This window comes from Silene latifolia, chromosome 3, assembly GCF_048544455.1.
Source record: "Silene latifolia isolate original U9 population chromosome 3, ASM4854445v1, whole genome shotgun sequence".
Taxonomy (NCBI): domain Eukaryota; kingdom Viridiplantae; phylum Streptophyta; class Magnoliopsida; order Caryophyllales; family Caryophyllaceae; genus Silene; species Silene latifolia.
In genome coordinates this window covers 139,626,486-139,698,574 of record NC_133528.1, presented here as the reverse complement: position 1 = coordinate 139,698,574, position 72,089 = coordinate 139,626,486, and the positions used below count along the sequence as shown (strand labels likewise).

The following is a 72,089-nucleotide window of genomic DNA, read 5'->3' as shown; positions in this document are numbered from 1 at the left end:
TAAGCGGCGACCGACAACCACCATTAATGGCAGCCAGCGACGGTCAGATGGAGACGGCTATTAAGTACGGTATTGATTTTAGGGTTCTGAGTTTGATTCTTTCACATGTATTTGGAGGTAAAATTAATTTAGGTCTTCTTTGTCTTTTACTCTTTCTTAATCTCTTTGTTATGTATATTGGATTTGGTAGTGTACAATAGAGATTAATAAACTCATAATTTTAAATTAGTATGATTTTTTTTAAAATATTATAGACCCCATAGCTGTTAATCCTGCTATTAAAGTGGCTGAAACTCGGACCCACAGATAGACCCAGACCCGACCCTTATCCATAAGGTCCGGGTATGGGTCCTCAAATTTTAGACCCTTGCGAGTCTAGGTCGGGTCCGGGTCTGGGTGGATCCGACCCAGACCTTACCCATTGTCATCCCTAGTTATCACCATTTAATTCAGGAATGTCAAATTTAACATCAGTAGAACTCCCTGGTAAAATTGCTGCAAATATAATATAATAACATGCTTATTACCAAAGTTGAGACTTTAAACTTAATCATGCTTTACCAATGTAAATCATGCTCAAATATGAATCTAGAGACATAAAACTTGCCTGTGGGCTGAAGTTTTACTCAATTAGATACATAAAAATTTAATTTTGTGACAATACTATCAAATCATATACATCTCTTAACTCCTGTGGGTAGATTAAGAAACAAGATTCAATATATCATCCTAATTAGTCATACAAATACATACAATAAGATTCATGTGGGTAAGTCTCATTATATTACATACGACTAATCACAAATAATGTCTAGTTTCCACGTGTGATTCCAAAATAAAATTTTAACTAATTAGAGATGCTGTGGCTATACTCTAACTAATAAAATTTTGAATCACTCAACATTAAAATTTAATCTATATACTCATCTTAATGTATATAGGAAAAAATCATATAACCTGAATACTTAATTGGTCTCACTCCATAGGAATACGCACGGACAATAATTCCATACATAACAAAAACCAAACAATATAGGGTAAAAGTAAACGTGAGTACTAATATGTAAATGAGACAATATCATTAATGTGTACTGAAGCAACCAAGTTTTATGCTAATAAAGGACCAAATATGTAAACGGCTAACAAACACAATCCTTTACACAAATTGATCAGATCATATGCTATAAAACTTTTCAGAAAAGTAAAAAAAATTATTGTACTCATACACATGGAACACGTACTATCTCTCTGCCACCATGAAACCAATAAGCACATGGATTAACAAACCCGTGTAAAGCTAAATAGCAATATCCAATAAATCCGAAAGTCTCCTTCAACATAAAACCCTCCATCTCGTTGTTCACTTTCATGTACGTGCCCCTTTAATTCATATATTTACATCATATTGAAAAATGATTAAATATTTGCATAGGAGAATCATGTTGCTTGGTATGCATATATGTAGTATTAGCATTGATATTGTTTTATCTTGTTAATGGATACATGATGTGTTAATCATGAGTTTTATTTGATAATGATGTACAACAAGGAGTTGTTGTTTTCAGTGAGAATTATTCACGCATTAGCTTAAGATCTACATGATGGTTCATGTAAGATGAAATACTACGACAGTTATATCATATATAATTGTTAGTGCTAATATACGATATAAGCACTTGTGTTATTCAAATTGTTTGAATGACATTAAAATTTGACCAATTAAAGATTATTGAGTTTTTAATTGATAAAATATGAGATATTTTGTCAAAGGTTGCCACTCAGGTAGACAATAAAATTATTTTATTTTCGTTTACAAGAAGCGACCTGACAACCAGGGGGCTTGTAGTTCGGAGATATAATAATATTGTCTATTGTATATGATACGGGGGTGAAGAAAAGTTAACTAATCTTGTACTTTTAGTCTGAACAATCCAGAGGGTATGACATTTATTAATTTTCTGTCACCAGAGTGGATAAACTCAACTACACTGATAGGAACGACCTGACAACCAGGGGACTATGTAGTGTAGAGCCTGAAATGATTTTATAAGATAGAATCAGATGAATTTTAATTATGATGAGAAGCGACCTAATAACCAGGGGGCTCATGCATATTTTAAAATTCTTATATATCATTATGAGGAAGTCCATATCATGATGATGTATGATTATGTTCTTATTGGATTGTTTTCTTTCCGACTAATATTTCTCAAAGAAGGCTAGTGGGAGTACAGTAATTTTCTTAGTGCTATATGTGGCTGACATATTGCTATAGGAAATGGTGTCCTAGCCATGAAAGAGACAAAGATTTGACTATCTTAACAATTCTCCATGAAGGATATGGGAGAAGCGGCTTATATTCTTGGAATAAGAATCTATGGAGATAGATTCAGAAAGCTGTTAGTGCTCTCCCAATCTTTGTACACTCAGATGTGATGTTGTACAAGGCTTGATGTGGCTTACCCGCTAGGCGGAGTAGCGAGTAGGTACAGGCAACCCGGGTGAGGAACATTGAAAAGTGGTGAAAACCATCCTTGAGTACTTGAGAAGGACTAAGGACCAATTCCTCATTTTTGGAGATTGTAAGCTAAAAGTGTTTAGCTGTACTAATGCAAGTTTCGCATTGGATAAGAATGATAGCAAGTCTATCTCTGGTTATGCTTTAACCTTAAATGGTGAGCAGTGAGTTGGAAGAATTCCATAAAAGCTAAAGTAGCTGACTCGGTAATTGAAGTAAAGTACTTAGTCGTATGTGATGCTGCTAAAGAAGCCGTTTGGATAAGAAAGTTCTTAATTGAACTTGGTGTTGTTCCTTCAGTGGAGGAAGGTGTTTCTCTATTGTGTGTCAATAAGAAGTTATTGTACAAGCTAAAAATCTAAGGGGACCACCAACGATCTAAACATGCTCTTCGGAAATTTCACCTGATCAGAGAAATATTCGAACATAGAGATGTTCAAGTTCATCGGGTGTAAGGGAAAGAAACGATGTTGATCTTTTCACTATAACGCTTGAATCAAAGGAGTTTGACAAGCGCAAGTGGGATCTCTAGGATCAAGGTTCATGACCGATTGCCTCTAGGTCAAGTGGGAGATTGTTGGAACTATGCCCCAGAGCAATCGTTATGTAACGTTTAGAACGCATTTCATACGGTGTAATTATTAATGGGGATTAATAATTAGATGGTTTTTTCTTATTATCTTATTAAAGTGTTAATACGATGATAAATCCTTGATTAAACCGGTATACTTGATATCATAATGGAGATTATGATAATGAGAGTCGAGTATTATAGAGTTTAGTCTAAAAGTGTTCCTGGTCGTTGGATCATCAGAACGGGACTATGATAATCCGGATAGACCAATATATTGATAACGACACTCATATAATGAGTATTAATGGATCTCATTCATTAAGTTATAATATAGATAATGCATATGGAGATATGATTATTGAACGTGATCAACAGTGAGATTTCCCAAATGGTTATTATTACCTACGCACTGTCAATGTGGAAATTCTCTTAAGGAGTAATTGTATATTTTATCCTTTGACCTGAGATCATCATTGTAGTTAATAGACTACTTATTATACTTAGATACCGGACACCTAGTGTGTAAAAATGCTAGTTGAATGGTCATTGGGTATAATTGAGTACCTATGCAACTAGTGGTGAGTCAAGATGGAATCCGTCAACTCAAGGTAATGAGTTTGAACTCTATGTTGTCATTAATCTTAGGGTTTTGATATATACAACCCACTAGGTTGTATTTAAGTATTTAATATCTTCCATATTTGGAATTAAGTTGGGAATTCAAGACTAAATTATGCACAACCCAATGTAATTAATGCATATATTTACAACTTCTTTCCATATTTAGTTTCTTAAATACAACCCAATGGGTTGTATATATCAAAACCCTTAATCTTATTGGTTATATAAAACCTTGGCCAGGGTAGACGAATGATTTAAGAAAAGAGTTTCTTAAAGTCATTTCCGACCAATAATGATAGACGTGTAACATAGTGGTCGTCTCGTGGGGTTTGACAGTCAAACCATACCCTAGGACGATCCGGAGTTGGAACGATGGAGGGAAATAAATACAGTATCCTTTACCGGATTCGAGTACAGTGAATATTGGTATTCACGCTATCCGGCTGTCGAGGAGTGTTGTTAGACGCCAACCTCGATTAATAGTTAATGAGATTAATTATTACCGGTTTAGCGATGAACCTATGTGGTCACACACTTACGGTGTGATATTTAACGCTTACGGTTATTTAATTTATTATGAGATAATTAATTAAATAATCTCGACGACATATTTTTATATTGCTCGCTAACACGGGAATATAGTTAATATCGGAAAAATAGTTGTATGAGAGATCGAGACGGAAATGTGGATTGGTCTTGGAGGCCTCCACGTTGGCATACATATCCATGTAATGATACGTGCTTTATGAATTGTAACATTGCATGGCATGTTGGTTCACAAATTGCTACGTGCCATTCATTTGTGGTTTTCTTAGCAAAGTTAAAGGCTGACTAATAGCTTTTTACTTAGTGGCTAAGTTTTCCATTTGCCTATAAATAGAAGGCTTGGCTGTGGATTTTTTAAGGATAATCGGAAAGAGTTCCGATCTCATCTTACCTCATTCATACAAAGCGAGAAAAGTGTTTTCTCTATATCCGAGGTCGTTTCAAGGGTTGAGAACGTTAGTTTATCTACTGGTGTGGATACACTAGAGACTCCGTATTTTCGGGGTTAGACCAATTTATTGTCTACACATAAAGTATGTGTCCCTTTACCCAGTTTTTACAAGTTTTTAAATGCAATAGGTCTCAGGAGAACCGCGTTTTTGTCTTCCGCTGCTACATGTGATGTGCCGCGGTCCCTTCAACTACTCCGTAAATGTTTTTATAGGTCATTTGATATTAAAAAAATAAAATAGAATTATTTCATTTTAGGGTATCTCGGTCATTTGTTTACCTTTCTATATTATGAAGTTTTCTATGGGAAATATGATCCTATACATCTATTATGGTCGTCCATTTAATTTTAGGGTGTTTCAGCATAAATGGTTCCAGGCCCGTCTTTAAGGGTGTGCGGGCCATGCAATCGCACAGGGCCCCAAATTGTTTGGGCCAAAACTGGTCTTGGCGTCTGAGCTAAAATACCAAATAATGATGTTTTGACAAAAAACTATGTCAAGAAGTTTAATTGAGTCCAGTGGTTATATTGTTGCCATCAAGTTTTATTCTAGCACAACATCCCGAGTTCGAGTACCGTGGCTGCCATTTTTTTTTTTTACTACTCATTCATTACATCCACTCCTTAATTTCACTTTTTATGCTAATTTTTTTCATGGGATCTCTAAATTTATTCACAAATTCTCATTGAAGACATGACATATCCGTCACAAGCTTGTGACGGATACCACTTTACCTCACAATATACCCACTTTTTCTCTCTCTGCAACACTATTCATGTGGTGCCCTTTCTCCACTAACCCATTTTGTTACCATTTTATCTCACAAAATATCCGCCACAAATGGTAACCCGTCACAAGGGAGACCAATTGAAATTTATTTCCCTACCCAATCAATGCACACTTTAAATACTAAAACCAATTACTTTTCTAATAAATACTTGTTTGAAAAAACAAACGCGAGTGTTTGGTCATTTGGACGGTGAAAAAATAATTATACGCTTTTTTGTCTTTTTAATAGAAACGAAAATAGGTTGCTCTTGGACTAATCAATAAATCTTTTCAGATAACAGTAAAGGAAAATCGATTTTCAAATCATTTTAAAAAAACAAATACTCTGTATAAATCAAGGTAACATAAAGAAGATGATTGGTTAAAATTTGAGATTAATATATGTTGAAATTCACTTTTTTTTTTAAAGGTTATATAGCATCGGTAAAATCATAACGAAAATGTATGAAATATTATATAGGGCCCCGATTTTAACTTTCGCACAAGGCCCTGAAATCTTAGAGACGGCCCTGAATAGTTCCTTCTCTTTTCTTTATCTTTGTGCGAATAAACAAATGACGGGGAAGAAGGGAGTAATATTGGAATAATACAGTTTTTCTATACCTGTCTACTTACTAATTTTATACACGTATAAAATTAGTAAGTAGACAGCGAAGTGTATACGTGCAATTGGTGCAAATGGTTACTTCAATATGATCCTATACATCTAATATTGAAGTATACTAATTTTAGGGTGTTTCAGCATAAATGGTTACGTTGCCAAAAAAAAAAAAAAAAAACAAGCATAAATGGTTACTAATTTTCCAGTACTTGGTGTATCACGTAGAAGACAGCGAAGTGTATACGTGCAATTGGTGCAAATCCCAGTTTAAGTATTATTTATGTATTTATTATATGTCTGGTTGATACGTTGGCCTTTGATGGTTGGTATTTGGTAGTCATTAGTTTAGAGCAACTGAGATTAATTAAACAAATTCAACAAATTTAGAAGATAATATAGTTTGCAAATTAAATATGAAGATCTTTTAACGATTTTAATTGTCGTGCACCTACTTAATTTTGGCTGCTTTGCTGTTTCTCTTTTATCGCATTTTCTCTCCTAGTCTTCCAAGTCCCACTTTGTTGGGACATAACTTTCCAGTCTCAATTTCAATCAATACTATATATTAAATCCAGAAACCAAGGGACTTCGATGTAATTAAAGAAAGTTATACAAATTAATTATACTATATAGTTTTAAATCACTAGCACCGTGTGATGGACCCGATTAAGGGATTTCAATGTAAATATTATATAGTTTGGGTTAAAATTAAATTATATAGAAGCTTGGTAATTTTCCTAAACATTTGTAAGAGATTAAAACATGGCCAATTTCCTTAAAATAAATAATTAATTAAGATGGTCAATTTCCTTAAAATAAAATAATTAATTAAGATGGCCAATTTCAAGGAGACTAAAAGAAAGAAGATGCTTGGTAATTTTCCTAAATATTTATAGAAGACTAGAAGAGGGTCAATTTCCTTAAAATAAAATAATTAATTAGTATAAATATGTACACTTATGCTATTAATTATTATCATCATAAAATTATATATTAAATTTTAAATCTACGCAATTTTATTAAACTTTATAGTTTATTAGATGTACAGAGATGTTAATTATTTAACATACAAAAATATAATATAAGTAGGTTATAAATAATTCAAGTTAGATTCCATAATATATAATATTGCATAATTGTTTCGATTTGATTTAATGCATATATGTAATATATTTATATTCCATGATAGTAATCACTCATTTGAATAGTAAAAGTAATAATATTATCAGCGAGATTAGTGAAAGTGGTAGAAACAACAACGACGGGAGTAGTGAAATAATCAATATTAATGCGACAATAGTGAAAGTAACAATAATTAAAGCGGGAGAAGTGAAATTATCAATACTAATGCGGCAGTAGTGACAGTAACAATAATTACGGTGGGAGTAGTGAAAGTAACAATGATTTGGGCAAGTAGTGAAATGTTATTACTAATATTTCATTAATAAGAGTAAAATATTAATAGCGGGAGTAGTGAATTTGTCTCAAAATTTATTACGTCGTATTTTAGAATATGTCATAAAAAAATATATTAATGATAAATTTACGGGTTATGCAACTTTAAGTAATTTTATTTAATGAAAAAAAAATTAATGGTAAGTAGAGGTAGCCCGGGCGAAGCCGGGCACCAATACTAGTTATAATGTATTGCTCGTATAATTAATATCACTAGTATTGGTGCCCGGCTTCGCCCGGGCTACCTCTACTTACCATTAATTTTTTTTTCATTAAATAAAATTACTTAAAGTTGCATAACCCATAAATTTATCATTAATATATTTTTTTATGATATATCCTAAAATTACGGTGAAATAAATTTTGAGACAAATTCACTACTCCCGCTATTAATATTTTACTCTTATTAATGAAACAATAGTAATAACATTTCACTACTTGCTCGTAATCATTGTTACTTTCACTACTTCCGCCGTAATTATTGTTACTGTCATTACTGCCGCATTAATATTGATAATTTCACTACTCCCGCCGTAATTATTGTTACTTTCACTATTGCCGCATTAATATTGATTATTTCACTACTCCCGTTGTTGTTTCTACCACTTTCAATAATCTCGATGATAATATTGTTACTTTTACTATTCAAATGAGTGATTTTTATCATATAACTATATCCAATGTTACTACAATTCTTTTATTTAATGACGAAATTACTTTTACTACTTAGGCATGCAATTTTAAGAGGATTATATATTTATATAAATATATTACATATATGCATTAAATCAAATCAAAAGAATTATGCAATATTATATATTATGGAATCTAACTTAAATTATTTATAACCTACTTATATTATATTTTTGTATGTTAAATAATTAACATCTCTATACATCTAATAAACTATAAAATTTAATAAAATTGCATAGATTTTAAATTTAATATATAATTTTATGATGATAATAATTAATACCATAAGTGTGCATATTTATACCAATTAATTATTTTATTTTAAGAAAATTGACCATCTTCTAGTCTTTTATAAATATTTAGAAAAATTATCAAACATCTTCTTTTTTTTAGTCTCCTTGAAATTGACTATAGTATTGATTATTTTATTTTTTTAAGGAAATTGACCATGTTTTAGTGTCTTACAAATGTTTAGGAAAATTACAAAGCTTCTATATAATTTAATTTTAACCCAAACTATATAATATTTGCATTGAAATCCCTTAATCGGGTCCATCACACGGTGCTAGTGATTTAAAACTATATAGTATAATTAATTTGTATAACTTTCTTTAATTACATTGAAATCCCTTGGTTTCTGGATTTAATATAGAGTATTGATGTACTCGTAAGACTTAGAGTATAACGATCTTACACAAGTATTTCGAAAAGATATAGTCTAGAATTGCGATAATTGATAACTGTTAGAATTTGGGTAGCGAAAATATCGTCCACCCAAAAAATTACCAATATCATTTATATAAACTTGAGTGATACACTTTTATTATTGTAAGAGAAAATGAAGAGTACTATCTTAACTAAGCTCAACAAAATTGAATGAAACTCAATTGAACTATTGAACTGGAGTTATTTGAAGTGACGTAAACTGAATTGAAGAGAGCTGAAATTAAGCAAAAAAAAAAATGACCTAACTGTTTAGAATTTCAATCGTGGTAGGATGACAAACTTTTTAAAATCATTTCTAGTATTTAGAAAAATGAAAAAAAAAAAAGTTAAACTAAACTTGGCCCGAAATTTGATCAAATGGACAATTTTTTTGTCTCCTTAATCAAAAGTAAATCAAATTTACATAAACGAAAACTAAAAATCACTTATTATTAATTTGCCAAACGATAGGTTCACATACAATAGTTTAGACTAGATCGTACTCTTCCTGTTACGGTTATTTGTTTATCTTTAATTTTGGTACAAAGACCAAAGGAGGAAAAGCGGACCATTTGTGGTGGTTCTTTAGTGGTTACAAGTGGACATAATGGAATGTGTATGATCAAATAGCAAATAAAAAATCTACCTAATATAAAAAGATAAACAAATAAATAAGACACCTTAAAATGCAATAGGTAAATAAATGACTAGGACGGAGGAAGTAATAAACTGTCAAATTAATTTAGTAGATACATTTACCTTTTTTTCACCTAACCATAGTCATCAATTTATTTTTCTAAAGTGTTTTTAATTGATCATAAGACGATTATTTTACACGTAGAATCGTTTTTGTCTTGGCTTTTAGAATTGAAAAGCAAGAAACAACTCAAATATGAAAGCATTGTTTATGTCAGCCCAAACATTCACACGCGGCTAATGATTTGAGCCTGACCCAATGAATATTCAATGGGCTTTGGTAATATAGATAGTTATCAACCCAATGAATCTATATCTATCTATCTATCTATATTATTAAAGGAAGCTTTTTTCGAGCTATTATTGAGTCTCCAACTTCTGCAAACTACCTAAAATAAATCTAAACAGTTTTAATAATTTTTAAACATAGAGGTAGAATAATAGTCCGTTTAAAAAACTACATATTTCTAAATTAAAATAACAAAGGATTTATTATGCTTAAGAAGTCTAATACGACTCCAACATATACCACATTACCCTCAAAGCTATATATATTGAAATCCCTGGGCTTGATCGTCATTCAACTTCTTTCAATTTATTTATTGTTCCACGTAATTTTTTAATTTGCTCATTTACATTAATTCCTGTGTTTGCTGCTTTGACAACATTATTTGTTTTGCTTAGTTCATTGTTATTATGATTATGATGATTATGATATGATATGATGATGTATCCATAACAAGTTTTTTAATTATAGACTTTGGTATTTATTTTCTTTCCTACGCAATTTCTAATAATTTATATTCTAATTGATGATTTTTCATAATTTTATTCAGGTACAATGTGCAATATGATGAAAGATTGTAATTTGCCTTTGACAAATGTCAAATACGTAAGTGATTTCAAGCCCAAAAACAAAAATCACCACATATCATTGATATAGTGTAAGTGATTTTGATCTCTTAACTCTACTGTTTTGCATTCAAAAGCTTATATTTAAGGGTTCATTAGTTCTCAATATTAACTCTACAGTTTTGTACTCCGTAATCAAAAGCTTATATTATGTCGACTGATTATTTCTCATATATTTCTCATATGTCAATTACAGGAAAATCGAGCGTCTACTTAAGACTTGGGTCTTATGATCAAAGTTTGTATATTAGTAGTATACTTTTCGAGTTATTGTTCGAACAACGTGAGCGAGCGATCGAACTTTAAAGAGATTTTATAATAAATTTAATTGGCTTAAGAATTTATATACTCCCGAAAGATGTTACAAAATGGAAATATGATGCAAATAAAATTAGCTACCGTTATTATATCCCTATTTAATTTGCTAATTGCACGACGAAGGGATGTTATGACATACTTACGGATATATCTTTTCTCAAACATGCTCACGCAGAAAATACAAAGTGTATCTATGCACGACGATGTCAAAAATTAATCACAAATTCTCATTTGTGACGAGTATATCCGTCGCAAGCTTGCGACGGGACAGGTATTACCCACGTGGGGTAGATAAGACAAAAGGAAAGTGCCTAAGGAATAACAATATGTTTTGTCTTATCTACCCACATGGGTAGTACTTGACCCGTCGCAAGCTTGCGACGGATATAACCGTCACAAGGAAGAATTGTTGAAAATTAATATATACAATGTATAGTGTTATAGTTGTATTAGAATATAATTGGACCTTTACTTCCATCTTATCTTAAGTGGTTAGCATTCATTTGTTGCGTTAGGAGAGTTTACAAAACCAGTAATATTGTCCCAATATATTTCTATTTTTAGCATTTATTATGGAATTTGACGTAAGTCACTAATGTATTGACACATTATTTTTTTGTTTTCTCAATTATAATCTCTTAACCAAATTCATATAGTTTGGATAGTTCATAAAAGTTGGACTCTCTCACGTTGCTCAAAAGCGTTTCATAAAAACACTATTAGTTCAGTTTTACGTCAACTCATAAAAAATTTATACTCATAAGTCATAATCTAGATTAAGTTTATTGGTATTTTTGATATGTTCTTATTGACTTCATCTATATTCTTCTTTAAGGAAAGGTTATTTTCATATATAGAGTACAAAGTACAATTTTTTTTTAACTCTTAAAATTTATGAATTTATCACACTCCTAAATCCCGAAAATTTAGATATGTACAAGCAAAGAGTGCTCCTTGGTTAGGATAATTCCATATTTTGATTAGTATGCCAGTAATTGTCCCACTTTTCAAAGTGCAGGTCGGAGTTAGAGCCTTTAGGGAGACTTGTTTTTTACTCTTTTTATACAATTGTGACGTCATTTGTTATAAGCTTGGTTAAATTTGGGTTTAACCGTAAAAAAATAAAAATGTAACTTAGAATTTGATTCGGGAATGAATAAAGTATTATACATTCAGTATGGCAACATAGAACTTCTATATGTGATAAGAAATACGTATATAGATTTTTTTATCAACAATTTTGTAAAACCGTTTTAGTGAAGACTTATTCTTAATAACATTGTTTTTTTTTCATCTTAACAAACTTCTAATGTGATAATGCCTGTGATTTCAAGTCCTAAACAAACTCTAAAAACTATTTACTCCGTATAGTCGTACAGAGTATACTACTCAACTATTCCCGAGTCAAATTCTAAGTTAGATTTTCAATTTTTTTTTACGTTAAAACCCAAATCCAACCAAGCTTATAACAAATGAGGTCACAATTATGTAAAAAAAGTAAGAAAAAGTCTCTCTAAAAGCTCCAACTCCGGCCATCACTTTGAAAAGTGGGACAATTACTGGCATATAATCAAAATATGGAATAGATTTGATTTCAGCAAAAAACATTATTTTTTATTTTAGTATAAAGCATGACATTAATAAAAAAAATCACCAAACAATCAATTTTTATGATATAATGTACTCTTGACCTTAAAAAAACAATTAAATAAAACGATATTATTTCTAGGCCCGTGCATGGCACGGGCATTAAATCTAGTATATATATATAAAAGAGAGTTTTTTCGAGCGATCTGAGAGCGTCCACATCATCAAAAATCAATTTAGGAAAGTATAATTTTTGATGTAAAAAATAAAGTGGAAAATCTTTTGATTATTATAATATGTATATTTCCTAAATTATATTCAAGGGATATTTCCAATTTTTATATCAAACTTTTACATTTCATTTGGCAAAAGAATATCGTTAAAAAAATTATGAAAATAATAAAATTAGCTTTGTGGTAAAAAAATGTTATCATTAGAGTATAAATTTCATATTATTTGCACATATTAAAGATGGTGTACTCCTTAATATGTAAAACTAGTATTGGTGCCCGGCTTCGCCCGGGCTACCTCTACTTACCATTAATTTTTTTTTTTCATTAAATAAAATTACTTAAAGTTGCATAACCCATAAACTTATCATTAATATATTTTTCCATGACATATCCTAAAATTACGATGAGATAAATTTTGAGACAAATTCACTACTCCCGCTATTAATATTTTACTCTTGATGGGGCATATTCTGCACCGCTGACCAAGTCAACATGATTGAGCAAGGTCAAAGATATCCACAGCAAGTCAACGACTTGAATCTAGCCGATGCAGCCCATCGGCCCGTCAGCCTGGGTCTCGGCATGGTAACCTGCCAGCCGGGACACATATCCGCGTACTCATATCCAAGACCCCTCGGCGGCGAGCCAACAGATCCGCCGCCAGCCCATAGGCCCCTCGGCCGAGGGGTAGATCAGTCTTTCCACCTGCTAGCCACTTGGCCACTTGGCCACTACGTGACAAAAGGTGAAAGCCTATAAATACTCCTCAACCTTCATTGAGGAAAGGATCCCCCAACGAATACACAATTAAACCTAAATACACTATTCATCTGGTAATATCTTCCTTATCTCTCTACAATACACATTTAGCCAAGTAACAACTTATCTCTTAAGTTTACTGACTTGAGCGTCGGAGTGAGTACGCTTGGCACAAAGCCAAGCCCTCGCCTCGTTCATTGTTGCAGGAGAGGCCGTGAGGAACGATTGAGACCAAAGGAGAATCCAACTCAAGACATCATTCAACAAGCCAAGGGTGGTAACTATACTTGCTCTGGAATTACACCCGGAACAATTGGCGCCGTCTGTGGGGAAAGACACTAGAAGCTAGTCACATTCATTCCCAAAAAAAAAAAAAAAAAACAAAAACAAAAACCCACCCAAAAAGCTAAGAAGATGTCAAAACAACAAGACGCAGTCGTGACCGACGAAACCGCATTTTACCACGATGACACTTTCAACAATTCTGGAGTCGTGCAGCCCTCCACCGGCGGAGTAATCCAACCGGAGTTCGGCATGCCAATAATGCCGGATACGTCGCCGCCAGCCAACCAGGTCACCATCATGGGACACGTGGTTGACATAGCAAAACTAAAGATGGTCCTGGACCTAATTAGTAATACGCCTGCTCACACTGTCACGCCGACAAGAGCGACGGAAAACGCCCAGGAGACCAGGGCCCAAAACGTGACTCCGAGAAATTTGAACGGAGCCTTGGGAGAAGCCGACCCAGCCAAGTCGCCGGGGGAGCCCAAAGTGGGCGTGGTAGACCTAAGTCCTTCCCGCACTCATGGGAGGACAGCGTCCCCGCAACACGAACGAGGCTTACCCCGGAGGAACCAGAGGAGTCCGACTCGGCGAGTTGGAGAAGAAGTCCGAGTCGAAGAAGAAGTCCTTCCCGCTACGAGGAGAGGAGCCGGATTAGGAATGCGAGGAGCCGATCGCCGCGCGTCGTTCGATACGCGGTCAGACAGCCCCTCAACGCCTACGTCCTAGACGTCCAGGTGCCAACTAAGCTCAAGTTGCCACCTCTGTCATACAAGGGAGACAGTGACCCAGTCGACCACGTTGAGGCTTTCGAGTCTTACATGGTGGTATGGGAACAGCCCGATGAGGTCTGGTGCCGAGTCTTCCCGACAACTTTGCATGGGATGGCTCAAAGTTGGTACAAGGGGCTTCCCGACGGCTCGGTATACTATTACGCTGACCTAAGAGACGCCTTTCTAGCCCAGTACTCTTGCAACAAGAGAAGGGCCGTGGAGACATCGGACCTCCTAACTATCAAACAGGAGGGGGGCGAGTCTCTACGAAGCTACGTGAAGAGGTTCGACGGAAAGGTCCAGCAGATTCGAGAAATTAATCCCGAATTGGCGGCCTTCGCGCTGATGAAGGGCCTCCCAAGGGGAGACTTGAAAAATGAGCTCATCAAGTGCGGAGGCCTGAACTTGGATGCCGCCAGGAGGATGGCCGACCAGGCCATCAAGGTAGAGGACTATCACAAGACCTGGGTAGGCCCCAGCGAGGCCGAGCACTCAGAAAAGAAGAGTCATCGGGAGGACAACCCGGATGAGAGACGCCGTGACAACAATGGGTCACGGTCCGATGAAAGACGCCATGAGAATAATAGGTCACGGTCGGACAAACCTGCCAGGAGACAGGACTCGACGGGCGCCGGGTGGAGTTCGGGAACGTACCACCGTAGGCGGTATAGTGATAAGACCCCTCTCGTCGTATCGCCGCCGAGGTCTTTGCCCGAGCAAAAGCGAGGGCCGAAGTGGGAAAGACCCCCAAGCCAAAAAGTGACGGTGACACGAGCCAAGATCGTGAGTACCACGGCCACACCACCATTTAACCAACGATCGCCGCATCTAAAGAATGCCATTGAAGAGCTGATCCGGAAGGGGAGCCTCGGCAAGTACGTTGCCAAAGGCCAAAAGACCGACGCCGACAACGGGTAAGAAATCCGTCTTCGAACGGATAGGAGTGATCCATGTTGTCATCGGGGGCAACGAGAACGGAGGGTCCGCTCATGGGCACAAACGGCACCTGAACGAGCTATATCAGGCCATCAACTTTGTGCCCAACACAGCGATCCCCGCTTCCAACATCCCCGATATAATCATCGGAAGGAAGGACTACGAAGGAGTCATCGCTCCTCACAAAATGACCAACTTGTAGTCAATTTGGACATATCCAACCACCCTGTCAAGAGGTGCCCGATTGACACAAAGCGCGTACACGAACATCCTGTTCAGGGAGTGCTTCCTCAGCCTCGGCCTGAAAGTCAAGGACTTGAGCCCCTGCACCAACCCACTATACAGCTTCTCTGGGGCCGGCTTGGTACCACTGGGATCAATCAGACTCCCGGTGACGTTCGGCGAAAAGAATGCGGCTAAAAATGTCCTAGCTGAGTTCGTGGTCATCGACGGCTCGTCCGCCTACAACGTTCTCATAGGCCGAGTCACCCCGAGCGAGGCCGACGCAGTGATGTCCATCCGGGCCCGACACGATGTATGTCTCGACCGGGGAAGCGCATAAAACTCGTCTCCAAAGACGAGAATGACGAGGTGGTCAACGCGTCCGGATAGCCGCCGAGAGGATGCAACATGCAATCCTCAAAGTGGCCAAGAAATCGAGAAAAGGTAAAGGTCTATCCTTACGACGGAGGGCGACCTCATGGATGTAACTAGCGGCCGACTAGGACTTTGTGCCTTCGACATGCCATTAGGACGCCGGTAATCTCTGAACAACCTATGTAGCGGCGGAGGTGTCCAAAACAAAGTGGGCACCCCGACTCATGTTTTTACCTAAATAAAAATCATCCAAGTCTCCCATCAAAATGTTCACTCTTCCCATAGTCACCAGAAACAGCAGACGCCGACTCACACTCGTCATGTCGACAAGAGCGCGCTTTGTCGAAGCGATGTCGGCTCACACCGTCATACCGACAAGAGCGGCGCTCATGAAGAAACAAAGCGCCGTCGCAGTCACCCCAAGTAGTAGATGCCACGGCATCACCCCAAGAGGTTGGACGCCGTCGCAGTCACTCCAAGTGGTAGACGCCACGGCGCCTCATGAAGAAACAGCGCCGTCGCAGTCACCCCAAGTAGTAGACGCCACGGCAGTCACCCTAAGAGGTTGGACGCCGTCGCAGCCTCACTCCAAGTGGTAGACGCCACGGCGCCTCTCATGAAGAAACAGCGCCGTCGCAGTCACCCCAAGTAGTAGACGCCACGGCAGTCACCCCAAGAGGTTTGACGCCGTCGCAGCCACTCCAAGTGGTAGACGCCACGGCGCCTCATGAAGAAACAGCGCCGTCGCAGTCACCCCAAGTAGTAGACGCCACGGCAGTCACCCCAAGAGGTTGGACGCCGTCGCAGTCACTCCAAGTGGTAGACGCCACGGCAGTCTCATGAAGAAACAGGCGCCGTCGCAGTCACCCCAAGTAGTAGACGCCACGGCAGTCACCCCAAGAGGTTGGACGCCGTCGCAGTCACTCCAAGTGGTAGACGCCACGGCAGACTCCTGAAGAAGTAGGCGCCGTCGCAGTCACCCCAAGTAGTAGACGCCACGGCAGTCACCCCAAGAGGTTGGACGCCGTCGCAGTCACTCCAAGTGGTAGACGCCACGGCAGATTCATGAAGAAGCAGATGCCGGCTCACACTATCACACCGACAAGAGCGGCAATCACGACCATCGCACTTAATACTTGCAAAGCAATCAAAATGCCTTAGAAGCGTTAACACGATTGAGATACGCGCTCTAGACTGCCTCGGCCAAGCCGAGGCGGAAACAAAAGAGACACTCAATTAATAACGTAAGGAGACAACCCAGACGAAGACAGAGGTGCTAAAAGTACAGTTGAGGCAAACACTAGCGCAAGAAAAAGAGGTAAGGTAAAAACCTCGGCCAGGCCGGAGGCAGAAGAAACGAGCTCTTATTAAAGATGTTCAAAGAATTACAAGTAATTACAAGGACAAACCAAAAGACAAAAGACTACGGACATTATCTCCCTATGTCTGCCGTTGCTCGCCATCAGCAGCGGTAGCAGCACCTTCTTCAAGGGGCAACCCAGTAGCTCCCTCAGCAGCCCCAGCCTTAGCCTCGGCAGCCTCAACTGCCTTTGCCCAATCGGCTTCCGCCTTGGCCGCCTTAGCTTTCTCAGCGATAGCTGCCGCCTCCTCGGCCGCTTTTTGCTCTATCTTCACTCTCGCCGCCTCCTTGACCCTCTCCTCCACGGCTTTCTCCTTAGCCTCGAGCTTATCGTCGAACAGCTTGTCGTATTTGTCCCACGGAAAGGAACCTTCAAGAGGAAAAAGCTCCTCAATTGCTTCCCCCTGGCAAAATGCTTCGGCCGGATCCCTAATCGGAACACAGGTCGGGGAGCATTTTGGTTTGGAGCATCTCAATGTCGTCCTCCTTTTGCCTGATGATGGCCTCCTTGCTCCGGATCACCTTCCCCTGGATCTGAAATTTGCTCCTAAATTCATTCCTCTGCTGGAGATAAAGGTCGGCATGCCTCTGAACGAGGTCGCACTTCTCCAGCAACTTTGCAGTTTCGGCCGCAGCAGCCTCGGCCTTGGCTCTCTCAGCAAGGACCTCCTTTTCAGCGTCCTCCCTGAGCTTTTTCTCGGCCAAGAGCGCCTTCTCGGCCTCCCCCCTAAGCCTCTGCTCATTGAGAAGATCCAGCCTCGCCTTCGCGGCCACCTTCTTAGTGACATCAAGCTCAAGAGCGGACTGAGCCACGGCCTTCTCTTGCTCTATAATGCGAGCACCGGCCAGCTCGTTCCACCTCGCCAGCTCCTCGACCAACCTCGCACCTCGCGCCACGAGCCGGGAGGGGGAAACCTTCTGGGATGAAGGGTCAACAGTGATATTTCGATCACTAGTCTCGGTCGGGAAGGGAAACCTTCTGGGATGAAGACCCAATGGCGACGTCATGATCATCAGCCTGCGTCACTTTCTCTTCCACTTGCTGCTCAACAGGAGCGGCGACTGACAGCGGCTGATCTACAAAATTTAAAAGAAAGCATCAGTATCAACATACGTCGACATGCCGAAGAGCCTGTCATCGGCAGCGCCTGATGAACCGGCTAAATCTGAGCCACCGGATAGATCAGTACCGTGCTTGGCCTTCTTGGCCGAAGGGCCCACCTCCTCGTCAGCAGCAGAAGCGACGACAGCGGTAAAGGACGTCTGTTTTCTCTTACGAACAAGGGGAGACCCCTCCTCCTCGTCAGAATCATCCCCATTAGAGATGTAAATGATCTCCACCGTCTCCTTCTGAACAGGGGGGATGGGGGGTGGAACTGGTGTCGGCGCCACCACCGCCGAAGACTTTGTTCTTCGCGTACGGCGCGGCACTTGACTAATGACCCTCGCCTGGGCTTCAACCGCATTCAAGCGTCTCAGCTGCTGGTCCATAAGCTCATTCGGCGAGGTCCTGCGGTCATGGGTTAGAGCCTTGGGATGCAATTGAGACACGGTCTTATCTTTGTGCAGCCCCATTCTCCGGAGGATATTCTCAGACAGGTCCGGCCCAAAGTGGTCTGCAAAGGAAACAAAGCAGGAGTTAGATGGAAGAAATAAATCAAAGTTCGAAAAACAAGAACATTGAGAGCGATGATGGGCCTCACACCGACCCCACTCACCCCGCGCTAGGGCAGGAATGAGACCGACATAGCAAAGCGGCTCATCCTGAAGAATGATCTGCGTCGGGGGAATCCATCTTCTCGACAGCCCACTCTCATCCGTCTCAAAGAGCCTCATCGCCAGCTTCTCATCCGCGTTAAGATAGACACAGCTGGCATCCATCTTGAGCTTCTTGTATGAAACCCACTTATCGCGCTCCGCCTTAGTCTCGCACCGCAAATTAACCGGGTGCTGGAAGGAGCGAGGCAGCGGATAGTCATCCGGCACCTTAACGTACACCCACCGATCCCTCCAGTCCTTGCAGGAGGTAAGTTTGTCAACGTAAGCATAACCATGCTCCGTTTGCACACCGTACCATCCGGCACGGTTAGGTACTTGATGGCGGAGATAATGAAGCCGGCGGAATAAATTCACCGTCTTCGGGCCTCTCCCTTGAAGAGACACAGCCAAACAAAACCGACTATGGTCCTCATGGCCAACGGGTGTAGTTGGGCAACGGCAACGTTCATGGCTTTAATGATAGCCATAACGTACTCATGTAGCGAAACCGAGCCCGTACTCCAAATGCGCATGTATACACCAAGATGACCCTGGAGGACAACAGACCGCCTGACCCTCCCTAGGAATAACGATCTCGTACCCCTCGCCAAAGAAGAAATGGTCCTCGAATAATCTCTCGCCGAACAACGGGCAAGCTTATGGGTCCAAGCACGGTCAAGGCGGACCTTACAAGCGTCGCCGTGATCCATAACACGCCTCTCCTCATTAGGGCGAGCCTCTTCAAAGATCATCACCAAAATCGTCATCAACCTCATCGGAGTCATCCCATTCCTCCAAAACTCGAGGATCCACTTCAGAGAAGGAGACCTAGGACCCCCTGGTGCAGAAGTACTAGCCCGCCCTGGCAATGCGAGAAGACATGATAGCAATAGTTAACAAAATAAGAAGGAAGTTTGTTTGTTTACCCGGAAAAACGCTCGGAGTAACAACTCTGAAGATTAGAAGACAAAGAAAACCCTTGAAAGTTTAGAGGAAAATTTTAGAGAATGAAATTGGTGGCCAATTTCACGGATAACCGCCCCCCTATTTATAGGGAAAAGCCCATGAAGAAGGACCAATCGAGAAACGGCCCATGAAGCGTCAACCAATCGGCGTGCGGACACGTGTCGGACATGCAACCACGGATGTCAATCGTTGCAACGCTTAGACGTCAATCAATGCAACAGTGACCAAGCGTCTTCAACACGCCTATTCATATCTCCTTGCCTATTCACCTCCCTCAACAAATTCCCAAGCATCTGCTCTCCGCCGGCCACATAATCAACCAAGCTAGAAAGCGCCGGCAGGGGGCAATCAAAAACAACCGGCACTCTCAACCCTGGTCTCGGCCAGCGTCACTTTCTTTTCCACATCGGATGCCCTTTACGCATCCATGTGGAGGGGGGATATGGTACGGCCTAAGAAAGACCAGGCCGGGGTAAAAGAAGCCGCCGCAGAAGAAGCCGATGCAGAAAATTTTTGCAGGATTACTTGCGCAGAATATACGCTCAAACATACATCGGAGCCCACACCACGACATAGACTACGCTGGGGGCAAATTGATGGGGCATATTCTGCACCGCTGACCAAGTCAACATGATTGAGCAAGGTCAAAGATATCCACAGCAAGTCAACGACTTGAATCTAGCCGATGCGACCCATCGGCCCGTCACTGGTCTCGGCATGGTAACTGCCGCCAGGGACACATATCCGCGTACTCATATCCAAGACCCCTCGGCGGCGAGCCAACAGGATCCGCCGGCCAGCCATAGGCCCCTCGGCCGAGGGGTAGATCAGTCTTTCCACCTGCTAGCCACTTGGCTACTTGGCCACTACGTGACAAAAGGTGAAAGCCTATAAATACTCCTCAACCTTCATTGAGGAAAGGATCCCCCAACGAATACACAATTAAACCTAAATACACTATTCATCTGGTAATATCTTCCTTATCTCTCTACAATACACATTTAGCCAAGTAACAACTTATCTCTTAAGTTTACTGACTTGAGCGTCGGAGTGAGTACGCTTGGCACAAAGCCAAGCCCTCAGTTCGTTCATTGTTGCAGGAGAGGCCGTGAGGAACGATTGAGACCAAAGGAGAATCCAACTCAAGACATCATTCAACAAGCCAAGGGTGGTAACTATACTTGATCTGGAATTACACCCGGAACAACTCTTATTAATGAAACAATAATAATAACATTTCACTACTTGCTCGTAACCATTGTTACTTTCACTACTCCGGCGTAATCATTGTTGCTGTCACTACTGCCGCATTAATATTGATAATATCACTACTCCCGTCGTAATTATTGTTATTTTCACTATTGTCGCATTAATATTGATTATTTCACTACTCCCGTTGTTGTTTTTACCACTTTCACTAATCTCGCTGATAATATTGTTACTTTTACTATTCAAATGATTGATTACTATCATATAACTATATCCAATATTACTACAATTCTTTTCTTTATTGACGAAATTACTTTTACTACTTAGGCATGCAATTTTAAGAGGATTATATATTTATATAAATATATATTACATATATGCATTAAATCAAATCGAAAGAATTATGCAATATTATATATTATGGAATCTAACTTAAATTATTTATAACCTACTTATTATATTTTTGTATGTTAAATAATTAACATCTCTATTCTCTATACATCTAATAAATTATAAAGTTTAATAAAATTGCATAGATTTTAAATTTAATATATAGTTTTATGATGATAATAATTAATACCATAAGTGTGCATGTTTATACTAATTAATTATTTTATTTTAAGGAAATTGACCATCTTCTAGTCTTCTATAAATATTTAGGAAAATTACCAAGTATCTTCTTTCTCTTATTCTCCTTGAAATTGACCATCTTAATAATTAATTATTTTATTTGGAAATTGACCATGTTTTAGTCTCTTTCAAATGTTTAGGAAAATTACCAAACTTCTATATAATTTAATTTTAATCCAAACTATATAATATTTACATTGAGATCCCTTAATCGGGTCCATCACACGGTGCGATTGATTTAAAACTATATAGTATAATTAATTTGTGTATCTTTCTTTAATTACATTGAAGTCCCTTGGTTTCTGGAATTAATATATAGTATTGATTGATTGATTGATATGAATGTCCATACTTAGAATATTCTATTTATGGAAACTTTGCCCTCCTCAATATATGTGTATATATATACAATAATATACAGCATAGATAGTAATAACATTTTACTACTTACCATTAATTTTTTTTTTTCATTAAATAAAATTAGTTAAAGTTGCATAACCCATAAATTTATCATCATCAATATATTTTTTATAACATGTCCTAAAATTACGATGAAATAAATTTTGAGACAAATTGACTACTCCCGCTATTAATATTTTACTCTTATCAATGAAATAATAGTAATAACATTTTACTACTTGTCCGTAATCATTGTTACTTTCACTATTCCCGCTGTAATTATTGTTACTGTCACTACTGCCGCATTAATATTGATAATTTCACTACTCCCGCCGTAATTATTGTTACATTCACTATTGCCGCATTAATATTGATTATTTCACTACTCCCGTTGTTTCTACCACTCTCACCAATCTCGTTGATAATATTGTTACTTTTACTATTCAAATGAGTGATTATTATCATATAACTATATCCAATGTTACTTCAATTAGTTTCTTTACTGACGAAATTACTTTTACTACTTAGGCATGCAATTTTAAAAATTATGCAATATTATATTATTTATAACCTATTTATTATATTTTTGTATGTTAAATAATTAACATCTCTATGCATCTAATAAACCATAAAGTTTAATAAAATTACATAGATTTTAATTTAATATATAATTTTATGATGATAATAATTAATATCATAAGTGTGCATGTTTATACTAATTAATTATTTTATTTTAAGAAAATTGACCATCTTCTAGTCTTCAATAAATATTTAGGAAAATTAACAGGCATCTTCTTTCTTTTAGTTTCCTTGAAATTGACCATCTTAATTAATTATTTTATTTTAAGGAAATTGACCATGTTTAGGAAAATTACTAAGCTTCTATATAATTTAATTTTAACCCAAACTATATAATATTTGCATTGAGATCCCTTAATCGGGTCCATCACACGGTGCTATTGATTTAAAACTATATAGTATAATTAATTTGTATAACTTTCTTTAATTACATTGAAGTCCCTTGGTTTCTGGAATTAATATATAGTATTGATTGTGTACTTTTTAGTACGTTTTGTCCCACATTGAAAAATAAGTAGGTGTGGTTAATATACTACATATATATAGTAGAATTGTCCCATATCGAAAGATTAATATAAGGTGATGTGATCCTATGATTATAAATAGGAGGCATATTTGGAACTTATGTATCCACCCAAAATCTTTTGAGTCTCTTAAGTATTGTCTTGGAGAGCTCTTAAAAGTTTATATCATTATATTTTCTACCTATAGATTTTACATGTCCCACATTGAAAAATAATATAGGTGTGGTAAATGTACTACGTTTAAATAATATAATTAAAATTGTGTTAAAAAAAAATTCTATCATTAGAGTATAGGTTCATATCATTTGCACATATTTTAATTATGATAAAAAAATAAAAAATAAACATATGAATATTAATAGATAATGTATATTTGCTTATTATTAAATCGGGTTGGATTTCGAATTAGGTTCAAAAAATATGGTGTACTTTTAAATATGTTATTCGTCTCACATTGAAAAATAATGTAGGTGTGATAAATATATACTACGTATAAATAGTTGAATTGTCCCACATCATAAGATTATCATAAGGTGAGGTGATCTCATGATTATAAATAGGATTTATCCTTGGAACTTAGGTATCACCTCAAATATATTGAATCTCTCAAAGTATACTTATTATATAAGAGACTTTAAACATAATCTTGAATTAAATGTTAAATTTTAAAAGTTATAACATTTTTTTAGGTGGGAGAAAGATTGATAAAATGGTCAATATTATAACGGAAATTTTTCATGGTACCCTCGAATTTTGTTAGATTACACATAATACCCCTAATTTTAAATTTGTACATATAATACCCTTGTGTTTACTTTTTTCATAACGTCGTTACTCCTATGAGTAACTTGAGTAATTGAGCATGCCATGCTATTTGTGTTTTGTTATTTAGGTATTAAATGTTAGTTTATTAAATAAAATTTGGATTTAAGAATTAGATGATGAAGTATTTGTGTACTAGATAACAAAAGAAAAAGGGGTCAAAAGTCATAGGAGCAATGACGTTATGACGGAAGTTGTCAAATGGTATTTTAGGAAAGAAAAAGGTGAACACAGGGGTACCATTTGTAGAAACCTAAAATTAGGGGTACCATGTGTAATCTATCAAAGTTCAAGGTTACCATGAGAAATTTCCAATATTATAATGATATACTTAATTAAATTTTCATTTAAAAGAGAGAGATATCCGTACCAATAAAACAATAAAGGAGGTATTATTTTTTAATTGTTATTTTATTGCCACGCCATCAAATTTAACGTCTATTTAACAGCCTTTACATTAGGGGGTACCATGGGCAAAAAAATGGAACTTCAAGGATACCATAGGCAGATTCTTAAAAGTAGGGGTAACATGAAAAATCTGACAAAATTAAGAGGTACCACGAGAAATTTCCGTATCTCAATTATGATAAAAAAAAAAATGAAGAAAAACAGCGACAAATATTAATGGAGAGTACTTGATCATATTATTAAATTTAAATATAACTATTAAATATAATGAGTAACAATTAACCGTATTCGGTATTCGGGATCTGGTTGAATGTCGAACTAAGTGCAAAAAAGATGGTGTAATTCTGAGTATGTTACTTGTCCCACATTGAAAAACAATGCCGGTTTGATGATATACTACGTATAAATAGTAGAATTGTCCCACATCAGAAAAATAATCCAAGTTTGGTGAATATATTACTTATAAATAGTAGAATTGTACCACATCGAAAGATTAGTATAAGGTGGGGTGATTATATGATTATAAATAAGAGTTAACCCACGTATATATTAATCTTTTATTTTTTTTAAAAGAGATATTTTATTAATATGTAAACAAATCATTAGACATAGAATGTAAACATTAAACCCTTATGTTTTTTTTTTGCATTATAAATAAGTTAATTACCCCGTTGCAACGCACGAGCATTCAAACTAGTATTCAATAAGCTTTGGTGATGTAGAATTGTACTCCCTCCCATTCAGACCAAAGGTTACATTTGACTATATTACGCTTGTCGAGGCGTGTTTTGCAACGTGAATATCTTTAGTTAAACATTATTAAAAATAATAAAAACTTGATATTCTTATAGCATTCATTACGATGAATCAAACAAGATCCCGCATGGCTATGTTTTATCTTATACTCCCTCCTATTCTGAATAACTGTTCCATTTGCCATTTCCGTCTATTCACATAACTGCCCCATTTGCCATATTTGGACATAATTTTTTACTTTCCTACCCTTGACTCTTTTCTTTATTTATACCACCCCAACTACCCATAACCCATCATTTTCAATACTTTTCATTATTTAACTCCTATATTCTTACCCCTATACAATAATTTTCATTATTTTAACTATATTCCTTAATTTTCGTACCATTGTCCAAATGGGACACTTATTCGGAATAGGAGGGAGTACATTACTAATAATACCAAAGATTCTCTAAAATCGTGAATAGTGCCAAAAAGTAAAACGTAACCTTTGGTCTGTATCATGTCATAGAACTAGACCTGGTTAACGGGTTGATAGGACCAGATTTAGGTTGGGTCAGTTTGCATCGGTCATTTTGGGTTTGTAGATATTTGGGCCGATCGGGTTAATTTAGGTCTCGGATCCTAAATTAATTATCACAACATCTCATTATAGACGGCACATATCCGTCTATAACTAAAGACGGGTCAAATACAATACGAAATTTCTAATAGGACAAGCAACAAGTGGGGTGCTGGGACAAAAAAATGTCACCACTTTCAAGCTATTTGACCCGTCTTTAGCTATAGACGGATATATCCGTTTATTGTTATAGACGGGCCAAATATTTACCCAATTTAAGCATAAGACAAGCAACAAGTTGCACGGCGTGTCCCAAAAATGTCACAACTTTAAACATATTTGACCCGTCTTTCATTTTAGACGAAATATATCTGTCTATAATGAGACTAATTGTTCCTTTTTATACTAAGATGAGTTACCATGAAATTAACAGTACTATTAGTGTGGTAGTAGTGAGAGTTACAACAATAATAGTGGAAATAATGAAAGTAACAATAATAACAACAAATGCAACGAAAGTAACGGTGGAAACAATGGGAAAAAGTATGAATAATTAGCTAACCAATCGACTTAACGAATTTTATTTATTTATTTTAATATATAAGTTTGATAAAATGGACGGGGATAGTGAATTTAACAAAGAAAATAGCAGGATTAGTCAAAGAAAAATAGTGCTGCAGGAGTAGTGAACGTACGTAATAATATTAACAAAGAATGTCGTGAAAGTAATAAAATATTAATAGTGGAATTAGTAAATAAATATATCTAATAATTTGAAGATCAGTTTTACATTTCATCATAAATGTTAAACGGTATTGTAAATAGAGGTAGTCTGGATAAGGTCGGGCATCAAACCTCGTGCTGATAAATACGGAGTAGTTCAAACAAAATAAAAGAGAAACCAAACCAAAATAAATAGAATATCTAAAACATTATTAATTTATCTCTAACCACTGTAAAAAAATTATTTTACCCCAATGGCAAACCCAAATGAACCGTTTATTATATCTAATGACAATCAATACCAAATTGGACCCCCGTTCAATACCAAACGGAAGCTGTGAAGATGATTGCATGTTTTAAGAAAAAAAGAGGAAAGCTCGATCCATTTTGGCCGCATACCCGTTTAAAAAGTGTCGACTTTGTATTCTTATTAATTTTGTTTGTAATATTAGTTATGTTAGTTGTGTTTCTAGTAGTTTAGTGCTCTTTATTGACCCCCGATTTATTTTGTAATGGATTTGTAAGTACTCGATTATTATGGAGTCCATAAATAATACTTGTAAAAAAAAAAAAACATGATAATAATAATAATAGGACAATCAATCTCACTCTGACGAACACGGCAAAATTGAACTCCACTCATCCAAACAAAACCGCATAATTACCATTTAATTTAAGCCACGTCAGCCAACAACACTCATAGCCACCTCAAACTTTAACCCTATTGGTCCACCTCATCAACCTAGAACATTCCTCATCCGAAAACAATCAATTAATCAAAATTACAAACCTAAATTAACATTTCCAGGTGGTGATTTTTTCCACACCAATTAATCAAAATAATCATCAAAAACCACCTAATAATTTCAATTAATTAAATACCCTCTATTGTAAATTCAATAAAGTTTCAATCTTTTAATTAATTTCAAATTAATTGTAATTATTATAATCATGGGTCCTAAATTGATTTTCAAGGGTTTAAGTTATGTTCTTATGTTATCAATGGTGATGATGGTACCTTTTTCATGGGGTCTTGTTTCATCTCCCGATGTTAATGTTAATCCTCCTTATCCTAAAGCAATCTCTGTAAGACATCTTTTTCTGATTTATTGTTGATTTTTTCGATGAATTTTCATTTTGGGTCATTCGGAAATAACCTCTTTGTGTTGCTGACACAAGGATAAGATAAGACTGCTTACATCTGATACCCCTTACCTCGCAATTTGCGGGAGCTATTGAGGCATTGGGGTATGATCAAATTATGTTTTGTGGGTGGTTTATATTATCTGCTATTGTTTTGTTGGATTTTTAGCTGGTTTTGTAAATAAATTCTGGATATTTTCCATTTGGGTTATTAAATCTGGCTTATCATGTATGTTGGATTGAATTTATTCCTATTGATTTAGCTTGGAAACAATGTAGATGATTTTGCATATATTTTGACACATTTCGTTTATGAGACGGTCTCATAATAATCTTAACATGACACCTCCCACATAATATGTAGCTACTGTTGTTATGTTACATAAGTTATCGTAACGCGAGACGGTCTCTGAGACTAGCTGATATTTTGAATGTTTATGGATCCACAAAACTCATAATATTTGTATGGTTTGCTAAATGGAATTTATCGATGTTGATATTTAAGAAGTTTTGTTTGGTTTATGCAATGTAGTGAACCTTGTGGTTTACTTATCCGATTGTGGTATGTAGGATTTGAAGGAAGCTATCGTAAAGGGATTAGGGTTTCAAGCCGATAATTTTAAGATATCCGGGTTTGATGTGAAAGATATCTTGGTTGGACAATCAGTAGCATATGAATTCGATGTTGAAATCGACAACAAGGTGCTCCCAGTGAAGCTCCTTGAGGATGTAAAACGATGGGAGTTTGTTGATTTGCCCATTTTCCGAGTGGAAAAGCCTGTCAAACCTGGGGAGGAGAATGGATTGGTTGAAAAGAAGGATGAAAATGTGGATTCAGTTTTAGCACCCTTTCAGCTTGCAGGTCCTATGGAGCTGTGGATACAGGATGGCAAAGATATGAGGATCTCATTGCCGGTATGTCATTTGCTGGATTTATTGAATTCGTGAATTTATTATAATCTCTTATGGTGCCTGGTTTAAGTTTTAAGTTTTAAGTTAATATGATAGTTGCATTCTATTTGAATTGTCCTTGAGCATGATTATTTCATTGTTGTGACATTTGAAAGCCGTTCATTATTATCTAAAAAAACAATGGCTGTGATGAAAGTTGATTGAGTTGCGTGAAGTTTCTGATGAAGTGTTATTAGCCATGTCTGATGTCCTTCTGGTGGACAAGCTTCATGTGCTTCCTTATTGGACATCGTATTTCTGAGAATCATGGAAGAGATTAAATGTGTGATTCTTAAAATATGAAGATGGTTACATGAGTGTTTATTTATTTTATAGCTAAGCTCAGTATGTGAAGGGAAGTTCTATTGTTCACATCAACCATGAACCAGTTTCATCAAAGTCGATTTGTTTCAGTGGTAAAAACTTTCATCTCTTAAACAAGTGGTGCTAGGTTCGGTTTTTCGACTGTTGTGAATGAAAGAAACAAAAGTTCAGAGGGTTTAACCATTTACTCAATTTGTATTCATGGTCCAGTTCTGGATATCGTATGTAGCTTAAGACAAGATTTGTTAATTGCAATTTAGGAATATATTAGTTGCCGACAAGTTAATTCTGCTTTCCTTCTTTTGCAGCACGATGTGGACGCCGGTGTCTTGAGAAAAGTCATTCTTGCAGAGGGAGCTGTAGTCACAGTTAAGGGCGCTAAATCAGTTAGCTTGCGTCAGCCTCTTGATCTTCCACTCCCCCTTAACAGGACTCAAAGTGGGTTTGCCTCTGGTCTTCTAAGTCTAGCTGAGCATCTTCGCCATGCTTCCCGTGGTCAAGCGTCTCCACTTCTCTCTCTACGTGTGGTGGGCCCTACCTCACTGACATCCGCTTCTCCTTCACCATCCTCTTCTAACCGTCTGAAGCTCAAACGCCTTGCACCTGGTCTTGTCGAACTATCTTCACCGTCGGTCAACAAAGCCGCCATTGAGCCCGCCACCGCTATTAATCTCCCAACCGAAGTCCCTACCCTTCTGACACCAAACCAATTCACCACGTTATGGCCTGTGACCTCTTTGAATGGGTCCCACTCAAACTTGCTCGGTCTTGAGAAACTGTTATCTTCCGTTTTGGGCCCCAAAGCCCACAAGAAAGGCTCATTCAGGCTATTGAAGGCTGATGTATCTTCACAAACCTTTCTAAAAATAGGTTTCGGGGTAGAGAAGCAGCTCGATCAAGCAGACGGGTTAAATTTCGAAGGAATTCCTGAGTGGAGAACAAAGCCTGAGAAAGTGAAGATGCATTTTGAGGTGCTTGCTAAGGTTGAAGGAGACAAAGTTATACCAGAAAAGGTGATGCAAGTGAATCCTGTGATCATAGAGGATTCAGTCGCACCCGCGGTTCTGTCAGGCAATGTAACAATGTCCAAAACGCCCATAGTCTACGAGCCATCAAACCCTTTTACCCTGTAAGTTGTGCAAGGTTTTCAATCTAATGTGAAAATAGATAAGTAATAAACATGGAACTTTTTTCTTGTTCTTTCTTTTACCCTTCCCGACTCTTTACTGTAACCTGAAACACGTGTGCTCCCATTTTAGACCTGGGAGATAATTCATCAATGTAAATTGTTCATATGTAAATACAACGGAAGATCGATTTTGTAGCTCCATCATGCCTCCATCTTGTGGTGATGCACATGGAACCTGGATTTTATATACAGTACTTTATACTAATATTGGCCACAGCAATAGTTGCATGTATGGTAACTGGTAAGTGAACCTAAGCATACTGAAATCAATGAAATAACTGAAAAGAATGCGACTGGTTAATGATTAGAAGTGAAATGAACTCGACTTGAACAATAATGTTGATCGAACACTAGGTTCAAAGGAGTTCCGGTGATTAGTAATTTGTTGGTACAACATTACTCAAACTTGGCTGCAGTTTATCATTGATTAGTACTTGTAATTGATTAGTGATCTGCCTTTGAAAGCACAAAAGCTCAACTAAGGACGATTTCGGTAATTTTATTCATATTCGAAATAAAACTGGAGTATCGTTGATTTTTATTCATATTCGAAATAAAACTGGAGTCTCATCTATTTTTATTCATATTCTCCAAAAAAAATTTAATTGGATGATAATTACTGGGAAAATTAACTACTTGGGTAATGAGTTTCTTGAATACAAGTTTGGTTTGGCATATATGAGCTAGGTTGCACCAAAACGGACACGGACACGTGACATGGCATCCCATGAAATTTAGGACACGGGACACGACATTTAAATTTAATAAAATATATATTTTATAGTTATATATGTGTGATTTTATTTTTGAAAAAGTTGAATATTAAATTTAAATAAGTGAAAGTAAAACTTACGTTAATTATAACTCATTCTCATTTCCAAAACCAAAACTAACTTATAATCAATCTATTTTGACATCTTATTACTAGTCTAAATAATATCATTTGTCTCCAATTCAACTTATTTCCCCATCAAATTTAACCATATAACAATTCTCGCCATTTAACTTAAATTCAACTTGATTCCGTTTGGAGGCCAGGTGTGTCCAAATACCATGGACACGACTCAAAATACCATGGACACGTGCCGAAATAAAAGATGAAAGTTAGACACGGCTTTACAAGTGTCCGACACGTTTTGACGTGTGTCCGACGAGTGTCGTGTCCGACACGGGAACGTCGATTAGTAGGAGTGTCCGTGCAACCTAGTATATGAGTATTACCCGTAGTATTACCCAGAGGGGAGGGCGGCTAATGTATTACCCCTTTATGAGGGTAATAAATTCGGGAGATGAATAATAATTCTCATACCAAATATGGAAAACGCACCTGACATATATATATCATTCCCCTATTCATCTCCTTTTACCCTCAATCCAAGCAAGGCCGAGATAATAATCATACTCTTTTATAATATTGTTATGGTATTAGGAAAGTAATATTATTGTTAGAATTAGGAGATTAGATATTTAGTAGTAATACGATGTCCTAATTAATTTAGGTAAAGGTAAGGGTCTATCTTACACTATAAATATGTCTCATATGTTCTTATTTTTTAAGCACATACAAAACCAAAACTCTCTCAAGAAAAACAACCAGAAGAATACCATTATCAACAATGGCGCCACGTTACGTAGTAGCAGGACCATCCGAATACATAGCCATAACAGGATGGAAAATCCGCGACATTAAGCTCGCTAAAAAGGCCTTTATCCTCCCTGGCCAACGCTATGTACGCGTCGACGTTTCCCCCGTAAACTACACGTTCCAAGTGCAAGCAATGAGTGCGGAGAAACTCCCTTTCCTGCTCCCTGCAGTCTTCACTATTGGACCAAAAGTCGACGATGATCCGTCACTTGTGCTGTACGCAAAACTCATGTCCCCTCACGACATGGACTCGAACCACGTGAATGAACTGGTACAAGGGATCATTGAGGGTGAAACCCGTGTACTCGCTGCTTCCATGACCATGGAGGAGATATTTAAAGGGACTAAGGAATTTAAGCAGGAGGTTTTTGATAAGGTTCAGTTGGAGTTGAACCAATTTGGTTTAAAAATTTATAATGCTAATGTTAAACAGCTTGTTGATGTTCCGGGTCACGAATATTTTTCTTATTTGGGTCAGAAGACTCAGATGGATGCTGCTAATCAGGCTAAGATAGATGTGTCTGAAGCTAGGATGAAAGGAGAGATTGGAGCGAAGCTGAGGGAAGGTCAAACAACACAAAACGCTGCGAAAATCGATGCTGAGACTAAGATTATTGCTACACAAAGGCACGGAGATGGAAAGAAGGAAGAAATTAAAGTCCATAGTGAAGTTAAGATTTTTGAGAATCAAAAGGAAGCTGACGTGGCGAAAGCCAATGCCGAACTAATGGCCCAGAAAGCTGGGTGGGCCCAGTCTGCTCAGCTTGCTGAGGTAGAGGCCTTGAAAGCTGTGGCCCTTCGAGAGGCCGAGCTGCAGAGTGAAGTGGAGAAGAAGAATGCTATCTCAAGGACCGAGAAGCTCAGGGCCGAGTTTCTTAGTAAGGCGACTGTTGAATATGACATCAAGGTACAAGAAGCGAACAGGAATTTGTACAATAATCAAAAAGAAGCAGATGCAATTTTATATAAGAAGCAAAAGCAAGCTGAGGCGACAAAGGCAGAAGCAGAAGCGACATTCTATTCGCGTCAGCAGCAAGCTGATGCTGAAGTCTATGCTAAAAAGAAGGAGGCTGAGGGAATCGTGGCATTAGCTGAAGCACAAGGATTTTACGTTTCTACCCTTCTTAAGTCTCTTGATGGAAATTACTCTGCTCTAAGGGACTATATGATGATTAACTCTGGCGTGTACCAAGAAATGGCTAAGATTAATGCTAAGGCTGTTCAGGGTTTGAAGCCTAAGATTAGTGTTTGGTCGTCTGGGCTCGGTGGGACCGGTTTGGGTGGAGGAAGCGGCTCTGGTGGTTCAATGAAGGACGTAGCTGAGGTTTATAGCATGCTGCCACCACTTATGAAGACTGTACATGACCAGACTGGGATGCTCCCACCAACCTGGCTTGGCACATTGACCGACACCGATACTGCTTAAATTAATAATTAGATATTTAAGTCTTTATTAATTTTCTTAGTTACGTGGTTTCCAGGCTTTCATGTTATTCATGTATGTCTGATGGTTCCCTAGTACGGATCTGATAAAAAGTAGTGGCTGTGGGTTCACTAGTTATCCAAAAGAAAAAAATACGAGTTTGTTTTATTAATATATATATAAGTATATAACACCTATGAGTGCTAGATTAATTCACATGAGTTTGAACTAAGTTTTAGTATGTCGGGTTGATTCGGGTCAGCGGGTGCATGTATTATGTACCTCTTATGAATTATAGATACCTTGGCATATAATGCAGTGATTAGAAATTAATTTCCCTATTAAACTTCCGTCTTCAATCTTTAATTTACGACTATCTTTGTTCCAAAGATGGATACCATAAGACATGCTATTAATTTGATTCAACTGTTCTTGATCTCTCGCGGTTTCATTCATGTCTATTGGCGTCTGAAAATATTGACGAATTTGAGTCCAATTTACAGGATAAAATGTCATAGGAGGCAAGATATTAACCTTAATCTTCTTATCACGATTTCGTCTATATATAACTCTCGTCACCAAAAATGGTCCATTAAATCCCCATTTATTTCCATTAAAAGAATAAGCAAATTCATCAATGAACTTCAATAATATAGGATGTCCCTTGTCGAAAATCAACACCGCGTTGTTCAATGTAGTCCAACGATTCTTTGCTTTATCCTCCATCGTTTGGATTCCTATCGAGTTTTTTAAACTCGAGACATCTTTAAGAATCACGACATCCGTGTCTAAGTACACCCCACCGTACTTGTACAAAGCCACAAGCCTTACAAGGTTTGCTAGGTTTTGAGTTATGGGGATTATCCCGGGATCAATTAAACCGGCCTCAAGCCTTTCAAGCCACCCTTTAGCCGATGTGTTATTGAATAGTACATGAAAATCCATAGACACAGGAAGAACTCGATATCCCTGGCTCATGAGTGGCCCGAGAGTTCTTCTCCCGAGCTCAGAGTCCATGCTCTTAGACAGTATAACTACGCACCCTTTAGGGTGCGCCTTAAAAATACTCTCTAAGGACAATAACTCTCTTTTACCAAATAATTTCTTAGGAGAAATCCATGTCATGAAAAAGTTTACCTTACACCTTGTATTATTATTATTGTTATTATTATTATTTGCTTGACTAAGAAATGCCATAATCTTGTTATGGAACGTTCTTGTTCGAGCCGTTGACTCCAATATTTTTGAATTCTTAAGTCTAGGCTTGAACCATGCTATCCTTTCTTCGACCGTGGCATTTCTAGGAGGCGACAAGAGATCATCATCAACTTCGTCAATAATTATGGTAGTTTTATTAATTGTTATTATTGTTGGGTTGGTCGTAACGATTTTGACGTGATTGTGTTGCCATGGTTGAACGTAGAGAAAGGAATAGAAGAAAATGGCAATAAGAGAAACACACAAGATAAGTGTTGCAAGAGAGTTGTGTATTGTTGAAGAAGAAGAAGAAGTTGAAGAACAATTTGTTATTTTCATTTTGTTTTGTTTTGTCTTGTGGTAGACTAAAGGAATAAAGGTTTATGATTATATAATGCATTTGATCAAATTTGGTGACCATCAATGAAAATTACTTATAAATTAATTAGAGTTTTGTATGTTTGGTTTAACATTACGTGTTAAGTTGACCATTTTTATTTCGACTTCAATGTGTACACCTTATATTTGAACGACGGTCACTAAAACGGGTTTTTATTATTCTTTAGATTAAGATGAGTTAAAACACATTACCCCACATAAAATTGAATTTGGACCACACAAAACTTACCAAAAAAGGAAAGAGAAACCAACATCCGACTAGCATGTAAAAAGAAAGAGGAACCAACAATTAGACTAGGAGGGAGTAGTACATAATACTATTTCACTTGAATAGATGAGAAAATCTCTTTATAGTTCAGATGACTATATTGTCATATACGGAGTACTAAATAGTTGGTTTCATCCATTCATGTAATCATGTGAGCATATCGATTTTAAATTTAACACGACACACTTAAAATGAGTTAAATAATACGGAGTACTAAATAGCTGAAATTGTGTCTTAGCACGTTTGCAAATTCTAGGATGAAACCATCTATGTAACTCACAAAATCTGTCTAGTACTCCATATTTATTAATTATACGCTGACAAACCCGAAACCATTTTTTATTGGCACATTTAACAAAAATAATCCAACATTTATTAAGTATTCCGAAAATAACCCAACCTTTTGATTTTAACAAGAATAATTCAACGTTTGCTTTTGTGTTACAGAAATGTCCCAACATTTTACTTATATTTCGAAAAATAATAATTTAATCATATATTAATCAATCCATTAACTTATTGACCATATATTTGCATAAGTAATTATACAAAATTATAAAAAAATTATTTAAGAACAATTTGAAGCATGGAAAAAAAATTGAAAAATTTTTATACTACTGTTCAAAATTCCAAACACCATAAATGATATGTTTAAAAAATTGTTTGTTTCCTCAAATCCTCGGTCTAAAAAATCAAAAGTATTTCTCTCATAACTATTTCCACTAATTTAAAATCTATCTTATTTCTTTTCAAAAAATTATATATTTGTTTTATAATTAATTTTCCATTGACAAACTAAGGAAATTATAGGTTTTCCAGTTTTTTGATTATGAGTTTTTTTTTATATATGATATCACAAAATAGACTTTAAAGATTTATGAAACTATTTTACAAATATCATTTATCAATATTTGGTAGAAATTTGTTTAGTTGAAATTTCGGAATATTTATGTGACAAAAATACAAAGGTTGGATTATTATTGTATAAGTTAAAAGGTCGGATTATTTTTGGAAGACTAATAAAAGGTTGAGTTATTTTTGTTAAATAGGCCTTTTTTTATTTTAATGTAATATAAACAAACGACAATTATACACCTAATTCCTAAAGCGTTTATTAAAAAAACAAAAAAACGTGGACTAGAATATAAGTTGCTTGCTAATGTTTCTTATGTACTAGTTTAAAATTGTTAATAATGGACTGCCGCGTAGACTAGAAATCATGGAAAATCATACTCGCTCTGTTCTGATTTTTGTTTACCTATTTTATTTTGCGGTATCTTATTCAATTGTTTATCATTTTATTTTAAGAATGTCTTTAATATCAATTTAATCCTCTACACCCAATTTAATCCACGTATCATCTAATAACTAGTGTTCAAGCCCGGGCGTTGCCCGGGTTATATCCTATCAATGGCTTTTTTGAGTATTATTAAGAGGTGGTTTTTAAGATAGCCTTTTATAGCGACCACGTACTCAATTATCCATGTTTCACATACTTTGTTTGATTAATATTAACGAAGAGTACGGCGTGTTGCTGGCTCTTTTAGAGTAAAACATTTTGTAGAATGTTTTGTGTTGAAAGCGTTTAAAACAATTTGACCAAATAAACTTATGTTAATATGTAAGTTTTTTTTAACCTGACTGGGTGTAAAACTATCCGTTTTGAGACTGCATGATACGAAATTGACTTTATTTTAAATAACATGTAATTACTTATAATTGTCGAACTTCTGATTTGATAGTAGTATTAATCATAGAGAATATGCAACGGACAAATAAATCAGTGACATATATATCGAAGAAAAGTCGTCTTTAATATTTCATTTTCGAGTTCTCCTTTCATTTCCCTAAATAAATTACCAATCTCTTAACTCCAAAACAAATCATCTCCCATGATAACCTTCTCATCCTCGCTCCCGTTTAAACCTCGACTACCACAACCACCACCAATACTTAGACTCTCTAACATCGCTCGAAAAATATCTCTTTTAAAACTGCTTGAATATTTAGTATAGAACAATTTTCAAAATTATAGGATTTCTAAAAAAATTAGACTCTCTAATATCGCTCGAAAAATTTCTGCTTTATATATATGTATTGATTCGAGGTGAAGGGAGTACTTTGTATTTCCTACACTACCATTAAAAGCTACAAGCCTATATGTGTGACGCATTTATATTGTATGCTTCCATTGGTGCAATATATATAAACAATATTGACGTCTTTGACAAACAACAACTGATGGGGCATATTCTGCACCGCTGACCAAGTCAACACACTGAGCAAGGTCAAAGATATCCACAGCAAGTCAACGACTTAGACAAATTTAGCCGATGCACCCATCGGCTCATAGCTGTGGTCTCGGCGCGACAACTCGCCAAATGGGACACATATCCGCGTACTCATATCCAAGACCCGTCGGCCGGCCTGCCATAGGTCCATCGGCCGAGGGTAGAACGGTCTTTCCACCTGCTAGCCACTTGGCCACTTGGCCACTACGTGACAAAAGGTGAAAGCCTATAAATACTCCTCAACCTTCTTTGAGGAGAGGATCCACAACTTAACCTAAATACACTATTCATCTGGTAATATCTCCCTTATCTCACTACAATATATATCTAGCCAAGTAACACAGCTTAATCCTTTAAGTTTACTGACTTGAGCGTCGGAGTGAGTACGCTTGGCACAAAGCCAAGCCCTCAGTTCGTTCATTGTTGCAGGAGAGGCCGAGAGGGACGATAGAAGCAAGAAGGGTTCAACCCAAGACATTATTCTACAAGCCACGGGTGGTAACGATACTTGCTCTGGAATTACACCCGGAACAATTGGCGCCGTCTGTGGGGATAGACACTAGAAGCTAGTCACATTCATTCCCAAACAAAAAAAAAAAAGAAAAAACCCACCCAAAAAGCTAAGGAGATGTCGAAACAACAAGAGGTATTCGTGACGGACGAAACCGAATTCTACCAAGATGATACCGTCCACAAATCTGGAGTCGTGCAACCCTCCACCGGCGGAGTAATCCAACCAGAATTCGGGATGCCAATAATACCCGACACACCGGTGCCAGCCAACCAGGTCACCATCATGGGACATGTGGTTGACGTAGAAAAGCCGAAAATGCTCCCGGACCTAATCGCATGTCGCCCCGCTCACACTGTCACGCCGACGAGAGCGGCGGAAATCGTCCGGGAGACCAGGGCCCAAAACGTGACTCCGAGAAATTTGAACGGAGCACTAGGAGAAGCCGACCCAGCCAAGACGCCGGGGGAGCCCAAAGTGGGCGCAGTAGACCTAAGTCCTTCCCGCACTCGTGGGAGGACAGCGTCCCCGCCACACGAACGAGGCTTACCCCAAAGGAGCCAGAGGAGTCCGACTCAGCAGAGTTGGAGAAGAAGTCCGAGTCGAAGAAGGAGCCCCTCCCGCTACGGGGGGAGGAGCCAGGTTAGGGATGCAAGGAGCCGATCGCCGCGTGTCGTTCGACACGTGGTTAGGCAGCCCCTCAACGCCTACGTCCTAGAAGTCCCGGTGCCGACTAAGCTCAAGTTGCCACCTCTGTCATACAAGGGAGATAGTGATCCAGCCGACCACGCTGAGGCTTTCGAGTCTTACATATCGGTATGGGAGCAGCCCGATGAGGTCTGGTGCCGAATTTTCCCAACAACTTTGCATGGGATGGCTCAGAGCTGGTACAAAGGGCTTCCCGATGGCTCGGTGTACTATTACGCCGACCTGAAGGGCGCTTTCCTAGCCCAGTACTCCTGCAATAAGAGAAGGGCCGTAGAGACATCTGACCTCCTGACTATCAGACAGGAGGGGGGCGAGTCTCTCCGGAGCTATGTGAAGAGGTTTGATGGAAAGGTCCAGCAGATTCGAGAAATTAATCCCGAGCCGCGGCCTTTCGCGCGATGAAGGGCCTCCCAAGGGGAGCCTTAAAAAACGAGCTCATCAAGAGCGGAGGCCTGGGCTTGGACGCCGCCAAGAAGTTGGCCGACCAAGCCATCAAGGTGGAAGACTATCACAAGACCTGGGTAGATCCCAGCGAAGCCGAGCACTCAGAAAAGAAGAGTCACAGGCAGGACAGTCAGGACGAAGGACGCCGCGACAACAACGGTTCGCGGTCCGATGGAAGACGCCGTGAGAATAATAGATCACGGTCGGACAGATCCGACCGGAAGCAAGACTCGGCGGGCGCCGGGTGGAATTCAGGAGCGTACCACCAGAGGCGGTATAGTGAAAAAACCCCTCTCGTCGTATCAGCCGCCGAGGTCTTCGCCCTGAGCAAAACGAGGGCCGAAGTGGGAGAGACCCCCAAGCCAAAAAGTGACGGTGACACGAGCCAAGATCGTGAGTACCACGCCACACCGGCCATTTAACCAACGACTGCCGCCATCTGAAGAATGCCATAGAGGAACTGATCCGGAAGGGAAGCCTCGGCAAGTACGTTGCAAAAGGCCAAAAGACTGACGCCGGCAGTTCAGATAAGAAGTCCGTCTTCGAGCGGATATGAGTGATTCATGTTGTCATCGGGGGCAACGAGAACGGAGGGTCCGCTCATGGGCACAAACGACACCTAAACGAGCTATATCAGGCCATCAACTTTGTGCCCAACTCAGGGATCCCCTCTGCAAACATCCCCGATATGACTATTGGAAGAAAGGACTACGAAGGGGTCATCGCCCCTCACAGCGACCCGCTTGTAGTCAATTTGGACATATCCAACCACCTGGTCAAGAGGTGCCTGATTGACACAGGCGCATACACGAACATCATGTTTAGAGAGTGCTTTCTCGGCCTCGGCCTGAAGATCAAGGACTTGAGCCCCTGCACCAACCCCCTATACAGCTTCTCTGGGGCCGGCCTGGTGCCGGGGATCAATCGGACTCCGGTGACGTTCGGCGAAAAGAACGCGGCTAAAAACGTCCTAGCTGAGTTCGTGGTCATTGACGGCTCGTCCGCCTACAACGTTCTCATAGGCCGAGTCACTCTGAGCGAGGCCGACGCAGTGATGTCCATCCGGGCCCTAACACTGATGTATGTCTCGGACCGGGGGGAAGCGCATAATCTCGTCTCCAAAAACGAGAAGGATGAGGTGGTCAACGTCCAGATAGCTGCCCGAGGATGCAACATGCAATCCCTCAAAGAGGCGAAGAAGTCCGAAAAAGGAAAAAGCCCGTCCTTACAGCAGGAGGGCGACCTCATGGATACAACTAGTGGCTGACTGGGGAGGTGTGCCTGTGATGAGCCATTAGGGCATTGGTAATCTCGTAAAAATTTATGTAGGCATGAGGTGTCCAAAATAGTCAGGACACCCCAACGCATGTTTTTACCTAATGAAAAACCATCCAAGCCTTCCATCAAAGCAAAATTTTCCCATCAGTTATTTATCAAGAAACAGACGCCGGCTCACACTGTCATACCGACAAGAGCGGCAGTCTCCATCAAGAAATTAGCGCCGTCGCAGTCACCCCAAGTAGTAGACGCCACGGCAGTCACCCGAAGAGGTAGACGCCGTCGCAGTCACTCCAAGTGGTAGACGCCACGTAACACGCTACCGAGAGACAGACGCCGCTCACACTCGTCATACCGACAAGAGCGGCAGTCTCCATCAAGAAATTAGCGCCGTCGCAGTCACCCTAAGTAGTAGACGCCACTAGACCCGAAGAGGTAGACGCTGTCGCAGTCACTCCAAGTGGTAGACGCCACGTAACACGCTACCGAGAGACGACGCGCTCACACTGTCATACCGACAAGAGCGGCAGTCTCCATCAAGAAATTAGCGCCGTCGCAGTCACCCCAAGTAGTAGACGCCACGGCAGTCACCCGAAGAGGTAGACGCCGTCGCAGTCACTCCAAGTGGTAGACGCCACGTAACACGCTACCGAGAGACAGACGCCGCTCACACCGTCATACCGACAAGAGGGGCGCTCCATCAAGAAATTAGCGCCGTCGCAGTCACCCCAAGTAGTAGACGCCACGGCAGCCACCCGAAGAGGTAGACGCCGTCGCAGTCACTCCAAGTGGTAGACGCCACATAACACGCTACCGAGAGACAGACGCCGGCTCACACTGTCATACCGACAAGAGCGGCAGTCTCCATCAAGAAATTAGCGCCGTCGCAGTCACCCCAAGTAGTAGACGCCACGGCAGTCACCCGAAGAGGTAGACGCCGTCGCAGTCACTCCAAGTGGTAGACGCCACGTAACACGCTACCGAGAGACGTACGCCGGCCACACTGTCATACCGACAAGAGCGGCGCCTCCATCAAGAAATTAGCGCCGTCGCAGTCACCCCAAGTAGTAGACGCCACGGCAGTCACCCGAAGAGGTAGACGCCGTCGCAGTCACTCCAAGTGGTAGACGCCACGTAACACGCTACCGAGAGACAGACGCCGGCTCACACTGTCATACCGACAAGAGCGGCAACCACCCTCGTAAGGCGGATACCGCGACAGTAACGGCCATCGCACACTACACTCGCAAAAACAATCGAAGGGTCTTGGAAGCGTTGAAACACAGTTGAGATACGCACTCTAAAACGGCCGCCAAGCCGAGAGCGAAACAAAAGGGGCGCTCAATTAGGAATACAGGAAGACAACTCTGACAAAGATGAGATAAAGACCTCGGCTAGGCCGAAGGCGAAAGAAACGAACTATTATTAGAAGATAAGTTACAAGTAAGATTACAAGTGAAAAGAATACAGACGACGGCCGTCCCACAGGGATAAGCCGAAACACAACCTACCAAAGTTGTACAAAAAAAAAAGAAGGCAAAAGCTACAATTATGTTCATGTACCAAGAGATAGCGGGGAGGAAGGGCTGAGTAATTGGCCCCCGAACAGCTGAAGCAGATCTGCTGTAAACTTGTTCTCATCAAGCAGCACATGGTAGTATGTGAGGAGCTGAAACAGATCTGCTGTAAACTTGCTCTCCTAAGCCTGTTGCTGCCTACCATCAGTATCGGTAGCCGCATCTTCTTCAGTAGGCAACCCAGCAGCTTTTCTAGCAGCCTCAGCCTTGGCCTCGGCAGTTCGAAAATAAAGGAACATTGAGAGCGGCGATGGGCCTCACACCGACCCCACTCACCCCGTGCTAGGGCCGGTATGAGGCCGACATAGCAAAGCGGCTCATCCTGAAGAATGATCTGCGTCGGGGGAATCCATCTTTTCGGCATCCCACTCTTGTCCACCTCAAAGAGCCTCATTGCCAGCCTCTCATCCTCCTTGAGAACGACCCTGCTAGCATCCATTTTAAGATGCTTCCGAGTGACCCATCTGTCATGCTCCGCCCTAGTCTCACACCGCAAGTTAACCTGATGCTGGAAGGAGCGGGGCAGCGGATAGTCATCCGGCACTTTAACGTACACCCACCGACCTTGCCAGTCCTTGCAAGAAGAAAGTTTGTCAACAGAGACATAACCCTGCTCCGTTTGCACACTGTACCATCCAACGCGGCCAGAGAGTGACGGTTTGAGATGATGAAGTCGGCGGAATAAATTCACCGTCGGAGCCTCTCCCTTAAAAAGACAAAGCCAGACAAAACCAATTATGGTCCTCATGGCCAGCGGGTGCAGTTGGGCAACGGCAACGTTCATGGCTCTAATTATGGCCATAACGTACCCATTCAAATAAACCGAGCCCGTACTCCAAATGCCGCATGTATACGCCAGTATAGCCCGGCGGAGGACAACACACGGCCTGACCCTCCCCAGGGATAACAATTTCATATCCCCTACCAAAGAAAAAATGATCCTCGAAAAGTTTCCCGCCGGAACAACGGGCAAGCTTACGGGACCAAGCACGGTCAAGACGGATCTTACAGACATAGCCGTGATCCATGACGTACTGTCTCCCCTCACTAGGACGAGACCTTTCCGCATCATCACCAAAATCATCACCAATATCACCAAAAGAGTCGAAATCCTCCCATTCCTCCGAATTTGAGGATCAACTTCGGAGAAGGAGACCTAGGGCCCCCGACGCAGTTTTACTAGGTCCAAAGATCGCCAGAAGACATTATTCACAACAAATCACTAGCAAGAAAAATAAAAAGTTTGCTTGTTTACCTTAAAGAAAAAAAAAACACTCACGGATCAAATACTCCGAAGATTAAGAAGACGAAGACAACCCTTGAAAGTTTGGAGAGATGAAGATTTTGGAGAAAATTTTCGAAAATAAAATGGAGGCCAAAATCACGGAATAACGCCTATTTATAGAGAAAAGCCCATGAAGAAGGACCAATCAGGGCACAGCCCATGAAGCGTCAACCAATCAGCGAACATACACGTGTCAAACATGCAACCGCGGGATGTCAATCGTTGCAACAGTTGAATGTCAATCAATGCAACAGTGACCAAGCGTCTTCAACACGCCCATTCACATCTCTTCGACTGTTCATCTCCTCAAACAAATTCCTAGGTATCTAGTCTCCGCCGCCACCCGATCAACCAAGCCAGAAGCAACGGCGGGGCAATCAAAATCAACCTAAGACTCTCACCCGGTCTCGCCAAAGATCATGTTCTTTTCCACATCGGATACCCTTTACGCATCCATGTGGAGGGGGGATATGGTATATGGTACGGCCTAACAAGAGCCACGCCGATGCACAAGAAGAAGCCGATACAGAAAATTTGTGAAAATTACTTGCGCAGAATATACGCTCAAAAGTACATCGGAGCCCATACCACGGCATAGACTACGCCTGGGGGCAAATTGATGGGGCATATTCGCACCGCCGACCAAGTCAACACACCGAGCAAGGTCAAAGATATCCACAAAGAAAGTCAACGACTTAGACAGCCCCTTAGCCGATGCAGCCCCATCGGCCTGTTAGCCAGGGTCTCGGCGCGACAACCTGCCAGCCGGGACACATATCCGCGTACTCATATCCAAGACCCGTCGGCCGGCCTGCCATAGGTCCATCGGCCGAGGGTAGAACGGTCTTTCCACCTGCTAGCCACTTGGCCACTTGGCCACTACGTGACAAAAGGTGAAAGCCTATAAATACTCCTCAACCTTCTTTGAGGAGAGGATCCACAACTTAACCTAAATACACTATTCATCTGGTAATATCTCCCTTATCTCACTACAATATATATCTAGCCAAGTAACACAGCTTAATCCTTTAAGTTTACTGACTTGAGCGTCGGAGTGAGTACGCTTGGCACAAAGCCAAGCCCTCAGTTCGTTCATTGTTGCAGGAGAGGCCGAGAGGGACGATAGAAGCAAGAAGGGTTCAACCCAAGACATTATTCTACAAGCCACGGGTGGTAACGATACTTGCTCTGGAATTACACCCGGAACAACAACATTCGATGTTACGAGGATCATAACGCGTGAAATATATAAAGGGTTTTTCTAACCTATGTCCAGTGGGCATAAATCTTTCTATTTTTGGTTTCTTAACCTATGTCCACTGGGCATAGGATAGAAAACCCGATATATAAAATACATTTCCTGGAATGATGAGGAATACCTCTCTCTCTAAAATTCTAAAGAAAGGAAATCCTCGCAGAAAGAAAAAAAATCCCCAGAAATTAGATTTGGGATTGAATCCTCATCTTGGTTTCTTCCCCAATTTTTATTCCATCTTTTTTGTTAGAAATTTCTATCATCACTTTTCTCGAGTTTTACCTAATCTCAGATTTGACTCTAATTGCTTTCCATTTTACCCTAAGAGAGCTTTTTTAGTCACATATCTTTAAGAATAAAGGTTTAACTTAAGAATTGAATAAGAAATTTTTTGAGTCTATTATCATGATTTTAGCAAAACAATGTTAAGTTTGGGAGGTTTTGGTTTATTAATCCTTTTCTCAGCAACTTTTCCAAAGATCTGAATTCTATTCTTCTTTGGACTTTTAGCTTTCTTTCCTTAATGGCTGAATTTGTGTCACTTCACTTTCCTGCATTTTGTTGATCTTTGGTTTTTGTTTTCTGTCATACTAAGGCTAGGCTTGTGGCTTGTCATCATATTAGGCTTGTTTCCTCCTTGGGTTTTGACGCTTTTCTATCTTTCTTATTGAAAACTTTCTCTTTACCGATCTCTCTTTATTGTATTATGATTTACCTGGTAAATTAAAAAGGGTACCCATATTTCCACGGGAGGAATGAACTACTCCACGGGAAATACGGGTAATATACCCAAAGCAGCCCCCCTTTGTGTGATGTAAAGTCTTCTTCTGGGACACACAAGACAATTTGCAGGGTTATAATGGACAATATTCGTGACTTTTTTTACCGTTTACATCCGTGAGGATGTTATAGGTTTATTTCTTTCAACCTAGTTTCCTTTCCTTATAAAAAAAATAAAAAAAATAACGCGTGAAATATATTGATTTACCTAGTATAAAAGCAGAGTTTTTTCTTGTTTTTTTATTAGTCCCTGATTTTTAGGGATTGAAAAAACCTTTATTTAAATAGGACCTTCCATTTAAAATTACATATTTAACTAATCTCTCCTTAGGTAATTAATCTCTCATCTCCTCTCACTAATTGTATTTCAAATGTGGGTTGCACACAAAGATAAATATTAGATCTACCGAAGATAGGTTAATGTAAAATTTCCAAGAAAAACATGCTTTCTACTATACACAAATTAAAGCTCTATTACTTACAAAATTTCTTTTATTTCTTAAATCAATTAAGGAATGACTAACCATTTACAAGAGATATAAATGAAAACGTATTTCAATAATTTGATATTGATGATGCATATTGAAAAATAAATGAAAATTAATAATCAATGGACTATACAAGGTATGACAAAATAGTATACCGATCTATTATTTTAATTTTTGACAAAAAAATTAAAATTACCAACTGAAATGAGTACTTTTTTCACCCTGCATTCATTTTAGTGCCATAACTTTAGGTTTGTGAAGTAGGAGGAATGACTAATGAGGTGAAGATGAGAGTAGACTGGATGTCGGGGTGATGAGAGCAAAAAAGGGTAACTGGGTAAGAGTAAAAATATTTGAATATTGTGTGGAGGGGTAAATGGTTGAATGCAGCGGATTAATTTAGGGTATAAATAGTGATATGAATTGTGATGGACATGAGTCATGGTTCGTCCAATTTATGGTTTCAAATTCTACCATTGTCTACCTACATGCATGCTATTTACAAAAAATGTTGGTTCTTGAGGAATTCCACTAAACCTATCATTTGAAGTTGCTTTCAATCCGACTCCTCCTCGGGGAATGGGTCCCCGAGGTAGAGCACTTCAATTGTTCCTTTCTCATTTCCATTGTAGTACCATTTCACCCTTTGGCCATTAACTTTGAAGCTACCACCGTCCTCACTCCACAGCTCGAATGCACCACAAGGGAAAATATGGGTCACTTTGAATGGCCCCGACCAACGGGATCAGAGCTTTCCCGAAAATACCTTGACTTTCGAATTAAAAAGGAGAACTAGGTCTCCTATACTCATATCCTTTTTGACAACTTTGGCATCATGCCATTTCTTTGTTTGGTCTTTGTAGATTCTAGAGCTTTCATATGCTTCCATCCTCAACTCTTCAAGCTCATTTATTTGGAGAAATCGTATTTCACCGGCCGCATCGAAGTTAAAGTTCATTTCCTTCAAGGCCCATCATGCTTTATGTTCTAGCTCCACCGGCAAGTGGCAAGCTTTCCCATAAAAAAATTTTTAGGGTGTGGTGCCAAGAGGTGTCTTAAATCCCGTTCTTAAAGCCCATAATACATCCGGTAGCTTTTGAGACCAATCCTTGCGACTTTTATTGGTCACTTTCTCCAAAATAGCCTTGATTTGGCGGTTAGAAACCTCCACTTGCCCACTCGTTTGATGGCAGTAGGAAAGTGCGGTTTTGTGCCGCACCCCATGTGTGTCTAGCAAAGTCTTGAATGTGCTCTTATAAAAATGAGATCCACCATCACTTAGCACTAACCTTGGGGTTCCAAACCTTGGAAATATGGTACCTTTGAAGAGTTTCATCACAACCATGCTATCATTTGTTGGAGAAGCCACTGCCTCGATCCATTTGGACACATAGTCCACCGTAACTAGGATGCACTCATTTCCGGAAGAGTTTGGAAAATGGCCCATAAGGTCTATACCTTAACAATCGAAAAGCTCGACTTGAAAGATGTTTGTGAGTGGCATCTCATTTCGGTTCCCGACATTCCCGGTCCTTTGACATGAATCACAATATTTCACCACCATATGAATGTCCTTAAACATAGAACACCAATAAAACCCACCTTACAACACTTTGAAAATGGTTCTTGAAGTAGCCAACTGTCCACCATAGGCCGAGTTATATAGCCTATCAACAATCGCAAGTCCTTCTTCTTTGGACACACATCTCCTAAACATACCATCCCCACACTTTCGGAACAAGTGAGGATCTTCCCAAAAGTATCTCTTCGCATCATGCTTCAATTTTCTTCATTCCTTAGCTTCCATTTCATCGGGAATGAAGCCCCTAACCACATAGTTTGCCAAATCCGCAAACCATGGTACCTTGACACTCACTTCCATCAATGAATCTTCTCTTAGCCATTCATCAATCAGTCTACTCTTATCAACTATCCCATGGTCATCTACTATAAGCCTTGACAAATAATTGGCCACCACATTTTCGGCCCCGACTTTATCTCTTATTTCGAGATCGAATTCTTGAAGCAATAGAACCCATCGTAATAGTCTAGGCTTGGCATCCTTTTTCACCATTAGTTGTCTCAAGGCGGTGTGGTTGGTGTAAACCACCACCTTGGACCCTACAATATATTGTCGGAAGTTCTCAATAGCATGAACTATGGCTAGCATCTCTTTCACCGTTGTTGAGTAGTTGCTTTGAGCTTGGTCCAAGGTCTTGCTAGAATAGTAGATGACGTGATGTTTCTTGTCAACCACTTGACCAAGTACCACTCCTACGGCATAATCCGATGCATCACACATTACTTCGAATAGGAGACTCCAATCCGGAGCCCGGATGATTGGTGAGAGCAAGCTTTAACCTATCAAAGGACTCAAGGCAAACATCATCAAATATAAAGGGGGCGTCTTTGAGAAGGAGTGAAGTAAATGGTTTTGTTATCTTTGAAAAATCATTTATGAACCGTGAAGAGTCAAGGACGACAACACCTAAGAGGGAGAGAGGGTGAATTAGGTGTCCAATTAAATTTTTTAAGCTTGAATTAAGCTTCTTTGAAATCTAGGACAATAGACTAAACTGATATGGACACTACTTTGAATGATAAAGATGTTTATACTTAGAACTATTTGAGTTAGAAGTATATACACACGAATTCATCTCAGTATATGTCACAGTAAAGTTGACTGTTGCACAAATCAGAAAAGTATGAATAAAAGAGTATTTTTCTTCAACTTACCAATGAAGATATAAAGTGAATACTTTTTAAGTTGAATACTCTTAGCAATGAATATCTTAAGTGAATCCTTTTTAAGTTGAATACTTGAGATAATTAATCGTTTTAAGTTCACAAGATTGAATCAATTAGCTGGTCTAAGACACAGTATTGAACACTGTGACAGAGACAGATTACGAGATAAACAAGATATAAATAAGGAGAACAAACGTAAAAGTAAATGAACAAACAAGACGATGTTTTTAAAAATTGGTTCAGCCTCTACTCCGAGGCCTACGTCCAACCGTTATTTTATTACTTGTTTAGAAATTTACTCAAACTTACTAAACCCCTTACAATGAAAATAACTTGCCAACCTACTCTGGTTGCACTTGCTTGAAGCTACTCCGCTTCAAGACTTTCACTTGCTCAAAGCTACTACGCTTCAAGACTTAAGTTCTATCTCATAGGTTTACAAAATCTTTGAATCTCAATCGTTCACTTAATGAACATGGAGATCATAATTAAGACCTAAACACGAGAATCATGGAACAAGCTCAGATGCCACAGTGCAACAAACTGATACATGGAGATTTACAGCTCTTTTGAAAAACGATTGAAGACTTTTAAAATAGAAAATAGTTTTGCAAATAAGTTAAAGAACAAGAGCTCATGTTTTGCAAAGTGTTTTAACAATTAATGCTCAGAAAAGTCTTGGGTAATAAATGATGCAAAGGCTCCTCATTTATAGTGAAAACAATCACCTAAAGAGTACACTTTAAAGTAATTTAATCCATTAATAAAATAAGTAGCCTTTGAGTGATGGTAAGTGTTAGGGGTTGCTTGAGCACACAAAACTTTAGTCTTTTTCAGAAAACTAAACCCCAAACACTCAACATGTGACAACTTACCACAAATGGAAGAGTGCTTTAGTACTTGACTAAATCAACTTTCCATTTATGTAAAAGTAGATGCACAACTTTAGAGGAATCAACATGTGAGATTTGCAAATTGATTTTTTAGATTTGTTTTCAAACTGGGATAATTCAAATGTAAAATCTTTGAGAATATGAAATTTGTAAAGATTTTGACACTTAAACTTTTTGCATAAAACGTTCCTCCATACGGTAGTATCAGAAACCACAGTGCAGTGCACTGTTGCATGGTTTTGCAGCCACTTCACGTAAATGAGAATGTTACACTTACTCTTACATCTTTAGACTAAGGCTAAGAACATATCATTGTCTTGACTTCTTGTTGACTTCATCTTGATCATGTTAAGGCTTCTTGAGAGTCCATTTGATTGCTTTAATCATTAAGCATTTGTAATCGTTTACAACATTTGACTAATGCTAAGGGATTTCTTGTCATAACTTCATCTTGATCATTCTTGAACCATCTTTGGAAATTCATTGAGTGCTTCAGATGCTAAACATTATAACTATGAAGCACAAAATTAAATATCAATGAAACTTTGCATCATCAACCAAGTGTGTTCTAATAAACTGCATATAAAGCCAGCATGTCCTAGGAAACTCCTCACTCCCTTTCATATTTGTGGTAGGTGACAAGTTTTCTATGACCAAGACTTTACCACCATCAAATTCAATCCCCCTCTTGGAGACAATGTGACCAAGTACAACTCTCTCTTCCACCACAAAGTAGCATTTTTCCCAATTGAGGACTAAGTTGTGCTCCTCACACTGTCTCATGAGGTTAGAAAGATTAACCAATCCATGAAATGAGTCTCTATGGACACTAAAGTCATCCATGAAGACCTTCATACACTTTTCAAGAAAGTCCGCAAAGATAGCCATCATGCATCTTTGAAAGGTGCCGGGAGCATTACACAATTCGAATGGCATCCTACGGTAAGCATAAACACCAACGGGACACGTGAAAGTTGTTTTTTCTTGGTCTTCCGGGTGAATTGGTACTTGGAAAAACCCGGAATAACCATCCAAAAAATAATAGTACGCGTGTCCGAATAACCTCTCAAGCATTTGGTCAATAAAAGGAATAGGGAAATGGTCTTTAAGGGTTGCGGAGTTTAGCTTTCGATAAATCTATGCACATACGCCACCCGGTGACCAGGCATGTAGGCACACAAGTTCCGTACGCTTGCTCTACCATGGTCACTCCACCCTTTATGGGAACCACATGAACGGGGCTCACCCATTTACTATCGGTGATTTCATAGATGTTTCCCGCTTCAAGTAGTTTCAAGACTTCATTCTTGACCACCTCGACCATTTTGGGGTTCAACCTTCGTTGACCCTCAACCGATGGCCGACTCCTCTCTTCAAGGTTGATGCGGTACTTTAGATACCCAATATCTGTTGATTCCACAACAAACACCCGATGATTATCGAACTACAACATGCTTAGGAATCGATACGTTTAATCGACAGTTTTGTATAAGTATACGTCGGAAAACTCAAAACGATTTCGAAAACAAAAAATTTCAAATTTTTTTCAAAAGTACCTGGAGTGTTTAATGCACGATGACGGGGTCTCAGTGACACTAACTAGAGTCAAAACCGACACCGGACCAAAAACCAACTCAAAATTCAAATCCCAACTCCAACAACGAGTCAAACCGTGTCAAACACAAAAAACAAATATCACAAAGCTTCCATGTTAAGTATACCCGGTATACTTGAATGGTCAAGTACTACAATCATGCCATCCAAAACCTAGGATAGAATAAATCATGATTTCAAACGCGTGATAGTGACAAGACAGCTCGAAGACCCGCGAAATGGCTCGCGCCTCTTCGAGTAGCCCATGCGGTCACGTCGCTCAAAACGCACACAACCACTCAATCTTCTATAAATACCCCTAAAATGACACCATTTGAAGGTACGCGAGTGTCCGTCCTCTCATTTCTTCCTTAAAATTCTAGACTCGACTTCTTAAGTCACAAACCGACACGTGTTTTCGACCGACCGATTGAAAATACAAGCCATACACATTGTTTGGTACCATCATCGTGCATTAAATCACTTGACCGACCATCTCGACCAACTTCACACTCACTAAACTAAACAAAACACTCTTTACATTGCTAAAACGATGTTCAACCGAGTTTTACGACCTAACAAGTTGTTACACTTCCGTATGAGGGTGTAATAATCCTCTTATTTCATGTCTTTTTATCTGTTTTTATGACCTTAACATGCTAAAACTTGCATAACATAGTCCAAAATACCGATCGAATAAGCCAAAACCGAGTTTTGACCAAAAACAGAAGGCCCTAATCACCACTAGTTACCTCGCGCCTCAATGAGGTGTCCAGTTCAGAACTCAAACGTGTTTGAGTTCATTATTTCCATTTTCATTTCATTTTACAACTGGTATTTACCGTTCCAAATCATTTTTATGATAAACGTTTTAACCATAAATCATTTTCACCCTTGGTTCTTCATACTATGCCGGTTTAATCCGTGTTTCGGTGATAATATTTGGTTAATTACATTTTAAAAGGTATTTTAAAACCTTTTATTTCATTTCTTTACATTTCAAAAAACAATCATATTAGTCATACATGCAAAATCATCCTTGGTTCCACATACCATGTCGGTTTAAAACCCAAGTACGATGATAAACATTGACTAATTACAGACAAATGAACTTAATACAATTAGTTCATAATCATTTGTCAAAACTATTCATGTCAAGTTTGAAAAACCGAACCCGACATCGAATATCGTCAAATACAATGATGATTATTCGAGTCCCGTTCCTCACATTAACATAAAAGCGGTCTAAACGACCTTTTCAAACAAAGACGGGTTCAAACACCCCCTTTATAAACCATTTTACAAACGTTTTCAACAGTCAGGAGACGTCCTTTGGACAGTCAGCTGCCTCGCGCCTAAACAGGCCAACTGTTTTCATGTTTTCAAACCAGGACAGGCCCCCATTGCATCGCCTGATGGCTTTCGCCTCAATAGGCTTCCTGATGCAGGGCCTGCTTCCTTTCCAGCACTTGTCTAGGACGATCCTGACTTCGGTTAACCCGAATACAGGATGGATCAGATGGCAAGACTGCCCTTTTACTTTGTATTTGCAAAACTCCTTTCTAAGACAAATGGATCACGTTATGCACCATAAACCTAACTCGACAAATGGATGTTTAATTTCCGTCTTGCATGCAAATCAACACTAAATCCAATTTGACATCAATTACTTGATATTTGTGTTGGGAAATGTGTCCTCAACAATAGTGCGATCACATGATTTAAATATCATTATTAAATCTCATTTCAAGAATACGGAAGGGATGATACATTACATATATATAGTCAACTGGTCCACACATATCGGTAATGATTGGCTGGCTAGAGTTTGACATTACTGTCGTGCGACGGTGGTGATCAGTTGATCCCTTGAGGTCACACCTAAAGGACGATTCCCTTAATTGAAAAGGTTAATTAGTTGTATACCGATACAGATTAATTAATTCCTTAAAATTGAACAATTCGATTTGTGAGAAAGAGAATATTGATATCTTATTGTAATGAGATTAAATAAGATTTATTTTAGTAATAAAATGCTTTGTTGCTAAAATTATTTATTGTTTGAGAAACAATAAAGATAAGAATGAATGGTTAATTATAATTACAAGAAGTTGTGAATTATAAATCGTATGACCCATTTTATTTAAGTGATCAAGCATCACTAGTCAATTTGTTGAATGTAATTTAATTAATTTATAAAATGATATTTATGTGATAAATATGCATTTAATTAATTAGTAACATGTATCATACTACATGTGACATATTGTGTGACAAATGACAAATTGACAAAAATAAAATGGTAGTCCATTTTATACATAATGGACCGAAAATAGTGGGTGTGTTAGTGGGTTTTGGTTGTTTTATTTTATTTGATAAAATAAACATCATGATGACTACTCTTGACTAGCCTTACAACCTACTCCACTTTCTTACACACCTATATTTTTGATAAGAGAAAAAGAAAAGCAATGATGCTCCTTTGGGCTAGAGTTGGGCGGCACACACACTCTTAATTGAGTAGTGTTGGTTGCTTTATTTTTCTCAAATACTACCATTCATAAAACATGCAAGATGTTCATGTAGAATTTCCTCTCTTCTCTCTCTTCCATCTTCATCAAAAAGGATGAGATTTTAATCTAAATTGTTCATATAAATTACTAAGATTACTAGAAGTAGTATATGAGTATTAGTAATAGATTTTAAGGTAAACTACAATACAAACATCTAGTACATGTTTATTTGTGGGATTAAGGGATTGTCTTGGGTGCTACTAATTGGAGGGCTTCTAATTTGAAGTCAAGAATGTTCATCCATTAATGGAAAGCTCAAGAACTAACAAGAAGGAGATCTTGTTAGTGCCCATTATGACCGAAATCTTTATGGTGAGAAAATGTTTTCTTATCTTATTTTATTAATGTTTGCATGCATAAAATCCACATTTAATTTTATGACAAATTAATTTTAACATATATGAGTATGTTAGTATGTATATAGATCTACATTTCCTTCAATCGGTATCAAGAGCCACGGTTGTTTGCATGCAAATTGGTTAAAAGTTTTTCCAAGTTATAAGAATAACAAATAAAACTTGTAAAATTTGTGTTATTATGAGATATCACTAAATTAATCCATGCATGTTAATATTTCTGGTCCTAAAATGTTTTAGGATATTTTGGTTAATTTTACGGATTTTTATTGTTCATATTTCTCTATAATGACATTTAAATGTGATTTTATGAGTAAAAATGTCATTTTTGGTCGAAAATTAGCTATACTTCGAATTTTAAGTTGGTTTTTGGATATGTTGTTACATATATTATTTTGAGATAACCTGTAAATTTTCATAATTTTTGGACTTGTTATGCTCGAAAAATGAATTTTTCATTATTAAATACGGATTTAAGAGAAAAATAGGTTAATATGAGTTAAATTTCGAATCTGGTCATAGAAAATTAATATGTTGTCACATGCAATTTTACAAGATGTGTGTAAAATAATTGGCTATAAAGAAGTCTTTTAGCATGATTTATGAATTTTTGAAGAAAAATAGCATAAATAGTGACATTATTAGTGAAAATTAATAAAACATAATCTATGACTTAGGAAAAACGTCTAATGTTGCATTTTATTATCTTTTTCAGATCTAAAATTGAAAAGTTAGTGAAAATAATTTTTCCATGTTTTTATGATTATTTTATTATAAATCGATAAACCGCAACATTGTTTTTCCCGAAAAATTTCCAAATTTTTAACCTAAGATTTTGAACATTATGAGTGTCATGGAATTTTTCCAGAATGTTCATGAGTTTAAATTTCAAATTTTGAATTTATTTGAAATTTTTGATTTATTTGAAGTTTAATAGCTTATTTTTGTAATTTTTGGTCCATTTATGAACAATTTTGTAAATAAAGGTTAATTATGGTCAAATTATTAGTGAAGACTATATTTTGAGTCCTAAGAGGTTAGGGTAATTAACTTATGCATAAATATGAGTTTATGTATTTTTGTGATTATAAAATGTTGAAATCACGCAAATCCGTAAAAACCGAGTAATATACGATATTGGCTAATTAAAGGCGATTTAGCATAAAATTGAGCATGTTCATACATATTATAATGCTGCATTTTTCTTTATGATTGTCATAATTTTAATTTATGTAATTTTGAATTATGTAATTTTACTTAGTATGGCCTTAGATTTTAATTGGTATTTCCCAAAATGTATGGGAATACCGATTCGGTTGTAATTTTTATTGTGATCTCGTATCACCGTTTTGTAATTTAATAGATTTATTTTATTTTAAGTTACAAATGTATAATAGGAAATTATGTAATTTATTATGTAATTTTATTCATTCCGGAGTTCCAAAAGATGGATTTCTTCAAGAATGGCGATACATAAAGACGGTGTTACCTAGAGATGCGTGCCACAACCGAAGTTCAAGGGACCAATGGAGTTGGTTTCCGAATGTGTAATAGGTTAATAGTTTTTCTTTTTTAGGAAAGGCCATACTAGGATTTATTTATTTTTATGCTTGCATTTTATTTTATGTCGCATGCATCGCTAAATCGCCATAACTAAACATGCATCCTCTTTTTTTTTTTTTTTTTTTATCGAGTTTATCGACCGTGTCAATTAGAATTATCATAGTTCACCGCTTTAGTTCACTTAAAACGTGATAGATAATAAATTGACATGACCTCTCGCTAAAACAAACAATTGAGACATAGCCTTACCAAATAGTAGAAACCATGAAAACCTATTTCGCGAGGGAGTGCACTCGGCTACCCGGGGTACAAACCTTGTTACGTAGGGGAAGTGGGTGATAAATGTCTAATCCACCGAATTCATGTTGATGAGGGTTTCATCGGCTACCCCGTGCCTAAGTTAATGTGGGTTTGGATAATGGACACATTTATTCGAAATTTGGATTGAACTCAACAAAAGTAATTGATAAGGGTTTCATCGGCTAACCCGTGCCCTTGTTGATGTGTTTTGGGCTATAGATAAATATTAGAGTAATTTTATCGACCAAGAGTTCTAAAAGTAGAATCGATTAAAAGGTTAATCCACCGAGTTATATTGATGAAGGTTTCATCGGCTACCCCGTGCCTAAGTCGATATGAATGTGGGTCTTGGAATCATTTATCATAGTTGGGTAGAGGTCACTATGTAAATGCTTTACTTGTTTTTCAAGTATTAATAAAACGATAAATGTTAAGTTTTCCACTATTCCGTTGTTATATTGTTCTATTTCTTTACCACAATTCATATACGATATCATTTCGTTTTTGATTCAAATCTCCATTAAAACATCGTAACTAAAGACAAAATTTGAATTTGCTTCTAAAACCTCAAACGAACCATTACTAAGGATCTCTTGTTAAGAGTATAGATTAAAGTTATTCATTATCAAACAGGTTTTTGATTCTTGACTAACACATTTACTTACAATGGATTATTTTTCATGTACTTAAATGAATTAAGTACCTTGAAGCGATAAATTGTTTTGGTAATTAGTTTTGTCGAATTAAGTAATTGACCAAAATAACGCAACCACTTCAATGAAAGTTTTAAGACTAAAACGAACAAATGAAGAGTGAATCTTCATGAATTCAATTTTGCTTCTCAAAGCAAAGACTCATTGAATTAAGTGGGAGCATTCTCTTAAACCGTTAAGATGAGGACGAGGTTCAAGAAGTAAAGATTATAATGGAATTGATACAAGGTAATGTTAAAGGTAAAGTTGTTGAGAATGACGATACTAAACCTATCAAACCCGACCGATAAAGTTTCCATTGTCTTAAATGTTAGACACGAGAAAGGAAACTACCCCAAATTATTGAAGAATCAACAAGTTAGTTGTGGGACATCTAATTGAACCTTCTTCTTTAAATGTTTATTTGATTAAACATAAATTTTGCTAGTATTACTCCGTCAATATTAGAAACCGGTGGTGGTTTTCATCATTATGTTTGATACATAGGATGATTAGAATATGACGACTAGCAACAATGAAGTCGAGAGATAGAGTAATTGTGTACTCAATCTAGTTTTTGGATTAAAAGTTGTACTTAATTATGACTATTAAGTGCATTAACTCTAAATAAGAATATAAACTTGTTAAGATACAAAAGAGGTTTTCACTTTTGTGACCCTATACACCATGATTTGATGTATGGCTAGCCCATCATCAAGGTGATTATATTCTAAACCAAACTAGAATGATATATCATGAAGATGATGTAAGACTCAAATTGGTAACCCAAGATTAAACCTTAAATTTTGGAATGATGAACGCAAAGAGTTATCGAGTACTCTTGAAACCATTAGATTGTTAATGGTATATGCGTATCTTGTATTCAAAGCAAGATGTCTCGTGCTTTTTGGTTGAAAAGGAGATCGAGGTTGTAAATCATCGATCCAAAATAGGTTGATCATTTTCTTTTACCAACGATTTAAGTTGACGCTAGTATGTTCACTTAATAAGGTAAATAGAGAAATTTTTGAAGAATTTCAAAGAGTTCAAGGAATCACGATTTAGTCGTGATGGGATTATCAAAGTGAAGACTTTGATATAAGCCAAAGGAAATGTGATATAGTATCACAAGTTAATCTCTCTTAGCACACATTATGAAATAATGTGTGGGTGGATAAGAGATCAAACGCTATTCGATATGGTTTGGACTTCAATCAAGTTACTTTGAGTTACTTGATCCTTTTGGGGATTTTATCATTTTTGTCTAAATTATTTTTCCACTAAATCGAATCATATGAGAAATGAAATGGTAAGGGTACCATGGTTGTAAGTTTTCACAAGAAACAAATGCTCATTTTTCCCTTGCAATTATCACGAGCTCGACGGGTTTGCGGCTCATGAAGCTGTCTTTCTAAAATACAAGTTTATTTCTAGAAGACAGAGTGGGAGAAATGATTCAAGAGCCACAGAGAATGTTATGTCGCAAGAAACTGGTCTTTTCTTGGCTACATGAGACGTTTTGTGTAAGACATTGTTTCTTCAAAACCTAGGAGGTTAAATTCGTCACTTGTTAAAAATGATGAATTCATGCTACTTTTAAGAAAGCAAAGAGCTTATAACTTACAAAAGAAATTGTTTGATTCAAGTTGATTACTTCTAGAAAGTAATGAACGTATGACTTACATAAGAGTGATTAAGTCACAACTCAATACAAGGCTTAGAGCCATGAGAATCCGAAATAAAAGGCTTGATTAGTGACAAAGGGTTTTGCACTAATAAAGAGATATTTCAAAGCAAGATTGGTTGCAAAGAGTTTTGCACTAATTGAAATGCTTAAGTATATTTGGATCTTCTTAGGGATTGTGTTTCAATATTATGAAATACATAGCGAATGAATCTAAAACCCACTTCTTCAATAGAAGGAATGTATTCAATACATATCATGAGTTTAGTAGATTCTTGCAATCCTAAGATAATGTGAAACTTAAGAGAGGGTCTTAAGTAGGACATCAATGAGTTAGAATCAACATTTTGATCATGTGATAAAATATTTCTCGATAAGTCGAGAAGTTGTGGTTATACATGAAGTTTAGTGGGAGTTACGGAAATTTTAATTAGTCCGATATGTGGATGACATATTGATCATTAGGAATGATTTAATACTTTTGGAGTATTATAATACATCTTGAATATCCGGATTTATGAAGATAAATCCACATGATATTAGAGTCGAAAGAAGTCTTATGTTGATAAGATTCATGACTAGTTCAATTAAATTGAACATATTTGATTGATTTCATTTGCTTCCGCTGCCGAATCAATTAAAAAGAAATGATGTATAACACTTCATATGCTTTAAGTATGATGAATTGTTTTCAAAATCGAATTTAAGTAATCTTTACCAAGTGAGCTATAAAGATTACCCTTAAGTGCTTGCAGAAGCATTAAGGCTATGATGCAAAGTGTTTATGATGCAATATTGTGTAAGGGTGTTACACAAGTGACAATTGACAATTGAGATTGCGCATGGTTTCCGACAAAACCATAATCAAAACACATTAAGATGGTTAAGATACCATTGTGGCAATGTTTATTAAGAAGTAGATTTTCTAGAATCGTTCTAGGCAATAAAGAACAATGAGAGATATTTATAACGGAAATTGAGTACACTTGCGATCATGAGATGTGCAAGAAGGATGAGTCCCGCACACTGTGAAAACAGTGGGAGCTATTCTAAGGATAAAAGGCCTATGTCTTGATTGGATCTCGACACGTACTCAGAAAGTTTTGTGATGCAAATGTATACATTACAAAGGAAAACGAGTATGTAGTGAGGTTGAGTTGTAACACTACGGATTTTCCTTGGTGACTACTCGACCGAGTAGAGCCTACTCGGCCGAGTAGTGCTGAGGTTGTGTGTTGTTTTGGTTCTGCCGAGGAACACTCGGCCGAGTATAGTGAACACTCGACCGAGTATGGGACACTCGGCCGAGTATACACTTACTCGACCGAGTGTCCGGTTTGGCGGAGTGTTATTTTTGACGGTTTGATTAGGGAGCGTTTAAGATTTATTTTATATCCGCGTCAGTTTTCAAAATATCATTTCTACTTCATCATTCTTACGTAACCCTAATCTCTCCCTAATTACTCCCTAATCACCTCCTTTGCTTTGTTGATTGCGAAACCTTCGAGTCCTTACGTACATTTCCTCATCCTCTTTTGTTGGTAAGTGTTATTCTATGTTGTTTGTATTCGTTGGGGTTCTTTGTATGTTTACGGAATTGGGGAAATATGGGGATTGTACAAAGTGTAATTGTATTATGTGATTATTGTTGTAGGTGACAATGTGATATTCGTTATGCATTTGTATGGTTGATTGCAGCGTAAGCGGATTGCTAAGGTAGGGTTTCCCTACTCAGTTTACTGTCAATTGATTTGAGATTGTGCTTGTTGTAATTGTTGTTATCTGCTGATCATCGGAGTATGGGGATTGTTGTGACGATGTTGGTATGAGCGGATGGAGATGGCTGTGATGTCATGTGATTGTGATTGTGGTGGAGTCACTTGCGGGAGTGGCTTCACACCCTAGTTCGCCCTCCGTGGAACCCGCCACGGGAGGGGATGTGCACATTAAGGGACAGGGATTGTTAGTCGCTCGTTGATGAGCTGGACTAGGTGGGGATGGGCTGCGGTCACCCACTGGCGGCGAGGATTACCTGTTGCGATGGGTAATCTGGCAGGGCTACACACTTCGGTGTGTAGTCGATTCTTCGTGTGAGATCGATGATCAGCTGGTTGTATTGTTGTTGTCTTATATTGATTGAGTAGTACTGACCCCGTGTTGTTTTGTAAAACCTGCGGTGATCCATTCGGGGATGGTGAGCAGATTGTGACAGGTAATGCAGATGTTTAGCTATGGGACAGTCATGGGGGTCACCACGTCAAGTCTAGCTTCCGTTGTTATGAGTTTAGATGTTTTGGATTTCATTTGTATTGAGACCTTGTACGTTTATTTTGAGTTGGTCTGAGATAATGTAATCTTTAACTTATATACTTTGATAAATGTTGTTTGGAAATTGTAACTTTGATATACTAACCTCGGGAAACCGAGATGGTAACAGCCTTTCATGCTAGGGTAGTCCTTGGTAAGGTACCTTGGTATGAGGGGGTGTTACAAAGTGGTATCAGAGCCGACGATTCCGGCACCTAAAACTAATGAACTCAATGAACTTAGGGAGTCTAAATAAAATGAACCCGGGGAGAGTTGTTTGGAGCTACCGCAAAGACTTGGGAGACGTCCCGGAGTCGCACTAAGGCCCTTACGATCTCAAGCCGGTCACATGGGGGGGGGGGGAAACTGTTGTATGTTTGAGTTATGTGTGTTTGATATCTGTAGTTTGAATCTTTTGCATGGTTGGATTAAATGATGAAAGAAGTGGAATGTGATAGTTGTTGAAAGATGTATCGACGATTTGTTGATGTTGAAACTTTGAGCATGGAATATGTTGGCATGTTAAGTGTTGGAACATGGTAAATTATGAAAGGTGGATTGTGAATTCGTATACGATATATATTGAGCATGAAGAATGTGATCATGTTACTTGTTTAATACAATGTTGAACATGAGGTATGGTAGTGGTACATGTGCATATGAACATGATGATTTTAATGCTTGATTGTTGGTAGAAGCATGTGATTAAGGTCATACATCTATATATGTGAATGTCGTGTTTAATTTTCATGTGAGTATGATAAGAGTTCACTTGTGTACTGGTTTCTTGGAGTTTTGAGTTGTTGTTGTTGCTTGATGCATGTTCAAATTGTTTTGGTTTAGGAAATTTGATTAGTATGAAGATCGATTACGGAAGGGTTGTCTTAAAACTGTCATAAGTCGAGTTCTAGAAAAGATATTGTTGTTATTCCAAGTTGAGGTGATAGCTTGTCCTCTTACGATTCTAACGATAGGTCACACGCCCAGATTGACCAAGTAACGAGTGAGATATGACTGTTTTACCAAAACTGGACGGTGCTGAGAACTGCGCCTATACTCGACCGAGTAGTCCCTACTCGGCCGAGTGTCTTTTATACTCGACCGAGTATTCCATATTCGGCCGAGTAATCTTTCTGTGATAATACTGTTTAGCGTCTGGAGTCGTGAACTCGGCCGAGTAGTCTTATACTCGACCGAGTAAGGTCTACTCGGCCGAGTATTCCCAATACTCGACCGAGTAATCCTTCTGCGACAATTGAGTTTGCTTCTGGAGTCGAAACTCGACCGAGTACCTTGTACTCGACCTAGTATGTTATGTACCCGACTGAGTACCTTATTGGGCGGCCACTTTGAGTCGGTGGCTATGTTTTACTTTTGTTTTGAGCCGGTGGCTATGTTTTTCATTGTTTTGAGTCGTAGGGTATATACACATGTATGTTTTGAGCCTTAACGCATTCTTTTATACGCAACGGTCATGATACGTAAGTTACCAAATGTTATGATAGGGAGAGTGCCGAGTTATGAGAGATAAGTGTTGGGTAAGGAAAACATGTGTTAATGTGGTTGTGAGAAATAGTGGAAAAAGGAAAGGGAAGGATGATGAGCTAGTCAAGATAAATGGCATGTTTTGTGAGATATGATGAGTGATATAGTCATGTGTTGAGTAATATAAAAGTAAGTGTATCTGGGCAAGGATGATGTCAGTGTAAAGAAGCATGAGAATGAAAGATTGAGATAAGAGATACGAATAGTGGCATATTGGGATGTGTAAGGACTTATGGAGGGAGACGGTTAGCATTGTGTTGCGTAAGGATATATGAAATGAAAGGATGTTGTAGAGGGATAGAGAAGAGGGGTATGTAATGAACTTTAAGGAAGTTATATCACGATGTGGATTTGTAGATAGTGGCTAAGTTTGGGAAGCTGGAATATCAAGGGGTGAGTTTAGTGTGTAATTCTTTGGACAAACGGTATGAAGTGAATTTTGGTCTCTAGAGATGCGAAAGGGAGATACGACTAATTGAAGAGTAACTGTTAGTGCGTGGACTTGATGGTGACAAGGGTGAGTGTGAAGCAAGATGAACGATGATAAATGATAAGAAGAATGATAAGATATTGATATGAATTAATGGAATTAGAGTTGTGGAGCTATGGAAAATAAACAAATGACTAAAGAGTTAGGTAGAAAGAGAAAGGAGATGACTTATTATTTGACATTATTGAGTAAAAGGAGGGAAAGAGGGATGGAAGTAAGTTAAGAGAATGTTGACCGGAGATAAGGAGCATGAAGGTAGGAAATTATAAAATGTACGATATCCCCACTAGAGGGTGTGAGTTAATGGTTATATAGGAGAACATGACGACATGTTAGCCGTGAGTTTTGAGGTATTAAGGGAATAAGAAGCTTGTAAAGTGTTTGCACGATCTGAGAATTTGGTGGAGAGTTAGGTAACGATATGATAAAGGATAGAATTGGGAATAATGTTGGGGTAGATTTTGTTGATGGATTGGATGTTCGTTATTTGGGATGATAACCAAAGAGAGGAAGCGGATTGTCATATTAAGAAGTGATAGTAAGAGAGTAATTGCATGGGAGATGGTGGTGTCATAATGTTGTCTAGTGGTTAAGGATGAGGGTACATAGAGAAGTTAGTCGTTCTAAAAAGGTTGTTATGTGGAGGCTTGGTTGGTATGTGTGGTTTTGAGGGACTGTAAAATATGGATATATGAGGTATTCGCTTTGGTAATTGGGTGCGATGATATGACTACGTTCGTCGGGTGGTGATAATTGAGTGTATGTGAGAATATGTTATGAGGGGTGTACGAGTTAAGCTCGGGTGAGAGGTAACTTTTATCAGGTGGTAACTTACGTGATCAGGATTGACTAGTTGGATGTGATTATGGGTCTATGATGTGTATAAATGTTTGTGTGAGGTTCTGACCTCACGAGAAGCGGTATGGTGTGATAGTCATAAAGTTATTATATGAATGTTTGGGATATATGTTGGGTACGACAATCTAATGGAATGAAGTTCAAAAGGTAATAATTTGATTGATCTGGCATAGATAGTTAAAATCGTGTGTGTATTGATGATACATGTTCATTCCGTGAAATGGTAAGGATGATGTTCATGAGATTCTTGTAAGTTTATTCTGTATAATATGCGGTGTTGTGATCTGGTAAAGCAGTTTTGAATAAGTTTTCTTGTCCAAGATGTTATACTGAGTCAGTGTTTATGGGATTGTGTATGTTGTGATGTCTATCGGTGTGGTTGTGGTGCCTCGGGTGGCGATCCGGGCACGGTACTTACTGTTGTGATGCGGGTATTTTCGCACTGCGGTGCGGCTGTTGGTGGCGGTGTTGCGATGCCGTCACCGGTTGTGTGGAGTAGGTGAGACGACTATGATACGAGTTTTAGAAAGTGCATATCAGTTAAACATATATTGTTGTTTGTTTGCTGCTGTTCCTTGTGAGTTTTGGTTGAATATGCAGACTGTTGTTTTGTTTGTTGATGTTTCTTACCAGTTTCAGTTTGGGAATGAGGGTAGAGTATGATATGAAAGAGAGTTGTATATATTTTCGTTGTTGTCATGGTATAGTGATATTTTGTTGATAGGATACAGTTGTGAGAAGTTGTTACAGTAATTTTGATCTTGTTTCAGGATGAGACATCGGTAGTCATAGTCATGGCAAGTGATTCGTGGAATATGTGTTGTAATGATCTGAAAGCGGCAGGCGGTTCATAATCTTTTGTTGAGATAGTGAGTGCAGGATATTGGGAATTGGTGTCATGTTAGGTTATGTGTGAGTTTTGCGGTAATGAAAGAAAAGAACTTGAGGATCTAGTATGAGTGTACGTAACAAGTGTGGAGTGTGAATTATGCTTTTGGTGATATGAGTTTTATATAGTTTATATAAAGATATATGTCATGTTGCGGTAATGTGGAAGAGTTGAAGTTTTGGGTTAAGTTAAGGATTTTGAGGTATAGGTTAGGGGGGTGTGACGAGTGAATTGAAGGATGAGAGTTGTTTAAGTAAGAGAGCCTAAGATATATGCATGGCGACTGTTCAGATTATAAGTGGTTATCTTTGACATGTGGTGGTGATGAAGATAATGAGAGGTATAACTAAGGATCTAGTATTAGTGAGTTACGAGGACGTAACATTTATCTTAAGAGGAGTAGGATGCGATAAAAGAGATTTTGATGGTTGTGCATATGGTAGTATAATTAGAAGTAGAGTGTTGAGTAGCATAAAGGACGGATATTTGTGTTGATTTTATTAAAGGTCTTGACCGTGCTTGTAGTAGTTCGATGTTTAGGAATGAGAGAATATTTCAATAGTGTTGACAGTTGAATGATGACGATTATGTGTCTGATAGTTTTGACAGTTGGAAGATGATGTTTATGTGTTTGAGTAAACTTCGAGGAATAGTTTTGACAGTTGGAAGATGATGTTTATGTGTTTGAGTAAACTTCGAGGACGAAGTTCGTTTTAAGGATGATAGAATGTAACATTCCGTTTTGATGATTGATCTTCTTTTGTGGATTGAGTGCTATTGAGTGTTATGGAAGTGATACAAGGTTGACAACATTATATTGTGGTTATTGGGTAATGTTATGGAGTCAGTATTGAGAGCCTATGCTATAGTTGAGACGATATCGTGAGCCATGTTGTGGAAGGAAGAGTGGTTTGTGGAGTTGATGTTAAGTGTCCATGTTTTATAGGTTAGGTTGGAACTTCGCGGTCGTGTTTTGTATTGTTGTTGTTTTGCTTTGAGTCGGGATAATGATTTTTGTGGTGACTTGTATAGTTCTATGGTGTTGTTATATGTGGTTGGTATAGTCTTGTGGCGTAGTGTTGTGCTTTGTTTTATAGTAGAGTGTGAACTTCGGGACGAAGTTCTTTTTAAGGGGGGAAGATTGTAACACTACGGATTTTCCTTGGTGACTACTCGACCGAGTAGAGCCTACTCGGCCGAGTAGTGCTGAGGTTGTGTGTTGTTTTGGTTCTGCCGAGGAACACTCGGCCGAGTATAGTGAACACTCGACCGAGTATGGGACACTCGGCCGAGTATACACTTACTCGACCGAGTGTCCGGTTTGGCGGAGTGTTATTTTTGACGGTTTGATTAGGGAGCGTTTAAGATTTATTTTATATCCGCGTCAGTTTTCAAAATATCATTTCTACTTCATCATTCTTACGTAACCCTAATCTCTCCCTAATTACTCCCTAATCACCTCCTTTGCTTTGTTGATTGCGAAACCTTCGGAGTCCTTACGTACATTTCCTCATCCTACTGTTGGTAAGTGTTATTCTATGTTGTTTGTATTCGTTGGGGTTACTGTATGTTTACGGAATTGGGGAAATATGGGGATTGTACAAAGTGTAATTGTATTATGTGATTATTGTTGTAGGTGACAATGTGATATTCGTTATGCATTTGTATGGTTGATTGCAGCGTAAGCGGATTGCTAAGGTAGGGTTTCCCTACTCAGTTTACTGTCAATTGATTTGAGATTGTGCTTGTTGTAATTGTTGTTATCTGCTGATCATCGGAGTATGGGGATTGTTGTGACGATGTTGGTATGAGCGGATGGAGATGGCTGTGATGTCATGTGATTGTGATTGTGGTGGAGTCACTTGCGGGAGTGGCTTCACACCCTAGTTCGCCCTCCGTGGAACCCGCCACGGGAGGGGATGTGCACATTAAGGGACGGGGATTGTTAGTCGCTCGTTGATGAGCCGGGACTAGGTGGGGATGGGCTGCGGTCACCCATCGGCGGCGAGGATTACCTGTTGCGATGGGTAATCAGGCGGGGCTACACACTTCGGTGTGTAGTCGGTTCTTCGTGTGAGATCGATGATCAGCTGGTTGTATTGTTGTTGTCTTATATTAATTGAGTAGTACTGACCCCGTGTTGTTTTGTAAAACCTGCGGTGATCCATTCGGGGATGGTGAGCAGATTGTGACAGGTAATGCAGATGTTTAGCTATGGGACAGTCATGGGGGTCACCACGTCAAGTCTAGCTTCCGTTGTTATGAGTTTAGATGTTTTGGATTTCATTTGTATTGAGACCTTGTACGTTTATTTTGAGTTGGTCTGAGATAATGTAATCTTTAACTTATATACTTTGATAAATGTTGTTTGGAAATTGTAACTTTGATATACTAACCTCGGGAAACCGAGATGGTAACAGCCTTTCATGCTAGGGTAGTCCTTGGTAAGGTACCTTGGTATGAGGGGGTGTTACATGAGTAAGGTGCAAGAAATTGATAAAACCTACTAACCAAAGCATTCTCAAAGGCTAAACATGATGAGTCATGTCATTTCAATTGAATTGAAATGAACAACTACGTACAAGATCAAATTAGATTATAGAACATGAAATAGTAATCAGGCATTGACTATTCATGTGTGATAATCGCATTTGTTGTTCGAGTTTTATTTTTAAAACTCTTTTATTATACTTTGTTACATCCAAACGGGTTGTGGAGACAATTGAACCCCGTTAAAGTGAACACGGATTAACATTGTATTTGCCCATAGTTACTTGCATGAGGTGACGTCTCGAAGTGACTAGAGTGTGAGGCGATTGATGGCAAGTTCAAGTGCCATAGAGTCATGTGAGATGACTAGTCGATCACATAGGCAGACTGTTAGGAACATTTTGTCGGGCCTTATGACCGCTTATAGAGTTCTCGCAATTTATATATAGCCTGGTCGTGGCGAGAGCTACTATAGTATTCTAATGAGTCGATTCTTTTGACTAAAGACTATTCGCCTAAGATGGCACAGTTTCGATTAACTTTGATTTGTGTTACTACGACCTTCGTAAATGGGGTCAAATGGGCATATTTTGGGTTATGATGGCTGTGGCTAGTCGAAGGAATGAGTGCGATAGGAATTGTCCATCCCCTTGTCAGGGTTAAAACAATATCTCGGGGCCACTCGAGGAGTAATGAATCGGAAATGCGTGGCCACGCTCGGAAGGTATCCGAGTGGATAAATCCGGTCAATCGCTTATTCTCCGGATCGAGGAAACCACTCTCGATATGATCACTTGCAAGTACGACCGAAAGACACCTTGCATTGAGTGGGAGATAGTAATAGGACAAGAGAATTGGTGACGCACACTTGTCGAGGACAAGTGGGAGATTGTTGGGAAATGTGTACTCAACAATAGTGCGATCACATGATTTAAATATCATTATTAAATCTCATTTCAAGAATACGGAAGGGATGATACATTACATATATATAGTCAACTGGTCCACACATATCGGTAATGATTGGTGACTAGAGTTTGACATTACTATCGTGCGACGGTGGTGATCAATTGATCCCTTGAGGTCACACCTAAAGGACGATTCCCTTAATTGAAAAGGTTAATTAGTTGTATACCGATCTGATTAATTAATTCCTTAAAATTGAACAATTCGATTTGTGAGAAAGAGAATATTGATATCTTATTGTAATGGGATTAAATAAGATTTATTTTAGTAATAAAATGCTTTGTTGCTAAAATTATTTATTGTTTGAGAAACAATAAAGATAAGAATGAATGGTTAATTATAATTACAAGAAGTTGTGAATTATAACTGTATGACCCATTTTATTTAAGTGATCAAACATCACTAGTCAATTTGTTGAATGTAATTTAATTAATTTATAAAATGATATTTATGTGATAAATATGCATTTAATTAATTAGTAACATGTATCATACTACATGTGACATATTGTGTGACAAATGACAAATTGACAAAAATAAAATGGTAGTCCATTTTATACATAATGGACCGAAAATAGTGGGTGTGTTAGTGGGTTTTGGTTGTTTTATTTTATTTGATAAAATAAACATCATGATGACTACTCTTGACTAGCCTTACAACCTACTCCACTTTCTTACACACCTATATTTTTGATAAGAGAAAAAGAAAAGCAATGATGCTCCTTTGGGCTAGAGTTGGGCGGCACACACTCTTAATTGAGTAGTGTTGGTTGCTTTATTTTTCTCAAATACTACCATTCATAAAACATGCAAGATGTTCATGTAGAATTTCCTCTCTTCTCTCTCTTCCATCTTCATCAAAAAGGATGAGATTTTAATCTAAATTGTTCATATAAATTACTAAGATTACTAGAAGTAGTATATGAGTATTAGTAATAGATTTTAAGGTAAACTACAATACAAACATCTAGTACATGTTTATTTGTGGGATTAAGGGATTGTCTTGGGTGCTACTAATTGGAGGGCTTCTAATTTGAAGTCAAGAATGTTCATCCATTAATGGAAAGCTCAAGAACTAACAAGAAGGAGATCTTGTTAGTGCCCATTATGACCGAAATCTTTATGGTGAGAAAATGTTTTCTTATCTTATTTTATTAATGTTTGCATGCATAAAATCCACATTTAATTTTATGACAAATTAATTTTAACATATATGAGTATGTTAGTATGTATATAGATCTACATTTCCTTCAATTTGGATAAACAACCGACATAGAAAGCTCACATGTTAGGTTTAAACTTGTTGATGCGCATTCATGCATTTACCTGTTATATCAACTTTTGCATTTAACCAATCAAGATCGATCAGTAGAGGCCACTACCGTGGGCGGGATTGGGTGTCCGATTAAAGGGCTTCCCAATACGTACCTTCACCTCTGACTTAGAAATTTTGGATAGTGGACGACTTTATCCAGGGCGAGCGAGAGTCATTCTAGAGATAGGATGCTAAAGAGGGACGACTCCTTATCTTTAGTACCTATGTCAAACACCACTTTTTGCCTTGGTTGACCTAGGTATAAAGTGGATTCGAACGGGTTTCAAGCATCCCACAAATTCTTGGTGGCGACTCCGAACATCTCTTGCATCGTTTCGAGACCCTTGCCGAGACGAAACCGGCCGATCTAAAGCGATCTGGTCGAAAGCATTTTTACGCCACCGAGCGTGTCTTTCAGACAGCAGCTACGTCCACAGATTAGCTGGGCGTCGCAGGTGGCCTATGTCCATAGATTGGCGACTCCACTAGGGAAAACTAGGACACTTGTGTCTTTGTGATCCCTAGATGGCGAGACTCAAACGAGGTCGTGGTTGAAATTCATCAATTGATATTATGGTCATAAGTCGTGTTCCTTGTCCGGGCCCACAACCTAACCTTTATCGACCAATTGGCTCATCACGTCGGAGTGAGTTTTCTCATCCCCGCGTTTCGAATCCCGTTTGAGTCAAGCATACCGTTGACGTTACACATTTCTGTTTCGTCAAAGAGCTTTTATTTCCTTCGTGCACGAGGCTAGGGCACCCTCCTTACACATTTTGTTTGGATTGGTATCCCTCTCGAAAGTCGGGGTTTGATCACTCGGTAAGGCCAAAATCCGTGTCAGCATTATGCATAAAATAATAAACTGCAAGTGCTTATGTGTTATGTGATCATAAGTCCTTCAATGTCATTTCCAAATTTCAAAAACACCCTTTTGCGCCGTTATAATGGCCATTTTAAACCTTGGTCTTTCTTCGGCCGTTGCACGCCTTTCTATGCCGTCGTAATGACGATTTTAAAACCCGGTTTTTTGCAAACCATTTCAAAAATCACGCCTTTTTAGACCGTCGTAATGACGATTTTTAAACCCGGTTTTCTACAAACCATTTCAAAAAGCACGCCCTTTTAGGCCGTCGTAATGACGATTTTCAAACCCGGTTTTCTACAAACCATTTCAAAAAGTACGTTTTTTAGGCCGTCGTAATGACGATTTTCAAACTCGGTTGTCACAACCATTTCAAAACACCTTCTTATGCCATTATAATCGCCGCGTTAAGACACGGATTTCAACCTGTCTCGCGCCGACACAATGGCTCTTTCTAAACCCGAAAATGACACACACCCTTTTTCGAGGCTTTTTAAATCCCGAGGACCATCGTCCCCAGGACCACAACCTTTTCAAACCTTTCAAAACTCGATTTTCAAAACGTACGATTTTGAATTTCAAAAACCTTTTTTGGAAACAGCACATTGTTTTCAGAGCCGCCGCAACTCGAACTCAAACCGTCTTTTGAAAACAAACTTAAGACAACTTTTCAACTGGTCGACCTTTTGAAAATCCCTATTTTTCGGAAGCCATCCATAAAACTACAAATGAATCTTTTTGAAAATATCTATTTTCGAAAATTTCAGTCCACCTTTCCAATTTTGCCCTGTGTCTATCGAGTCAAAGCAAACGTACTTATGGGTCTTTACTTATGAGTCGTCTCACCTCGAGATCATTCAGCGGCATCACGCCATTACGTTGAACGCGGATCAAAGCACCGTCACACCATAAATCGGGTCAGCACTGAGGCACCACACACAGTTGCCCTCGTCTTATTGAGTCAAAAGTGTCTTTCCGTCTTTTATGTTGTCTTCGTTTAGTCGTTAAACCGTATCGGATTGGGATGTAACGTGAGCCATTTTCTGCCTCAGAGTCATGGCCCCATCTTCAGCTTCGTCCAACAACAAGGATTACAACAAAGATCTCACGACTGCTCAGCTAGCCAGCCTGGTCACCGCTTTTAAGGTTACCCTGGACCGTGTCGAGACCCGTATCGACACCTTGGAAAACAAGGAAACCGGAGAGCACAACACTCCACCTTTGACTGAGACTGAGAAAAGGCTCAAGCTATTGCAAGAACAACTCCTAGCCCGTGGTAACAACATTCACCTTGAGAACAATCGAAGATTCGAACCCGTTGGGGATTAACTACCCGACAACTTTACCTTGACTGATGTACCCAAGTTCAAGGGAGTGGAGGACCCACTCAACCACATTCGGGCCTTCAAAGATTACATGTCTATCAAAGGGGTCAAACAAGAACTTTTTACCTTGATCTTTCCATCATCCCTGGAACCAATTCCCCGCCAATGGTACTATTCCCTCGACCCCAAGAGCGTTACCACCTGGGATGAAGTCGCCATCGAATTTGTTAAACAGTACGCCGACAACGTCGAAATCCAAGCCAACACCCACACTCTTGAAGTCCTGACTCAGAATGATAAGAAAGGGTTCACAGAATTCCTAACCCGTTGGAGAAGGGTAATCACTCAATTGGGCAGTAAGCCGAGTGAATCAACTCTGGTGGAGAAGTTTGTCAACAACCTCCGTCCAGTTTATGCCAACCTGCTAAGGTATGAAAACATCAAAACATTCCAGGACCTACAAATCCTCGGAACCCGCATTGAATACGACCTCCGTAAGAGTGTCCTAGCCAAAACCACTGGTAGAGGCTACCAAGGATCTACATCAACTGGATCTCGCCCATATGGTCATGCGAACTAAATCGATGAGGTCAACCTCCTCGAACCAACCACGAAGAAAATTGAACGTCCTCAAAGGGTATTCACAAACTTGGGAACAATCTATGCCAGTGCCCTAAAAAGACTCATGGACAAAGGGAAACTACAACCGATTGGACCCACTCCGGACCCGTCCGAG

The 72,089-nt window shown here is 38.5% G+C and overlaps 3 protein-coding genes across 3 annotated transcripts; 2 read left to right on the top strand and 1 right to left on the bottom strand.

Annotated features, from left to right (window-relative positions):
* The first annotated feature begins 27,543 nt into the window (after positions 1 to 27,543).
* Positions 27,544 to 30,492, top strand: LOC141648177 (protein TUNICAMYCIN INDUCED 1). Its single transcript, XM_074456669.1, has 3 exons — positions 27,544 to 27,832; positions 28,460 to 28,804; positions 29,473 to 30,492. The coding sequence occupies exons 1-3, from the start codon at positions 27,698 to 27,700 to the stop codon at positions 30,295 to 30,297; spliced, it is 1,305 nt and encodes a 434-aa protein (XP_074312770.1). The 5' UTR covers positions 27,544 to 27,697; the 3' UTR covers positions 30,298 to 30,492.
* Positions 30,493 to 31,940: 1,448 nt separating this feature from the next.
* LOC141646337 (flotillin-like protein 4) lies at positions 31,941 to 33,516 on the top strand. The gene has a single exon (XM_074454258.1). It carries the CDS (start codon positions 31,970 to 31,972, stop codon positions 33,422 to 33,424), a length of 1,455 nt encoding a protein of 484 aa, XP_074310359.1. The 5' UTR covers positions 31,941 to 31,969; the 3' UTR covers positions 33,425 to 33,516.
* A 190-nt stretch (positions 33,517 to 33,706) lies between these two features.
* On the bottom strand, positions 33,707 to 34,618 carry LOC141649797 (uncharacterized protein At4g19900-like). Its single transcript, XM_074458476.1, has one exon. The coding sequence runs from the start codon at positions 34,616 to 34,618 to the stop codon at positions 33,707 to 33,709; it is 912 nt and encodes a 303-aa protein (XP_074314577.1).
* Positions 34,619 to 72,089: the final 37,471 nt, after the last annotated feature.

Bases quoted from the DNA above. Each gene is read 5' to 3' on its own strand.
- LOC141648177 (XM_074456669.1), top strand. From the start codon at position 27,698: ATGGGTCCTAAATTGATTTTCAAGGGTTTAAGTTATGTTCTTATGTTA. The intron at 27,833-28,459 runs GTAAGACATCTT...TGTGGTATGTAG, and splicing joins CTTATCCTAAAGCAATCTCT to GATTTGAAGGAAGCTATCGT. The intron at 28,805-29,472 runs GTATGTCATTTG...CTTCTTTTGCAG, and splicing joins ATATGAGGATCTCATTGCCG to CACGATGTGGACGCCGGTGT.
- LOC141646337 (XM_074454258.1), top strand. From the start codon at position 31,970: ATGGCGCCACGTTACGTAGTAGCAGGACCATCCGAATACATAGCCATA.
- LOC141649797 (XM_074458476.1), bottom strand. From the start codon at position 34,618: ATGGCATTTCTTAGTCAAGCAAATAATAATAATAACAATAATAATAAT.